At 48.9% G+C, this 71323-nt stretch overlaps 1 protein-coding gene and 3 long non-coding RNA genes across 8 annotated transcripts in view; 2 read left to right on the top strand and 2 right to left on the bottom strand.

The window, feature by feature from the left end:
- Positions 1 to 2254, top strand: part of IVL (involucrin) — a 2822-nt gene extending 568 nt beyond the window's left edge. For 2 of the 4 annotated variants that reach the window (XM_057724121.1, XM_057724136.1), the window contains exon 2: positions 731 to 2254. In XM_057724121.1, the coding sequence (XP_057580104.1) occupies positions 754 to 1932 (1179 nt within the window). In that variant the 5' untranslated portion in view covers positions 731 to 753 and the 3' untranslated portion in view covers positions 1933 to 2254. Of the gene's footprint in view, positions 1 to 262; positions 411 to 730 lie in introns of those variants that run through there. The other 2 variants (XM_057724146.1, XM_057724128.1) reach the window with 2 other exon arrangements.
- Positions 2255 to 11184: 8930 nt separating this feature from the next.
- LOC130846131 (uncharacterized) lies at positions 11185 to 19527 on the bottom strand. The gene is made up of 4 exons (XR_009051517.1): positions 17653 to 19527; positions 16881 to 17232; positions 14295 to 14370; positions 11185 to 11648 (listed from the first exon to the last, which is right to left on the bottom strand). It is a non-coding gene; the product is annotated as an uncharacterized LOC130846131 (long non-coding RNA).
- A 4133-nt stretch (positions 19528 to 23660) lies between these two features.
- On the bottom strand, positions 23661 to 39195 carry LOC130846124 (uncharacterized). Of its 2 annotated transcripts, XR_009051515.1 has the most exons (4): positions 39060 to 39195; positions 34247 to 36990; positions 30740 to 34124; positions 23661 to 28656 (listed from the first exon to the last, which is right to left on the bottom strand). It is a non-coding gene; the product is annotated as an uncharacterized LOC130846124 (long non-coding RNA). The 2 variants fall into 2 exon arrangements; XR_009051514.1 differs by having other exon boundaries at positions 30740 to 36990.
- Positions 39196 to 45617: 6422 nt separating this feature from the next.
- On the top strand, positions 45618 to 48210 carry LOC130846135 (uncharacterized). Its single transcript, XR_009051518.1, has 2 exons — positions 45618 to 46188; positions 47512 to 48210. It is a non-coding gene; the product is annotated as an uncharacterized LOC130846135 (long non-coding RNA).
- The last annotated feature ends 23113 nt before the right edge of the window (positions 48211 to 71323 follow it).

Genomic DNA, 71323 nt, shown 5'->3' on the forward strand with positions numbered 1-71323 from the left:
GAACCCAGGTAGAGCGGGGCAGGGAAACACAGCTTAGAAGTAGGAGACTTGAAAGAACCAGCTCCAACTCTCAGCAGCCTTCCAGCCCCCTCCCACCATCCCCAGCTAAAGCTCAGAAGGGCAGGAGAGAAAGCAGCACTGGAGTTGAATAGGCCAATCTGTTCATTTTACAGAGAAGAAACCTGAGGTCCAGAGGGACTAAATGATTTGCCCAGAACCACACAGCATTTCACTGGGAGATCATGTCATGTGACTCTAGTCCAGGACGTGCACCATCACCTCTCAGATCCTCTCGGGATGGGCTACTGATTTTCCAGGACTCAGGAGTCCTCCAGGAGACCTTTCTTTTCCTGACATCATCCCTCTTCCTGTCATAATCCCAGAGCTCATCTCTCCTCTTTGGCATGAAGGTCAGAAACAAGGGAGAGACAAGGATAGGCAAGAGCAGGAGGTGAAGTGGTACCTGGCCCACCTTTGCAGAGCAGCTCTGGAGATAGTCCTCTTTGTTGGCTCTTGGGAATAAGAGGCTCCCAGGAGGGCCTTTCCCTGCTCCTCTCCATTCATACCCCTCACACTGCTACTTCTGGGGAATAACAGCCCAGTGTGGGTGGGAGAGTGCCCCCACCTAAGGGAAGAGGGGATGCTGAGAAATCAGGCACTGCTGCAGATTTCTAGTGGTTCATCTACTTCCTTGCTTTCAGTAATCCCTCTAACCCCTCATGTTTTTCAGGTTGACCTAAAGCAGCTTCCAAGATGTCCCAGCAACACACTGTGCCAGTGACCCTGCCTCCTGCCCTCAGTCAGGAGCCCCTCAAGCCTGTTTCTCCTCCCACCAATAGTCATCAGGAGCAAGTGAAGCAGCCAACTCCGCTGCCTGCCCTATGCCAGAAGACATCCTTGGAGCTCCTAGGGAAGGGCCCTGTGGAGCTCGAGGAGAAACACACAACTCTTGTGAAAGAGGTGCCCAAGCAAGAATGTGAGCCACAGCAACAGGAGCCACAGAAGCAGGAACAGCATGTGGAACAGCAGCAGCAAGAGTCACAGGAGCAAGAACAGCATGTGAAACAGCAGCAGCAGCAGCAGCAAGAGTCACAGGTGCAGGAACTGCATGTGGAACAGCAGCAGCAGCAAAAATCACAGGAGCAAGAACAGCATGTGGAACAGAAGCAACAGCAGCAAGAGTCACAGGTGCAGGAACTGCATGTGGAACAGCAGCAGCAGCAAAAATCACAGGAGCAAGAACAGCATGTGGAACAGCAGCAGCAGCAGCAAGAGTCACAGGTGCAGGAACTTCGCATGGAACAGCATGTGGAACAGCAGCAGCAAGAGTCACAGGAGCAAGAACAGCATGTGAAACAGGAGCAGCAGCAGCAGCAAGAGTCACAGGTGCAGGAACTGCATGTGGAACAGCAGCAGCAGCAAAAATCACAGGAGCAAGAACAGCATGTGGAACAACAGCAGCAGCAAAAATCACAGAAGCAAGAACAACATGTGGAACAGCAGCAGCAGCAAGAGTCACAGGTGCAGGAACTTCACGTGGAACAGCATGTGGAACAGAAGCAGCAGCAAGAGTCACAGGTTCAGGAACTGCATGTGGAACAGCAGCAGCAGCAAAAATCACAGGAGCAAGAACAGCATGTGAAACAGCAGCAGCAGGAGCCACAGGAGCAGCAAGTACAGCAGCTAAAGGGACAGCTGGAACAGGAGAATAAGGTCTTGGGCCAGCAACTGGATCAAGAGCTAGCAAAGAGAGATGAGCAACTGGAAAAGAAAGGGGAGCAGCTGCTGGAACAGCAGGAGGGGCAGCTGAAACAGTCTGTGTTTGTTCCAGCTCCCGGCCAGGTCCAAGAGACCCACCCAGTCCAGCCACTAAAGGGAGAAGTCTTGCCCCCTGAAGAAGCAGGAGGTGTAGTGCCCCCCAAACATAAGTAACCATCCCCAGTGTCCCAGAGGCCCCTGGAAATCCCACACAAGTGAAGAAAGAGCCAGTGGCCTGGCTTACCTCCAGTCCCCAGCCTGCATGGCCCGCCTCATCTGTGAACCTGCCTGACCCTGTCCCTCTGCATGTCTCTTTGATGGGGGTGGGGTAAGTTATTGCCCAGTACCGATCCCTGATAAGCCCAATCCCAACCTCAGGTGTCCAGAGCCTCTGCCTGAGGAGACAGTGACTACAGCAACTCTGACTGCATCCCCACTATTATAGCTGAATCTGTGAGTGTGTATAGTAATACAGAATAAATCCTGGAAGGCCTGGGATCCTGTATTCTCTTTGATTTTTTACCCTCTGTCACCATATAAAAACCTGTGTGGGAGTTAGTGGTTGTAAATGATTCTCTTGGCCAATTTCCAAAAGAGGGCATACATTTTGACCCCTCTTTAATTCTGTTCCCTACACCACTCAATACATTCAACAGCTTCTAAACATGAAATCAAAATAACACCAAAACAACTTCACTCGTGTACCTGAAAGTAGCACTTGGCAGACGTGAAGAGGGGATAGGTTATTCTGGTTGGGGGAAGAGGATCTATTCATCTCAGCTCAGCACTGCCTTACCTTATACCCACCAAGCCCAATCCTAGCCCATGGCCAAAGACACGGGGAGGGAGTGGGGTCTCCAGTGGGTTCTGGTCCCTGTCCAGGTTTTCTCTCCATAGAATGTCCTCATGGTTTCCAAGAGTCTTACCAACCACCTCCATGGTTAAGGAAGACTTTAGGAAAGCAAAGAAGCAGAAATGGGCAAGATGGGGACAGGAGAGACTCCTGGGACTGGTCTCTGATGGAGAAAGTGACAGTTGTCACTAAAGGAAGTAAAGGTTGGGCCAGCTGGAATCATGGAAGCAAAAAATGCTGAATAGCCTGGAGAAATACAGATCCAAGGTCACTGCAGGGATTACACTCCCTGACATTTCTGTAGCCTTTACTGCCATCAATCACATCAGGACATGAGGGCTTTCCCCTTCCTGAGAATCACCTGACTCTATTTAACCACATCATCTCAGGCAGCTTGTCTCAAGTTACCCAAGGCTATTTCATCACAGCCATGAGCATATGTCAGGGACATCTCTTTTGAGACTACCATAGGCACCCATACTCAATAGATCTGAAGGACACAGCATCCCTTACTCCTCACCCAACTCCAGCAATGCCCATTGTCATTTTTCTTTAGAAATTCTGTCTCTGGGGTAATGATGCCATTTATGCATTCACAGAAGCTAGAGACACCACACTGTTCTCCACTCCTTTCCTCCTCTTCCCTACCCCCCACCGGGAGATTAAGCCCTTGCTATCCCTACCCACACCTCCCAAGCTTTGACCAAGATCTTTTCTCACCTGAACTACTGCAATGGCCCTCAAGCTGTTCTCTTTTGCTCCCTGTCTCCACACACCCTGCAATTCACCCATCACACAGAGGACAGGGTGTTCTACTTAAAATTCTGATCTAACCACTTCACTCCTTGAGTTAACACTTATCACTGGCTCTCATTATTTAGAGGATGAGAATGTAGGCTCAAGTCCTCCCAACAAGACAGGAGTTAAAAGGAAGTCCTTGTAGAGTTGGGTGGGAAAATTGGGAGCTCAGGGAGAAGTAATCAGAAACACCCAGAATATGTGCAAATTTTTTGAAGCCTTAGGTTTTGATTTTTTAATAGATCTTATTTTTTTATTTTCTTTTTAAAATTTGTTTACTTAACTATAGCTGTTTATTTAACTATAGTTGACTTACAATATTGTGTTAGTTTCAGCTGTACAGCTTCAGATTCTTTTTCATTGTAGGTTACGAAAAAATATTGAATATAGTTCCATGTACTATGCAGTAAATCCTTCTTTATCTATTTTATATATAGTGGTATGTATAACTGACCTTTTTTTTTTTTTCAGAGTTCGTCTTTTATTTATTTATTTATTTTTTAATTTATTTATTATTTTTTGGGGTGTACACCAAGTTCAATCATCTGTTTTTATACACATATCCCCATATTAACTGACCATTTTTTAGAACAGTTTTCAATTTATAAAAAAGTCAGGAAGATGGTACAGGGAGTAACCACACACTTCACACCCAGTTTCCCTTATTATTATCCTCTTACATTAGTGTGGCACATTTATTATAATAGTTAACAAAACAGTATTGGTACATTATTACTAACTGAAGTTCACCATTTATTCCAATTACCTTAGTTTTTACCTAACGTCTTTTTCTGTTCCAGGATCCTATCTAGAATATCACACTACATTTAGTTGTCTTGTCTCCTTAGGTGCCTCTTGACTGTGACAGCTTCTCAGACTTTCCTTGTTTTTGGATGACCTTGACAGTGTTGAGGGGTACTGGCCAGGTATCCTATAGAGTATGCCTCAGTTTGGGTTTGTCTGATGTTTTCTTTGTGATTAGACTGGAGTAATGGGGGGTATTTTTTAGAACTTTTATTGAGAAATAATTGACATTCAAAAAACTGCATGTATTTAAAGTGTACAATTTGATTTTTTTTTCTTATTTGTAATATATATATGGCAATCCCAATCTCCCAATTCATCCCGCCCCAACTCTCCCCCTGCCCCCGTTTTCCCCACTTGGTGTCCATATGTTGTTCTCTACATCTGTGTCTCTATTTCTGCCTTGCAAACCAGTTGTTTTGTACAATTTTTCTAGATTCTGCATATATGCATTACTATATGATAATTGTTTTTCTCTTTCTGACTTACTTCACGCTGTATGACAGTCTCTAGGTCCATCCATGTCTCTACAAATGTCCCTTTTTAGCTCCTTTCTATGGCTGAGTAATATTCCATTGTATACATGTACCACATCTTCTTTATCCATTCATCTGTTGATGGACATTTAGTTTGCTTCCATGACCTGGATATTGTAAATAGTGCTGCAATGAACATTGCGGTACATGTATCTTTTTGAATTATGGTGTTCTCTGGGTATATGCCCAGTAGTAGGATTACTGGGTTATATGGTAATTCTATTTTTAGTTTTTCAAGGAAACTCCATACTGTTCTCCACAGTGGCTGTATCAATTTACATTCCCACCAACAGTGCAAGAGCACTCCCTTTTCTCCACATCCTCTCCAGCATTTATTGTTTGTAGATTTTCTGATGATGCCCACTCTAACTGGTGTGAGATGATACCTCATTGTAGTTTTGATTTGCATTTCTCTAAGAATTAGTGATGTTGAGCAGCTTTTCATGTGCCTCTTGGCCATCCGTATGTCTTCTTTGGAGAAACGCCTATTTAGGTTTTCTGCCCATTTGTTGATTGGTTTGTTTGTTTTTTTGATACTGAGTTGCATGAACTGTTTATGTATTTTGGAGATTAATCCTTTGTCTGTTGATTCGTTTGAAATATTTTCTCCCATTCTGAGGGTTGTCTTTTCGTCTTGCTTATAGTTTCCTTTGCTGTGCAGAAGCTTTGAAGTTTCCTTAGGTCCCACTTATTTATTTTTGTTTTTATTTCCATTATTCTGGGGGGGTGGATCAAAAAAGATCTTGCTGTGATTTATCAGACTGGGATAATGGGTTTTTAAGAGGAAGACCACAGAAGTAAAGTGCCTTTTCCATCACATTAGGTAGAGTACATACTATTTCCATGATTTATCACCTTGATCACCTGGCTGAGGTAGTGTCTATAAGGCTTTGCCACTCTAAAGTTACTCTCCTTTCCCTCCCTTGAACATCCCATATTACTATACTGTGTTCTTTGGAAGGAAGTCACTGTGCAAAGCCCACAATTAAGAGGCGGGGAGTTAAGCTCCCCATCACTGAGAATGGAGTGTTACCATAACTTATTTTGAATTTCCTGTACAAGAAATGTATCTCTTCCCTCTCTTTATGTATGTATATATGTATGGACGTATATATTTAATCGTTTATTTATGTCAGCTTGTACTCATGAATATTTATTTTGTACTTTGGGTCATGATCCAGTAGTACTTTATTTTCTTTTTTATTGTGGTAAAATACACGTTACCTAACATTTACTGTATTAATCATTGTGCAGTCCAGAGGTATTAAGTACATACATGTTGTTGTGCAACCATCACCACCATCCATCTGGCAAAACTGTAACTCTGTGCCTATTAAACAATAATTCCCCATGACCTTCTCCCCGTAGCCCCTACCAACCACCATTCCCCTTTCTTTCTTTTTTTCTAATCTCCCTTCTTCCCTTACACCCCTGCTTCTTATAACCACTATTCTCCCCTCTGCTATAAGTTCAGCTACTTTTGGCCACAAATAGCAGGGTTCCCTCCCTTTCTAAAGCAAAATAATATATCAAATATTATATCTATATTACATTGAAATATAATATAATGTTATATACCACATTTTCTTTATCCATTCATCCACTGACATTTTGTTGTTTCCATATCTTGGCTATCATGAATAATGCTGCAATGAACATGGGATATCTCTTCAAGATATCAATTTCATTTCCTTTAGGTATATACCCAGAAATGGTATTGTTGAATCATATGGTAGTTCTATTTTTAATATTTTGAGGAAACTTCATATCGTTTTCTATAATAACTGTAGCAATTTACATTCCTACCAACAGTGTACAAGAGTTCTCTTTTCTCCACATCCTTGCCAACACTTGTTAGCTTTTGACTTTTTTATAATAGCCATTCTAACAGGTGTGAGAGGATATCTCATTGTGGTTTGATTCATATTTCCCTACTGATAAGTGATGTTGGGAATCTTTTCACATACTTATTGGAAACAGTACGGTGTTGACATTAAAAGAGACACATAAATCAATGGAACAGAATAGAGAACTTAGAAATAAATCCATGCTTATGTGGTCAACTAATTTTTGACAAAGGCACCAAGAATAAACAATGGAGGAAGGTTACTCTCTTCAATAAATGGTATTGGGAAAATGGATATCCACATGCAAAAGAATGAAATTAGACTCTCAGAATGATATACACACAAAAAAAAAACTTAAAATGGATTGAAGACTTAGGAGCCAGATCTGAAACCATAAAACTTCTAGAAGTATATATAGGGGAAAATTCCTGGGCATTAGTCTTGGCAATAATAGGGTGGATCTGACACCAAAGGCACAGAGCACAAAAGCAAAAATAAACACGTGGAATACATTAAACTAAGAAGCTTCTGGGACTTCCTAGGTGACGCAGTGGTTAAGAATCGGCCTGCCAATGTGGGGGACCCGGGTTCCAGCCCTGGCCCAGGAAGATCCCACATGCCGCAGAGCAACTAAGCCCGTGCACCACAATGATTGAGCCTGAGCTCTAGAGCCTGTGAGCTACAACTATTGAGCCCATGTGCTGCAACTACTGAAGCCCGTGAGCCTAGAGCCCATGCTCCGCAACAAGAGAAGCCACAGCAATGAGGAGCCCACGCACCACAAAGAAGAGTAGCCCCGCTCACCACAACTAAAGAAAGCCTGCACGCAGCAACAGAGACCCAACACAGCCAATAAATAAATAAATAAATTTATATATATATATATATAAAGCAGCTTCTAAACAGCAAAGGAAATCATCAATGAAATGCAAAGCAAACTAAAGAGCAGGAAAAAATATTTGCAAAATATATCTGACAAGGGGTTCATATCTAAAGTATATAAGGAACTCTTACAACTCAATAGCAAAAAGCAAAAATAAAACAAAACAAACAAACAATGAATAATCTGATTTTAAAATGGGCAGAGGACTTGAATGGCACTTTCTTTATTTTGTTGCTCAAATTGTTCCAGCATTGACCATCAGGAGATCTTTCAGTTGGCTCCTATGTCCTTCATTAAACATCAATGTGGAGTCTTTAAATTTTACTTTTTGTTTTTTCCTTTGTTCCTTTGGTTGGTCTTTTGAGAATTTCCATTCTTTCTGGCACTTTGAGGTGCTCCAGGCTCATCTTGAATATTCCTGCCCCAGTCCTAGAGTCAGCAATTTCTTCAAGGAGCCCTTGCTGATTTTACTGGAGAACAGTATTAGAAACCAAGATCTGCATACTTGGTGTGTTCAATGCTACTAGTTTATTATTTCTTTTGGGCCCTCTTAGCTGCCAGAGGAAATACTAACCCATGTGTATGTGCATGTATGTGTGCATCTCTAACCATCCTTATCTGTATAATGTTAAGCTAAACACAGTTCATATTAAGGTCTCCAATTGTAATCCATTACCACGTGGATCATTCTAGCCCCTCTCTCTTTCTCATCTGCAAATTCTGACTCCAACAGTGAGAAACCTCACATCCACCATCCATTTTCCATTTTCCATTTATAGCAGGATCAGAATTGTTAACCTGAAACCCCGTACGTCCAGTGTCAGTATCCTTATCAACTATACTACAGTGCTTAAGAGCAGTTCCTCTGCCTTTGGTCTTACAGATTTCTTTCGTTTCCAAAGTTATTTAAGGCAGCGTCTTTTTATCTCATCCCCTCAGTGAGATAGTTTCATACGTTTGTAACACAGATCCTATTGTCACAGTCTGTATTCCTTCCCAGGATCCCTCAATTTCCTATTTTTTTAAATTTTGCGTACAACATTTCACTTTTGTGCTGTAAATTTCTATTGGTTTTGACAAATGCTTAATGATATGTATCCACCACTACATTATCATATGGCGTAGTTTCATGTCCCTAAAAAAAAAATCCTCTATGCTTCACCTGTTCAACCCTTTTCTTGCTCTCGCTGAACTCCTGAGAACCACTGATCTTTATTTTATTTCTATAGCTTTGCCTGTCTAGAATGTCATATTGAAATCATACAGCATATAGCCTTTCCAGACTGGCTTCTTTGACTTAGAAACAGGCATTTAAGGTTCACCCACATCTTTTTATGGTTTGATAGCTTATTTCTCTTTGTCACTAATATTCTATTGTATGGACGTACCACAATTTGTTTATCCACTCACCCATCGAAAGACATCTTGGTTGCTTCCATTTTGGGGTGATTATGAACAAACCTTCTGTAAAACTTTGTGCATAGGTTTTTTGTGGACTTAGGTTTTTAAATCAGTTAGGTAAACCCCTATGAGCACAGTTGCTGGAGCGTGTGGTAAGACTATGTTTAGCTTTGTCAGAAACAGGTATTCTTCTTCCAAAGTGTCTGTAGTATTTTGTCTTGCCACCAGCAACGAATGAGTGTTTCTGCTGCCTGACATTCTTATCAGCATTTGATGTTGAAAACTTTTTGGATTTTAGCCATTCTGATAGGTGTGTAGAGGTATCTTATTGTTTTAATTTGCAATTCTCTAATGAAGAATGATGTTGAGCATACTTTCATTGTATTTATTTGTCATCTTCTATCTTCTTTGGTGAGGTGCTCTGATCTTTTGCTCATTTTTAAACTACTTTGATCATTTTCTTATTGTTGAGTTTTTTAAAAATTCTTTGTATGTATTGGGTTGATCAGAATTGCAAATATATTTTCACAGTCTGTGGATTAATAGTGTCTTTCACAGAGCACAAGGTTTAAATTTTAATAAAGTCCAACTTCTTAATGTTTTCTTTTGGGAATTGTGGTTTGGTGTCGCATCTAAAAATTCATCAACAATCCCAAGGTCACTTGGATTTTCTCCTAGGTTACCCTATAGAAATTTTATAGTTTTACATTTTACATTTAGGTCCACAATCAATTTTTAAGTTAATTTTTACGAACGGTACCAGGTCTGGGTCTCAATTCTTTTCTTTTCTTTTTTTTTTTTTTGTAGATGAATGTCCAACTATTCCAACATGACTTGTTGAAAACACTATCTTTCTCCACTGAAATACTTTTGCTCCTTTGTCAAAGATCAGTTGACTCTGCTTGTGTAGGTCTATTTTTGCTTCTCTATTCAGTTACATTAAACGATAGCTCTATTCTTTTACCAATATCATGCTGTTTTGATTGCCATGCTTTATAATAAGGCTTAAAACTAGGTAACGTCAGTCTTCTAACTTTGTTTTCTTCTTTAGTCTTGTGTTGGCTAATTTGAGTCTTCCACCTTCTCATACAAATTTTAGAATCAATCTGTTGATATTCACAAAACAGCATGCTAGGACTTTGTTTTGGATTACATTGAATCTGTAGATCAATTTGGGAAGAATTCACATCTTAACAATATTGTCTTTGAATCCATGAACATGGAATATCCTTCCATTTGTTTAGATCTTTGATCTCTTTTTTCAGACTGTTGTAGTTTTCACATACAATTCCTGTACATACTTTATTAGATTTTTAAGTAAGTATTTTTTTTTTGGTAAGTGACACTATGATTTTAATATTAAATTCCATGTATTCATTGCTGGGATATAGGAAAACAGTTGACTTTTGTATATTAACCTTGTACCTTGTGATCTTGCTATAACACTGTTAGTTCCAGAAAATTTATTGTTGATTCTTTGGGATTTTCTGTGTAGACAATCATGACATCTGTTAAGTTCTCCCACGTGCTGGTACATATTTCCTGCAGATCCATCAGTGAATAATTCCTTCCTCCCTTAGCAGGACCAGCACTAACTCACTTAGCTTTGCTGAGACTTGAACCATCACCAGGAGAGGAGATGGGGGAGATCTTAAGTTATATGATAATGTCTGAAGCATCTGCTTCAGGTGAATCCTCTTCGTATCTTCAGCCAATGGGAATGTGGGGACTGATGTGTTCTATCCAAGGAGAGTGGCCTGCTTTTCCAAGCTGAGAAGATTCAGAGGATCTGGAGTTCAGTGTTGTCAAGCACAGCCATGAATGTGTTCCCAAACCCAAGTTAAGGTTCCATTCTTTGCCTATTAGGGGACTTCCCTTGGTATAAGAAAAATGTAGATGCTGCAAATTCGGCTTTCTATAAAGGTTACTGTTAGGTCCTAGGCTTGCTGTTTAGGACCATCTGCCCTTTGCAGGTGATGAAGATCTCTTCAGATGCTACTATGGACACCTTCTGACTGTCACATCATGTCTTAAGATGATGAGTGGATGACCTGAGTTTGTCTTTTTTTTTTTCCTCCATTTATCTCAAATGTCAAAGATATTGCACAAGCCAGTGTATCACCTTCCATTGAATCTTGCTCCAATGCACCATAAAAGGTAGTGCAACACGCCAAGGGCTCCCAAAACCAGTGAAGGGGGTTTTGTTTCCTTCTAGCCAGCAAGCAAGCCAACTCTAAAATTTCACCCCTGGAATCAGCTTCCTGGAACCACGGCTGGTATCACCTCACTCCCTGAGATGAGGATTTGTTTGCAAGTAATTTATTAAGATTGCGCTTCCAGGGGAAACTAGTAAGGGAGTAGGAGAAGCAGGACTGTGAAGGAGACGGAGTCATGCAGGTGTCGTTTCAGACAAAGATGGGTGGGGTTGAGGGGGTGGCGTGGGGCGGGGAGTGGAGCATCAACCTGCCCCTGCAGGGAACTCTAGAGTGTAGAACAAGCCTCAGAGCTGCTGTTGCAGAAGCGAGAGAGTTGGGCTGTTGTGCTCCTGTGCCTGTACGTCACTGGCTGAGGCCCAGTCCAGGGAGACATACGATGCCAGGTACCTCAGGCTTTTCTGCCTGTGAGGACAGAGCAAATTCGGTTGCCCGAGGGCAGGCATCTGAAGAAGCATCACCGTGTGACCAACGGAGGCAGAATCATATCAGCGTCCACGTGGTGTCGACTGACTCCATGATGATGTGGTCAGCGAAATCCAGACGTGAAACACTCTGCATGACAGAAAACACGCTTTCTTCCATTAAAACTCCCAAGAAGACAAAAAAAAAAAAAAAAAAAAAAAAGGACTGGGATTCTATACATGAAAATAAACTTAAGAGATAGATTAACCAATAACAATGTACCTACCTTGTTTTGATCTCAATTCAAATAAATCGTTGGACAAATAATGACTTTTATGAGATAGTTGGAAATGTGAACACTGAGTGGACATTGCATAATAAAAAAGGATTTTGGCATTTTTAAGGTGTGATAATATTTACTATAACAGCTGAGGGAAAAAAGAGTCCTTAATTTGGAGATACCTATAGATAAAGTGACATGAGTCTGGAATTTGCTTAAAAAAATACTGAAGGGGGCCAGGGAGTGGGCACATAAATGAAACGAAATTGGCTGTAATTTGATAATTATTAAAGTGGGTGAGATACATGGCATACTTTTTACTATTCTATCCACTTTTATATAGGTTTAAAATTTCTCATAAAATAGTGAAACATACATTGAACAATGCTAATATATAAAGTATAGAAATTGTAACTTTGTAACTAAAGGTAGAATTAAAAACTTAGATTTTAACTTAAAATGTAAGGAGCAGAGGAGAACTTTTGAAATATTTCACAGAGATGTCTTCACTTGATTCCCCCAAAGAAACATAGTATGAGACAGGTAGTTTTCTTGATAAGTGACCCCAGGTAGCAAGTCAGGGGCATGAGGAAGAGTAAAACAAGATGGGAAAGAAAATCAGTCCAGGGGTATGTGGTGGAGCTGGGGCTTACTGTGGGCACCTGGAGCTAAATTCCACTTGGGAGCTTCTAGGGGCTGTATAGAACTGGGTCAGAATTGTCCACCTGAGATAGGAAAGGATGTTATCTCTCATGGACTCTGGTCTTCTAATCAGCAGTTTCCATAGGGGGTACTAACCCCCTCAGGTTTCCACACTGTGCTTGCACACACATGATGGGGCAGACTCCCGCCACAACACCCTGGGACAGAAGGAAGAGATCCCGGGTGTGGCTGAAGCGAAGTGCTGTCAGACCACCGCTGAGCATATGTGGTTGGGACAGCTACACACCCCTAGGCAAAAAGGGGGTTGGGAAAATGGGAGGTGGCACACAGAAAATGTCAGACTGTAAGCATCTAAAAAGTCTGACAGGAGACACTAGGGGACCTTGTGGTCAGAGCAGTCTCCCTACTGCAACCCACCTCTCTCCACCCCCACCACAATAATCACTTTATATAAAGTCTCCCCTTACTAAAAAAAAAAAAAAATATATATATATAGTAAAGTTTGACAGCGATTGAATTATTTTCCTAGTAATTTCTCTTTTTCATTTAAAGTTCAATTTGTTATAAATTTTTTTCTCTTTGTAGTTTCTGCTCTGACTACAGTCATGATTCCCCTTTTTAAATTCCCGGTATTAATTTTTTATCTTTTTCACACTGGTAAATATTATCAGTCTTAACTATTTTTTTCATCTTTTCAAAGAATCCATTTGCCTCTGTTGATTACCCTCTGCTGTATCTTTGGTTTTTATTTCATTAATTTCTGATTTTATATTTAGTATGTTCTTACATCTACATTATTTTGGCAACTGCTTATTTTTTAATTCTAATTTCTCATGATAGAATTTTAGATCATTAATTTCCAGCCTTTTACATTCCTATAAAACCTTTAAAATCTTGAATCCTCTTTCATTTTGTTGCTTTCCCTGTATGTCCCATGAGTTTTTGTATGCAATGTTTATGTTACTGTTTAGGTTTTTTTTTTTTTTTAAGCTCCTTATTGGAATATAATTGCTTTACACTCTTGTGCCAGTTTCTGAGGTACACCAAAGTGAATCAGCTGTATTTATACATATATCCCCATATCCCCTCCCTCCAGGGACTCCCTCCCACCCTCCCTATCCTTGCCCTCTAAGTCATCACCCATCATCGAGTTTATCTCACTATGTTATGCAGCAACTTCCTACTAGCTCTCTATATTTTACATTTGGTAGTGTATATATGTCAATGCTACTCTCTCACTTCGTCCCAGCTTCCTCTTCACCCCCTCCAAACCCCGTGTCCTCAAGTCTGTACTCGGCATCTGCATCTTTATTCTTGCCCTGTCCTGGGTTCATCAGTACCATTTTTTTAGATTCCATATGTATGAGTTAGCATACAGTATTTGTTTTTCTCTTTCTGGCTTCCTTCACTCTATATGACAGTCTCTAGGTCTATCCACCTCATTACAAATAACTCAATTTCATTCCTTTTTTATGGCTGAGTAATATTCCATTGTACATATGTGCCACATCTTCTTTATCCATTCATCTGTTGATGGGCATTTAGGTTGCGTCCATGTCCTGGCTATTATAAATAGTGTTACTGTTTAGTTTTAAGTATTTTCTAATTTCCTCCAGAATGTCATGTCCAGTAGTAGAAGTTACTGTAATGCCACAGTATCTCAGACAGGAAAGCCAACCTTGGCTTTTACCCCTCAGAGATAAACAATTGGGCCAATCTACTAGGTAATGATAATAATTATTATTATTAAACAAATAAAACAACCCGACCAGGTAAAGGCACCATTGTGGAGGTTGGAAAGATGTATGCTAGAGTTAGACACAGCTGGAACTGAACCCAGCTACACTACTTACCTCCTGTGTGATCATAGGTGAGTTACATAATATCTTTGATCTGTCTTTTCATGGTTGTCTTAATCCAATCAGGCTTCTATAACAAAAAACCATAGACTGGGTGGCTTACATGTTTATTTCTCACAGGTCTGGAGGATGGGAAGTCCAAGATCAAAATGCTGGCAGGTTTGGTGTCTAGTAAAACCTACTTCCTGGTTCATAGACTGCCGTCTTCTCACTGTGTCCTCACACAGAGAAAGGGGGAAGGGAGATCTCTTTTATAAGGACAATAATCCTACCCTTATAACCTAATTGCCTCCCAAAGAGGCCCCCACAACCCAACTCCATCACACTGGGGGTCAGGATCACAACATAAGAATTTGGGGGACACACAAGCATTCAGTCTATGACAATAGTTAAAATGCACACAGGAATACTGATCTTTCAACATCAGTTTGTTTATGAAATAATGTTTGGAACATACTTGGCACTGGGTCTAGCACACAGCCAGAGCTCAGCAAATGGAACACTGCACGTTTGGGATTTCAGAAGCTCCCTCTGCTTTCCTTGCTGCCTTCTATTCACTTCCCTAATTGGCCCATTAAAATAGGCTTGATTTCTTTCTTATGTGCCAGACAATGTTCAAAGTATTTTGCATTCTTGAAGCCATTTAATCCTTAAAACATGAAACATAGTAAAGGAAACATAAGTACCAAGAAATCCTGGCTGATTTTGATTAACCAATCAGCTCTAGCAAACTTGGGGAGTGAGGAAGTATTCCCCAAAATACTGCAACGATTGGCTCTTTGGCTTATGTGCTTTTGGAATTTTCCTAGCACAAAGGAATAAGAATACAATCCAAGCGAGAAGAAACTACAGTGGGTGGTCCATCACTGGTACAGGCTGGCCAAGAGGAAGGGCATTCAAGGTGGCCTGCCTGTCTTCCAAAGCGTCTGTGGTCTCTTACCGCCCTCTAGTGTCGTGATTCAGAAGAGCAACATTGGAAGAGAAGGGCTCCACCCAAGGAAGGTCCGAAAAGCAAAACTTGGATATCCATGTATGACACCTCCAAAGAAATGGTGATGATAAGGGCAGTTCATGCCCTGAAGGATTCAGAGTGAGCAGGGGCATAAAACGAACGCACAGATGACTCTACTGACATTAACCGCTGCCATTTATTTAGCACTGGCCATACATCAGTCACAGCGTCAAAAACTTTATTTACGTGCATGATCTCATCTCCCTGGCACAACAACACCATGATGTAGGCATGCCCATCCTCCTTGCCTTAGAGTCAAAGAGACTGAAGTTCAGAGAGGAGAAGTCTTGCACCCAAGGTCACAGCTAGTCACTGAGATTCAAACTCGGGTATATCTGAATCCAAAGACCATATAATGCTTTGGAGACTCAGCGATGGGAGATCTCACAAGGGTTGGTGGACTGTTGGAGCGCCTTTCTGGAGATGATATATGAGCTGGGCTTTGAAGAATGGGCACTAAGGAAGGGATCCCAAAAGGGGATGGAGCAGGGTCCCAGAGGGAACAACCTGAATGAAGGCATAGCCTGTGCATGGAATGAGTGGTTCAGGTTGGCTGCAGCGTGGGAAGCAGAGGGAAAAATTGGAAACAGCAGCTGGCCTTGATGCTATATTCTGTGTTCTTCCCACTGTGTTCTTAAGTTCCCTGCTATAGTCACAAGGCAGCTGAAAATGAAACAAGAGGTGTGGTTTCCAACCCATGTGGAAAGACAGAACCTGCCACCTCTGTGTGACTCTTACTGATCATCAGGGATGCCCCAGAGCAGCTAGGCACTCTGAGGGGTACAGGTGGGAGGACCAGGTGAAGGCCAAGTTAACAAGTACGGTAGAGCTAGTCTGAGATGGCAGTTCCACCTGGGAGAAGGAGAGTAGGCGAGGACTCCTTCTGCAAGAGGCCACTTCATACGGTGACCCTCTCCTCTGGACCTCAAATGACAGTGTGTGGTTTACCAAGGTCACATGTACTCAGATGGACAAAGAACACACTTTTAAAATAGGATACTTTTCCCAAAAAGCCATGACATACAATACAATGCAAAGGGACCTACACTTGGCATTAGTAATTGTATTATTGCCATCTTGCTAAAGGTTGGTTTCTTCCTGACTAAATTTCAAGTAAAAATTTAGAATAGAAGTATGCTCTCCAGGTTTTAATTAGGATCCAAGATAAGGGAGAAGATAGGAGCCTCGACTTGTGCCTTGGCTCAACCCACCTTCTAAGAGCAGTCAGGGCAAGCTTCCTCAAGCAAAACTTAGATCAAGTTACTACGAGCCCAGACTCTTCCACAGCCCCTGCACCTCGTGGAACTCAGTCCCTGCCTGACTCCCTGAACTCACCCACTCCTGGTCCACCAGGCTCTAGTCACATGATGCTCACTAAACACATTAAGACCATCTGCATCTCAGGGCCTTTGCACATGCTCTTGCTCAGCCTGTATCTGCAGACCTTTGTGTAACCATCTTGCTGTCCTCCAGACCCAGCTCCAATGTCTCTGCCTAAGAAAGGGCTTCCTACCCACCCTAGTTAAACATAACCATGTTGTAGCTTCTTCATCGCCCCCATGACTTACCTGAAATCACGCTGTTTATCAGGTTAGCCAAAAAGATTGCTCGGGTTTTTCCTTAAGATGTCGTGGAAAAACCCACATGAACTTTTTGGCCAGTCCCAATACTTGTTTCTTGGTTGTATACGTGCTTGTCACCTCTCATCCCCTGTGAAGATGTAAGCTCCAAAGGAGAAGAGCCTGTGTGGGTCACGTTGTGCTGCGTGTTCTCTACCTAGAAGGTGGCCAGGGCCTGGTAGGCACTCAGTGAGTGTTTGTTGCTGTGGACACAGTGTCTCTCTGTAGACCAGGTTTTCCACACATGGGGTGTTCTTGGTGATTTCCACTCTTCTCCACTGGATCAGGCCTCACAAATACCCTGAGGTGTAACAAGAGCAGGACGCTATCCTACAGCCCACGAACCTAGAAATTGGTCAGTGCCTTGAGCCAACTCCTGAACTCACCCTCCAGATGCCCAGTCCCCAGGATCTTTTGGACTATCCTTAGAATAATAGTGGTGTGATGGAATGGTCTGGCAGAGTTGCGTAGGAGTAGAAGGGAAGGGGTAAAGAAGGAAGATTTCTTTGAGCCAGAGGGATGGGTAAACTTATCTCCCAAAGTAGGAGAACTTTAGGAGAAAAGGGGGGGTGTCCTTGACCTCAGCTTGCCATAAGTGTATTGAAGAGGCAACAAAGAGCATGGTCTACCTCCTAGGAAGAATTCAGATGTGCCTCCTGACTGGTTATTTCCTCCTTTGCCTGCTACAACAACCTCCAAATAACTCCACCAAAGCACTCACCATATACTATTGAAGTCATCTGTAGAGTCTGCTACTTGCTCTAGGATCTGAGGACTTACAGAGCAGAAACTACTTGTATGTCTTATTTATCTCTGAATCCTCAGTGCCTGGAACACAGTAGGTGCTCACTAATTGTGGGATGAATATAATTTGGGGTGTGCCTGGGTGAGTTCTCTATTTCTATACCACCCCTGAAGTGGACTTTCCATGCAAACAGCCACTCCTTGTTGTCCATCCAAGACCACACCCCAGCACAGACCCACGGGTTATGAGGACAAATTCCCAAACAGCCTCACAACAAAAGGAGGAGCCGAGAGGCAAATCTGAGGCTTGCATCACGAAGATACCATTCTATTTATACCCCTCCTTGAAGAGAAACAGAAATATCTAAGTTTGCAAGTGTGCATGTGGGGGGTTGGGGTGTGTGTGTGCAGGCACACGTGCCCTCACGCATCTCTTTCGGGGTAGAGGGCGAAGAAGCTGTCACCTGCATGACTGTATCCCTCAGCTCAGCCTCCCATAACCTTCTGTTTGGACCAGTCATTCCACAAATATTTATTGTACTTAGGTCCACATTCATTTGAGCTTGCTAGTAGGCAAAACTCTATTCCTTAAGACTGCTATTTAATCTTCCCAAAAGTAAAAACTGCCTCTAGCACGGGACTCCTCCATGACAAAGCATTACTTCAATTCCTGGAATATTTACTGGGATCTTGTTTGTGTGCCTGGCTCTGTGCTGGTCTTTGGGGAGGATGTCTCTGGCTCTGTCCTCCAGGGTCTGACACCAAGTTTAACAAATCATATACCCAGATATCTCAAGAACCAAGAAAAACATTTCCTAGTAGATGTAGGAAAGCCTATGGAAGTGAGAGAGAGTTGTTTCTTGAGACAGAGAGGATATATTTCTTGGGGATGAAAAAGGCTTCATGAAGAAAGTACCATTTGAATTTTATACATCAAGTGTATTTTTTATACTCTGTGTGGGAAACTCAAAATATCAGAAGCTACTCATTTAACATGGAGATAGTTGACTGCTCGCTACATCTTCACCGCTCCCTCTGGGGTGGTCTCAGCATCATTTCCAAGAGCACTAACTTGCTTTTCAAGTTAGCTTTGACCTCCATGCCAGACAGTACTTCCATTCTCTCTTTGCCACTACAGCTCTGGGCCCCACTGTCTCTGAGAATCATCAGTCACATCCCTGTTGTAACCTCTAAATTTCCACCACTTGCCTCTTTCCCCAGCCTCGGACCACAGTCTGAACTACCCCAGCCCCAAGGTTTCCATCGCTAGTAGGGTTTTCTTATTGGCCCCCATGAGTTCCTCAGCCCTAGGCCAGCCTTACGCAGTAATCCTGCTGCTCTTCCTTCTGGACCCACAGTGGTGACAAGGAATGCACAGGCACAGCCCTGGCTACCCTATTCCATTCACCCCAACTCACCACAGTTCTACTCTTCTCTCCTCTCCTCAGAGAGTCTTTTCCCTCTGTCCATAGCCTGATTCTCAGTGGAAACCTAGGATTCTATATTCACATAAAAATTGAGCTCCCCTTTTGTTCAATTTTATCTTCTCCAGCTAGACTCTAAACATCTTGAAGACCTAAATTTTACACTGCTACCATTCTTTTTGGTACCCAACCCTGTGCTTAGCTACATGATCGATGCTCAGTAAACACCTGGGGAATGCATATTATTTGCATGCACTTCCTTCAGTGCCTATCAAAGGACGTTGCACACAGAGAGAGTACCCTGCATAGTAGTGAGGACCAGCTGAGGGTGTGTGTGTTTGTGTGTGTGTGTGTATAACACAGAATATAGAGACCCACCCCCACAGAACCTTGGTATGACTCAGAATTTCAGAACCTTGGTTTGACAAAGTCTGATATCTCTACCTAGAAGCAAACATGAGATCTGCTTGTCTGGGTTCCACAGGCCCACTTGCCAGTATCATCCCCACTGAAGGGTGTGCGTGGAAAAGGAAGAGGAGGCAGGGAGCGGGTCCTCCACCGCCTTCATCTGTGCAGGCCCAGCCTCACTGCTGAGAGCAGAAGGAAGTAAGCCAGAGAACAGAAGCCAGGGTGTTGGGACCTGAGGCTCCTGGGACGCCTCTCGGGATCTTCTCTTCCATGCTTTGTGGCACTGCCTTGCCTCAGGCCCGTAAGTGTGGAGACACCAGACCCCAGCCCTTTTGCCTGATTCTTTATTGTCTCAAATGGAACTATATTTTAAACCGATTGTTTAATGCATTTCTCTTTAGGTCTGTTAAAAACCAAGGAGCCAGCCTACACTTTAATATTGTGAGGATGCAGTTTACATAGATAATTAGTAATGTGTTTACAGATTTCCGTATATCTGTAGCTAAAATATGTTAGGCCAATTTTAGAACATTCTATATTGCATCTGAAATGTAATATAATTTTTGAAGCTCTTTATTGGAATATAATTGCTTTACACTCTTGTGCCAGTTTCTGAGGTACACCAAAGTGAATCAGCTGTATTTATACATATATCCCCATACCCCCTCCCTGCCACGACTCCCTCCCATCCTCCCTATCCCAGCTGTCTAAGTCGTCACCCATTATCAAGTTTATCTCACTATGTTATGCAGCAACTTCCCACTAGCTATCTGTTTTACAGTTGGTAGTGTATATATGTCAATGCTACTCTCTCACTTCATCCCAGCTTCCCCTTCGCCCCCTCCAAACCCCGTGTCCTTAAGTCCATTCTCTGTGTCTGCATTTTTATTCTTGCCCTGTCACTGGGTTCATCAGTACCATTTTTTTAGATTCCATATGTATGAGTTAGCATACAGTATTTGTTTTTCTCTTTCTGGCTTCCTTCGCTCTGTATGACAGTCTCTAGGTCCATTCACCTCACAGTTTTTTGGCCTGGTTTAAGAGAGCTATCACATCCAAAGAAGTACCTCAAAAAGCAATTAAATGTTTTAATGTAGGTCACTAGAAGAATGCCAAGGGAAATTTTCATTAACACTCAGAGCAAAATTTCTTAAAATTATATGTCTTAATACCCTATCTAGATATAGACAGCTAGCTAGACAGGTGTAGATATTATCAACAGAAATTGCCCTCTTCCAAAAAAATCTCCCCTTCCTTTCTAAAATTGCATAGGAACAGTACCAACACCAGGCACTCAGTGCTGTGTATTCATTCTCATTTCCCTTTCCCTCTCTTTTAAGGCTCAGTTCTTCAATATGGAAATCAACTCAGCCTTTCTGTTTCCTTCAGCTTGGTTTTCACTGTTCTCAATTGCCCATTTCCCTGATTCTGGAAAATATAGAAAGTCAAGTAAGAGCCCTCCATTTGGAGGAACAGGATGGTTTGAAGTCACTTGTCATAGCCTCCCCTTAATCTTCATCAAATCTAAACCTAGCAAGAGGATACATGGTTCTCCAAATGCTGCTGTGGGAACAGAGATCTCCAGCTCAATTCATGCCTCCCAGGTCAGAGAAGGTACAAGCAGATGCAGCATGCTATAGATTCAGACTTTTCAGGCCAGCTGATGTCCTTCCTCTCCAGTCATGGGAGCTTAGCATGGGGAGGGGCTGTCTCATTAATGCTTTTTAAGATGAGATGTACTAACTGGTTGGCAGCCCTGAAACTGGGGTGAAGGGTGGGATACTTCTAGGAAGAGGGAAGGTGACCTTATCTGCCTCTTACTCCCCCTGCCTCACCCGTGTACGCACACAGATGTGAGCACACAAATGCCCCTGGTCTCCAGCTTAAACTTACCTGATGCACTTTAGAGGGGACTCTCTGGACATTTGGTTGTCTCTTTTAGGAATCAGGGATGGAGCAAGGCCAGGCTAAATGACAACTGCCCTCTCTCCTAGTGATAAGACATAAAAACAAAGATCCAGGGGTCCCATTGGGAGAATTTGGGCTCACCAAAACACTCCTCAAGTTCTCTTTACCTCTCTCAAACCCACGTAGAACCACAGGTTGTTCCTCAGAAACCCTGTGTCTGTATTGCAGGGAGAGAGGAAACAACCATGACCATCTGGAGGGAAAAATTTGTGGGGGGACAGGAAGCTCACGCTTATGCTCTGAGTGTGAGTCATTCCCCTGACTTACCCACTTACTTAGTGCCAGGTGAGTGTCAGGAATTCCCGTCAGAAAGACTATGTGAGCAAAGACTTTGCAATGAGAAATAGCAGGTTGCCTGCCAGGAATTACAAGCAGATCCTTATTGACGGGGCAGAAGCCTGAACCAGGGAGTGGTGAGATAAAGCTGGAGAGGTAGACCTTAGACGTTAGCCTGCAGGTAGGGGAATGAGGGCCACTTGAGGGATTCTTCGTAGGAGAATGACCTTGGCTCACTTACATTTTGAAAATGATTGTTTTCACATAGTTTCAGACTTACAGAAAAGTGTCAAGAGCAGTACATAGAATTTCTGGATACCCTTCATGCAGATTCACCCAGATTTCAAATTCTTTCTTCCTTCCTTTCTTCCTTCCTTCCTTCCTTTCTTTCTTTTTTGCTTGCTTGCTTGCTTGCTTGCTTTCTTTCTTTTTCTTTCTATTTCTCTCTCTCTCCCTACATATATAGATATATATTTTGGTCAGAAAAAAGTAAACAAGACATACATATATTGAGAGAGAGATAGATACATAGATATATATATAAGGGTGAGTCAAAAATTATCCGCATTCTGGCTGTAGAATTTATACAAGTTTTAATATAACCAAAGCGCAGATAATTTTTGACTTATCCTCATAGGTATGTATATCTATATATATAATAAATGTAAAGCTGGGGCCTATCTATATACAGATAGATATATACATGTATATACATAGGTATCTGTATATCTGTATCTATTCATCTATGTTTTGTTTTCTTTTTCCTGAACATTTTGAGAGTAAATTGCAGATGTGATGCCCCTTTGCCCCTAAATACTTCAGTGAATATTTCCTAAAAACAAAGAAATTCTCTTACACTTACCTCTCAAAATTATTATTTTGGCTTCTGTGTAGAAAATGGTTTGCATCTACAGAGATGTAGATAGGGAAATGGGTTAAGAAATCATTTTGGCAGTCAAGGCAAAAGCTGATGAAGGCCAGACCAGGGCAGAGGCTTCTTAAAATCACATACATTGTGCGTGGTGATAGATCTAGACCATTACCTACCCAGGTGGTATATCGATGGTGGGGTGTAGTTTGAGGTGGTGTCATGTTTCTGGTCAGGTCTGCTGGGTCGACAGCAAGTGGTGTGCTGTGCACTGAAATGGGGTGTGAGCGGGAGAGGGATGACAAGTTCTGTTCTGGGCATGTTGTGACCAGTGTGCCTTTGAGACATCCAAATGGAGACACTGGGGAAGCAACTGGATATGCCATGGATCTGAAGCACAAGGTAGAGGCCTGGGCTGGAAGTACAGATTTGCAGGTCATTAGCAGAAAGCTGGTAATTCGCAGTACAGGAGGGCATGAGATCTCCAAAGGAGACGAGGAGTCAGGGGGCAGATCCCTGTGGAAACCCAGCTTTTTAGGGACCACATTCCAAATCTTGGGGCCATTGTAGAACAAAGTTTAAGTCTTGCTTTAGTTTCCTGGGGGCAGCAATGTATCTCAGGATGTCCCTATCATGACAGTGAAGCCACTGGTTCTGGGCATGGAGAAGCCAGGTGGCTGAGGAACTGGCTGTGGGAGGCTTGGAGGTGAATTACTCACTTCTCACAATTGGGGGCTTCTTAAGAGTCAGGAAGGGGAGAGGTGACTTGAAGGGATTAATCGCTTTGATCTGAAAGGCTGGTTAGAGGCAAGAGAGAATAGGTGCTATCCCAATGAGGTCATGGTGCAGGCCGCAGCATGTCTCCTGAGGAGAGGGGCAGGCCGAGAGGGGCAAGCCAGAGCCTCGCACTGTGACTGGGAGAGTCTGGGAGAAGATATGTGGGACATGGGTGCGCACAAGCCTGGTCCTGCTGTCACTGCAAAGACCTGGCTTTAAGGTGGTGCGGGGTGGGCGGGGGGTGGGGTGAGGGGAGGTTGCAGGCAGAAAGGGAAGAGAAGTTCCTAAGATTTTGACCTCAGCCAAAGTCCTCTTTTCTTTGTTTGTTTGGTTGTCTTTTGGTTTGGTTTGGGTTTTGGTCAGGTACCCAGAGTTCAAGTCCTCACTCTGGCATTTTATAAATTGTGACCCCACATAAGTCACTTCCCTTGTCTACCTCACATTTTCCATATTCTTTAATGATAAGACTGGATGGTGTAAGGCCAGATACTGTAAAACTCCTAGAGGAAACATAGGCAGAACACTCCTTGACATAAATTGCAGCAATATCGTTTTGGATTCATCTCCTAGAGTAATGGAAATAAAAACAAAAATAAACAAATAGGGCCTAATTAAACTTAAAAGCTTTTGCACAGCAAAGGGAACCATAAACAAAACAAAAAGACAACCTACATAATGGGAGAAAATATTTGCAAAAGATGCAACCAACAAGGGATTAATTTCCAAAATATACAAACAGTTCATACAGCTCAATATAAAAAAATAAACATCCCAACTGAAAAATGGGCAGAAGATCTAAAGAGACATTTCTCCAAAGAAGACATACAGATGGTCAACAGGCACATGAAAAGATGTTCAACATCACTAATTATTACAGAAATGAAAATCAAAACTATAATAAAGTATCACCTCACACAGTTCCGGATGGCCATCATCAAAAAATCTACAAATACTAAATGCTGAAGAGCATGTGGAGAAAAGGCAACCCTCATACGCTGTTGGTGGGAATGTAAATTGGTGCAGCCACTACGGAGACCAGTATGGAGGTTCCTTAAAAAACTAAAGTTACAGTTACAATATGATTCTGCAATCCCAGTCCTGGGCATATATCCGGAGAAATTCATAAGTCGAAAAGATATATGCACCCCGATTTTCATTGCAGCACTATTTACAATAGTCAAGACATGGAAGCAACCTAAACGTCCATCGACAGAGTAATAGATAAAGAACATGTGGTATGTTATACAGTGGAATATTAGCCATAAAAAAGAATGAAAAATGCCATGCAGCAACATGGATCAACTAGAGATTACCATAATAAGTGAAGTGAACCAGACAAAGACAAATACCATGTGATATCCCTTATGTGTGGAATCTAAGAAAAAGGATACAAATGAACTTATTTACAAAACAGAAACAGACCCACAGGCATAGAAAGACAAACTTATGGTTACTAAAGGGGAAAGCAGGGAGGGATACATTAGGAGTTTTGGATTAACACGTACACACTACTATATATAAACTAGATAACAAGGACCTACTATTTAGCACAGAGAACTATACTCAATATTATGTAAGAACCTATAAGGGAAAAGAATCTGAAAAAGTGTATATATATATATATATATATATATATATATAATAGCAACATTTCTCATTTCTCAGTAGCTTGTTGAGAGTGTCATCAAGTGTTGACACAGTCCTTGAAACAGGAATTGGGAGTATTTTTTTCTGATTCCTGGGCTCCTTCCAGCCCTGGCGCCTGCTAGTCTAGAATGCTTCCCTGTTCCCTGACCAAGCCCTGCTACCAGGAAGGAGGATGGGACCTCTGGACCAAGAGCTTCCTTGTTTTGCCTTCTGTGTTTCTTTCCAGGGCTCAGCCCAAACCTGGCACTCAGCAGGTGAACTCTCCCTCCTGTTCCCTCATCACTCCCTCCGCTACTGCTGCCCAGCAGTGTGTACTCACTGTTCATATACATTGCGCATACAGTACACAACAGTGTGTACTCGATGTTTATATACAGTATACAATATACAGCAATGTATATATGCTGTTTGTATATAGTGCACATACAGCAGTGTATACACTCTTTATATAGTGTACATACAATATATAGCACTGTATACACACTATTTATACACAGTGTATATACAATATACAGAATATATACACACTATTTATATACAGCACACATATGATATGTAGCAGTGCGTATACACTGTATGGTAACCACAACTCCCTGGGGGTCCTGCTATACTGGACACAACATATATGGACAGGCATTTTGTCTTCCTTTTTCCTCCTCCCAGTGCTAATCTCTGCACTCCCCATTTTTGTCACTCAGAATCAGAAGGGTTCCCCTGACTCCTCCCTTCGTCTCCCTCCATTCTCTTAGTCCTCCAGTGCTGTGTGTTCTTAATTCAAGAACATTCTTAAACCTGTCTCCCCCTTTCCACTCCTATTCTTGCCATCCTAGGTCAGGTTCCCCGCCTCCATCTCACCCACCTCATGCCTACTTCCACCTCATTGTGTATACTGTGGCCACACCGGCCTCCAAACACATTTTTAGTCATGTCCCTCCTCTGGCTCCCGTTCGCAATGAGAAAATCACACTGTGCTTACACCTGGAGAGGGCCTTAGGGATTATCATGTTCTACAGAGCAGAAAATCTGAGCCCCACAGAGGGGAAGCCAGTTGTCCAAAAGCTCACAGTTAATTATTGTGAGAGCCAGAAATATACCCAGACCTTCTAACTCTAAGCCAATGTCTAGCTGCCTCTCTAAGCTAATCAATAGAATTTTTTAAAGAGTGTATGACTTGTGATAAAGGGGCCTCTTTGCAGTATTTAGAGTCAATGCCTAGGCCTCCTGATTGTGCCTTCCACCCTGCAGTTCCAGCTCTCCTGGCTTCAACTCTTCAGCTCTCCTAGCTATTCTGCCTTCCTTAGTGTCCAGTCCCACCTCCACTGCCTGTGGCTCACCAGCACTGACCTCCAGCCAGGTTGGCCTCCTTTTTCACCCCAACCCACATAGCATCTTCCCATCTTCACATGTTTTCTCAGTCCATATTCCCTTGCCTGGAATATCCTCACTCATTTCACAGAAATGTATTTAACTCCGAATATGAGCCGGAACCTTGATAGATACCAGGATACAGAGTCTGCCATGAAGGAACCTGCTGTCAAGGAGCTTTTCATATCTGCCCTGATGCTTCACTGTCAACACTGACTCAGCCCAGAGGGGTGACTACTCCTCTGAGTCCTGTGCCTCTCTTGTTCCATAGCATCCCTCAGGTCCTGACACCTGGTCTCTGCCTCCCAGATCCAGTACCTCTGTCACATTGGGCTGGCTTTATCGCCCCAGGAATATCATCCATTCCTTGATGGCTGGGCCTGTATGTCACTCAGTTTCCCAGACTCCAGAGTATTGGGCATGGTATCCGTTTCCTATACATTTGATGACTGACTAGATCCCTACAAAGCTCAGCCCCTTGACCTTCTACCCAGCTAGATCCTGGTCTTTCTCAGGCACAATGTGCCACCAGGTGCCTAGAACTAGAAACCAAGTGAACAAGTGTCTACTTGCAAGAGAGACAGCCTGGGGAGCATGGTCGCCAACCTACCTCCTTCCTCTGTTACGCACCTCTTATCCTAACTACCTCGCCATCATGTTCATGTTCATGTAGGTAAAATGAGGATGAGATGAATACCAAGGGAAATCTGAAGGGGAAAAATAAATCCTCAAGAGCCATATGGAACCATCAAGTATAGGAGCCATGCAAAAGCACCAGGGCCATATGCCTGCTAGACGGGGACCTACGGTAGGTAGTGAGTATGTACGTGGGTTTTGGAAATTGGTAGAAAACAGCACCTCCCATGCCATCAAATATACTGAGAACTGGCTTTATGCCGCCACAAACATTTAGTGCTAGAGTACGGGGAGACTCACGTGTGTGTGTGTGTGTGTGTGTGTGTGTGTCTGTGAGATAGAGAGAGAGAGGCTTGGAGAAAGAGAAAGAGCAATGCTAAATAAAGTCAGTTAACAGGACCATACCAAAGGCTCAGGATAAGAGTTTAGTTTTATCAGTGGCTTCTAGATGACCCATTCCTTCTGTCCTCTGCTGGGAGAAGCAACACTATCTAAAGCATGCTTGAGATAGCTGACTCCAGAACAAAAACAACTGTTCTGGGTAGTGGGGGCTTATGCCAGCAAAGATTAACAGCACGTAACACCCAAAACTCATGGATTAGCTGGTGTTCACATTTTCTCTACTTATGCAGGGACTGCTACTGCAACATTGGGTTTGAGTTCTGCAGCGAATCCAAGCCAAACAATTGAAAAGCATCTAAAGAGTTGGAAGGAGAAGGTGGACAAAAGGATATGAAGCAGTTTAGGGATGAGTGAGGGTCTGGCTATCCTTGTTCACCACCGATCCCAGCGCCCAGCGCATGGTGTGAGCCCACTGCTTCTTCATGAATTAGTGGTTATCTCAGGATAATTAGCCCATACGGTCTTTCTTTTCTGCTACTAAGAACCTGAGCTGAAATCCCTCTCCAAGGCTCTCGGGGTTGCTTTGTCAGAGTGGAACCAGGCAGAAGGGATTCTTGTCCTGGGAAGGCCTAATTCCTCAGGTGTCCCTCAATGCTTTGCCCATGCACAGCTGGCCCTTCCAGTGAGTGCCAGGGCAGAGACCACTGGTTTCCAAGCCTGTCTTCTAGTGTGGTAGTGTGAATTCCCAAGATCTAGGGATGTTGGAAGGCTTTCATCTGGGTTGTGCTAAATTCCAGGTCTGAGATGTGGGACATGCCATCCTCAGGACTAGCTTGCCTGTTTCCATTTCTCTCAGTCAAGGTCTTCTGACACTGGGAGCGAGTGCCTCTCCCTGCCTTCAAATGTGACAACGACCTAGTCCATACTCCTGAGAGTGTGCTTTGCCCTGGTCTTCAGAGCCCTAGTCCACAGAGCACCTGACCATCACTGAGCATTTATTCTGTGCCAAACACTGTGCACATACTTTACATATGCTGTCCGTTATAACGCGTACAGCTGACATGCAAGTTGTGTTATCCTGTCCTGCCCATGAGGAAGCTGAGGTTCAAAGATGTTAAGTGCCCAAAGTCACCAACTGGTAAAGCTCAGAGCCCCAGTCTGAACACCACTGGGTTTTTTTTTAAAGATATGTTTCATCCTTTGTCAGATGTTGTTTCATGCATTACACCCAAGTCCGATCATTGCGTCATCTCTCTTTGACCTGGAATCTCTAACAAGAAAGGGAAGGAAGAATTAGTCCTGAAGCCCTGGGAGCTCTGATACAGGAGCCAGCCCAGGTGACTCCTCCCGCAGCTCCTTCCCAGGCAGTGCTTCCAGCTCCCCACCCGGCGCACCTTATGAGAATCGTTTCCCTGGGGACCCTGGAGTCTGGGTGACGTAGACACATGGAGAGAGGGAAGCACTGTCCACTGTAACCACCCAGTTTCTCTTCATGAAGCCTAATGGTTTCCTCACAAGCAGGCAGGACAGAGGGATGCAGCCCCCATTTTTTGCTTATATTACAATAGGTGAAAAAGCAAAGCTGCCTGCCCTGTTTACTCACAAATTCAGGCTGGGTGTGGCTCTGAGTCTAGCTTAAGTCAAGGTCAGACCTTTGCTGAGTTTAATGGGTCTCCCAGAGAGCCTCTACCCCCATAAAACAATGCTTTCTGTGTACCCTACCATGTCCATCCCTGGCCCCCCTCCCCCAGCAAGCAGAACATCCCAGAACATGTACCTCACACCCCCCACACCCAGCACTGTCCTGGATGCTAGCTTTGGACCATCCCAGATGCCAAGGTTCTAAGTCAAAAGTCACGAGCTGCTTAGGAAATCCAAGGCAGCCAGGCCTCATAAAGTGAGGTGGAGGTGGGGTCAGGGCCAGAGTGAAGACACAGTCATCCCCAAGTCCCAAAACCAAGAAGGAAGTTGCCATTCCAGGGGGTGAATAAAGCCTGAAATTTGAGGAAGGCCATGTGCATCCTATTGTGACTATGGCCTAATTAGGACGCCCCAATCCTAGGCCACTTCATGGCCCCAGGCAGGGATTCAAGATGTATAAAAGCTGTGCAGTCTCTGAGCATCCCAAACCCCTCAGCATCTCCAAGCTCCAGGTGCTCGTGAACTAGGGTAAGTCTGGCAAAGAAGTGCCTCTCCTAGAAGCTTGGCTCCATGTGGTCCCCAACTCTGCTGGGAGCTGGGGATGGAGCTCTGGGTGGTTGGTGAGAGAGAAGGGCTTTGTTTGGGCATTTGGCACCAAACTACCTGGGGCTGCAAGTCATGAGCTGATGGTTTTGGGGAGGTGGGCTGAGATGGGAGAGATGGTTCTACTAGGAGCCCTGTGTCGGAGGCTCCTGCTGGGGTGTGTGCTGTGGTCACTGTGCCTGGCCAGGTGCTGAGCATGGCTCGGTAGGAGAGGGAGGCAGCAGCTCAGGTCAGGCTTGCCCTTAAGGGAAAGGAGAATGCAGGGAGGGAGGAGAGCTCCTCAGGGAGCAGGGGTGCCGAGGCCCCAGGGAGCTCAGAGCACTGGGGACAAGAGGATGTGTCCCAGTGGCCAGGTCCTGCTCTTGGAGTCAGGGAGCACTGTTTCCACCCCTCTCTTCTCAGTGCCTATGAAACGATTACTTCCCTCTCTGAGTTTTGCTTTCCTCAATTGTAATTAAGAGTCCCGCTAAAAGGACCTTTTTATCTCTAGATTCCTCTTTCCTTTTAATTCTCTTACAGAGCGGTTAAGGCGGTCTTTGCCATCATTTTAAAGTTGATAGGAATTTATTTAATAAGTTGAAATCCTTACAACAGGACTCATCATGTGCTGGTACTCATGTGTGTGTGTGTGTGTTTGCACACACACATATGTAAGGACCTACATATTTATGTGTGTACGTATGTGTCTCTATGTGGATTTTTATATGCTCATTTAATCCTTACCAAAGCCTTTAGAAAAGTATAGAGCAGTTAAGTAACTTGATCATAGTCACATAGCTGGTTAATGGTTTAGCCAGGACTCAGATCCCAAGAAATTCTGTTCTGGATTCCAGACTTTTGCTGGGGCAGTGTATTACTTTTGGGTTTTTTTTCCACCTGTCTTTCCTTCTTACTCTCGCATCATCTCCTCTCTCTCCCTCTCTCTCTCTTTTTACATCTTCCTTTGTTTTCATTTACCTGTCTCTGTTTCTCTTCTCCTTTCTCCCTTTCCCCCTGTTCCTCCTCTCCTTCCTTCCTTCCATGTTTCTTTATTTGATGCAGAAACAACTTTGCGGGGGCTTACAACCTCAGCTACAATTTATGCTACACACATACATGCACACACACACCTTCAATCTGTGAAGCCACCAGGGCAAGGTGAAACCAGGGCAGGTGTGAACAAGGCAAGAGGTACTCCCAGGCTGAGTCTCTCTAAGGCTCCAGAATTCCTCACTTGTGTGTCTTTCCACTTTCAGCGCACACCCAGCCCGGAATGTCTCAGCAGAAGCAGAAGCAGTGCTGCCCCCCACCTCAGCAGTGCTGCCTGCCACCCAAGCAGTGCTGCCTGCCACCCAAGCAGTGCTGCCCGCCACCCAAGCAGTGCTGCCCGCCACCCAAGCAGTGCTGCCCGCCACCCAAGCAGTGCTGCCCCCCACCCAAGCAGTGCTGCCCCCCACCCAAGCAGTGCTGCCCCCCACCTAAGGACTGCTAACCTCAGCTCTGAAGACCAAGCAGCCTTGCCAGCCTCCACCCAACTTCAATGAACCCTGTCTGCTCCAACTGCCAACAGAAGTGCCCACCCCCTCAGCAGTGCCACAATTCCAAGCTGAAGTAAGCCCTGGGCACATGACCAGAGGCCCAGCCCCCGGCAGGACAGACAGCATGAAGCCCACTCCCCTCTCTCCGCCAGCCAGCAGCCAGCCCCACTCACCCCGGCTTCTGGATGCAGCCACGCTTGGGAGAAAGGCAGCCCCAGGACGGCAGCTTCCTGGATCTCCAGGTCTTATTCATGAGCAGCTGCAGTTTCCATCTCAGATGAGCATCTGGTTCCAAACCGACGAATCATCTTTGCTGACCTGTAGCCACTTGGCCCTGTCGGCTTCTTGGACACTTCGCTAGCGCGCCCGCACACTCTTTCCTATCACCCTTCATTTCTGCTCCTGGTTTCCAAACAATTAAACACAATTCCTCTGGCATTAAGGTCTCGGTTCGATGATTTCATCCGGCAGTTGTAAATTCCTGCAGCATTTGTATCCTGCTCCCTAACCCAGGACCTCAGAAGAGCTGGGCGTGTGGGTGCAGGTAGAGGAGAAGGCATGGGAGAGGCACTTCCGAGTGGAGGCGCATTTGCCAGTGTCCTGCCAGGTGAGGAGGGGAGATGGGGGCTTCTGCGGCTGCTGACACATCCCCACGTCCATGGAAAATGAGAACACCCCTTGGAAACAGGGGAGATGATGCCCGTCTAGAAAACGGAGCCGCAGAAAGAGAAAGGGAACACCAGCCATGAGCTACAGAGTCGAGTCGAGGTAAATAAACTGAAATTCAGAGAATATGTTCCAAGGGCTGATGGGTCAAAATGAATGGAGGAGAGACCTTAACAATTCTCCCACAAGGAAAAGAAAAGACCAAAGTGTCTTCAGGCCAACCACATGTGTACTTTAGAGAAAGTCTATGTAACAATCATATATCCAGAAAACACACATCCACTGTCAATCTTTTATTAAAATCAAAGGCCCCATGTTTCTCCAGCTTGGGATCCTCCTGGGCTATTTTTCCCTCACTGCCCTCTGACTTTCAATTCCCAAAATTCTTGGGGTATTGGAGTCACCTGAAAATTAAAACCCACAGGGAATCCATACTTCTTGGTTCTATTACTTCCACTACATCCATCCCTTTCCCCCAAATGCTTCTCTCACAGAATAGTCCACAAAATGAGGAATTTGAATCTTTTTTCCGACACTGGCCTCCCTTTTCTGGCCTCTGGCTACAGGGGAAAGTCACTGGAAACCAGCAGAAGTCCCCAAAAGGAGCCAGAAAGGATCATAACCTAATCTAAAAATCTGGATTTCCCCCAACATATGTTGCAGTCCCTGTAGAATTCAGAATTAGCTGAAGACTGAAGTTTTAGCATTGCTTCCCTGGTCGGATGGTCTCTTCTTCCTCCATCATCTCTTTTCATACCTTTCAGCTATGCTCCATCCATCCATCTATTTATCCATTCCAATCCATCAATGAGATCCAGCAACCCAGCGGTGCATCTTTGGTAAGCACCTCCCTCTCACGTTTGCTTAAATGTGATGGATGTTGTGAACACACAGACGCACACACGGGGCTCTGGGTCTCTTGGTTTCATGATCTCCATAAGAAGAGCAAGCGGAGGCCTCCACGATAACAAAGCACAGTTAGACAAGACGGCATCTAATTAATGGATAACTGGAAGCTACAGACACCTCAATCATGCCCTTGGAATTCAGAGGAGACAGAGAGAGAAGACTGGAGGCTGCTGAGGGGAGGAAGGAGAACCTGGCTGTCTTTGTCATCATGGCATCCAACACAGGGCTCCCACAATACATCTATCCACAAGGGACACATTAAAAAGGGGGTTCAGAATGGAAGGGCAGTGGGATTTGGGTGACAGGCAGAGCGCAAGCCAGGACTATGCAGAGCAGGAGCCAAGGCTGCGAGTGCCAGGTGTGCCCAGGAGGCCAGCCCTCCCGCGTCTCAGCCCAGGTCCATGGTGCTGAGAGCAGGTGGCCGCTGGAGCCCTCCACACCCGCCGAAAGGCAGAGAAAGCTGCAGGCTGGCTCCAGTCTCCTGACCTATGTCACGCATACATTTTCCCCAGAGTGTTTCATTCAACTGAGCTCAAGTATGACACAAAAGAAATATTGAAAAACTGTATACACATTAACTGAGCTCCCTAAAAATGAGGAGCACAGTTAAGCATTGCCCCACACTCAGACACATCACTCGGCACCATTTCCAAATATCTCCTCTCTTAACTCCTATACGTGACCTCCCCCCAAATTCTCTTTTGGATCCTTACTCTCTCTTTCCTCACCCACCCTCACCCAAAAACTTAAGAGAAGGTTTAATGTCACCTCTCCGAGCTGCACTTAATTTTATTTTTCTTTTATCTCATCATACTGGGTTTGGATCCCAGATCCATCCCTATAGAAGAGTAAATCACATAAACTAATTAGGTCTCACTTTTCTCATCTGTATAGTGGAAGGAATAATACCTGACTCCTGAGGGGTGAGGCAGAGGGGTGTTCAATGAAGCAAAATAAACAAATTGTAAATAGCACGTAATCCATAGCAAGTGTTGGATGAATGTCCACTGTTGCTTTTATTATTATTCACCACTTTCTGACAGAACAGCAAGACCCTCCCCTGATTGCCACCAACTTGAGGACACAGGCTCCACACCTTTAGCGGACAAAGGTGTGAGGGGCAGGACACATCCTGATGGAAAGGACAAGGACCAATTGTGCAGGGCAAAGGGTCTGAGGGGTGTTCACAGGCAGAAGCGAGATTTAGTCTAAGCCGGCATCACCCTGTATGGTGGTTTCCCTTTTCTTGCAGAATCTTCTCTTTTTAAACACCTGCCCACGCTAGATCCTGCTCTTGAGGCAGTCCTTGGCTTCTGTGGTGCACAGAGATCTTTCCCTTCATTGTACACAGCCAGACATGACTTTTGTAGACAGGCCTTCAACCCTGGAGGAGGCTGAGAAGCTGAGAAAACAGATACAGGGCACAGCATATGTCAAGCACTTACACACACTTATTCCACCCTATGGAAGTGGGTCCTGCTCTTCCCATTAGAGGGAGGGGTGAGGTGCAGATAAGCTCCTTACTTGCTCACAGGAACCACAGCTTGGTGGTGGTGGATCTGAGATTCAAAAGCTGCTCCAGACTCTTTGGAACACGGCAAGTGCTCTGAATGTGTTTGTGACTGGAAGGAGCATAAAGCTTGCATCGCATCTTTCCAGAATTTACAACACACCGATCCCTTGGGAAGACAAAGGTAGAAGGTTCCCAGAGTCACACACTAAGAAGTGTTTACACACTCATAGAAGTGACACACATTTGGTTTTTATTCAAATTAAATTCTGCAGGTTTGGAGACTGACACTGAGCATTGAGGACAGAAGCTGGGGCAGCGTCGCAGAGGTCCCAGCTGTCACAGGCATCGGCCTCCTAGATTCTCGAAGCTGTAGGACTGAGCTGGACACAGGCCAGGCTGGGGGCACGTGCTGGCAGGCAGGGCAGTTGGTGCAGACTCTATTTGTCCCCTGTTGCAGAAGGTGTTTAAATATTTTAACTATGGATTCAGCGACATCTGTTCATACCTGTTGATTATGGGCCCTGGGCACACTCACTCTTGCACACTCAATTTCATACACCCGCATGTATTCATTCTTGAGGCCTCACGTGAGGCCACGGCACACCACAGGCTGACACGCAATCCATCGCTGTCCATCACCTGGAAATACTTATTCGCACACCAACATGCACTCACAGACCCCTGGATGCACCAGCACACACGTGCACATTCGCATTCCTGCTCATGTGCACGGCCCCAGAGCATAGAGTCCAGACCTTTCCCCAGGCTGCTGCAGCATTCCAGCAGGTTGTCTGTCCATGGACCCTGAGTGACTTTCCAAGCACAGAGATCCCAGGATGCAGGGGATGATGCTGAGGGCTTGCAAAGAAGTGTGCCTTCCTCAGGGAAGAATACAGTCACATCTTCCAAATAAAAGAATTCCCTAGAAGGTGGTGTGATGCATGAAAAAGAAGACACACCCATCCTGAAGTCTGGCAAAGCAGGTTCACATCCTCCCTTCTTACATCCTGTTCAGTAACCTTAGACAATTAAATCTTTCGAAGCTGTAATAGGAGAATAACTCAAATGCAAAGGACTGAATTAGCAACTCAAGCAGAGATTCTAACAGGCAGTGGAGCCCTGGCCCTCCTGTGTACCTTTTCCAAAAGCCCCCTGGGAAAGTGAAGTCATCTCTCAGCCCCGCCGCTGCTGGGCACCCACCCAGCTGAGACCCAGGAGAATCCCTACTGGTGATGGATTTCAAGAGGGAGGCTGCAGCTCCAGCCACCAGGAATCCTTTGTCGGGAGCCCTGCCTGTGGGTGGGCCCCCATTTGGTTGGCTCTGGCTTCCCCTGCATGTCAGGGCATGGGCCGCAGCCTGGTGTTCTGTCACAGACGCTTGGCACAGAAGACACAGTGGGCTTGGCCTGTGCTCAGGTCTGCTGAAACCTCCTAAGTCACGGTGGTATCTTCCATCTGAGTGTGTATGTGTGTGTGTGTGTGTGTGTACATGACAAACAGAGCCTTGAAGAAAGAGAAAGAGTGATGCTAGTGAAAGTCAGTGAACAGCACCATTCCAAAGTCCCACGAAAGGCCTTTAGGTTTCTCGGTGGCTCTAGATGACCCATTCCTTCTGTCCTCCAGTGGTAGCGCAATACTGCGTAATGCATGCTTGAGAGAGCGGACTGCGCCACAAAGCAGCTCTTCTGGGCAGTGGGGGATTAGGCCACAAAAGATCAACAGGTTGTAACACCCAAAACTCATGCAGAAGCTGATGTTCACATTGTCTCTATTTGCCCAGGCACAGCTACTGCAATATTCAACTTTGAGGCTTCAGCTCATCCACATCAAACAACCAAAACATATCCAAGCAGTTGGAGGAGAAGGTGCAAAAGGGGCTGTGAATTAACTGAGGGAACAGCGAGAGTCTGGCCCTCCTTGCTCACTGCCGTCCCCAGGGCGCAGCGCGTGGCGTGAGGGCACTTCTTCTTGATGAATCAGTGGTTGTCCCAGGATAACTGCCCCACATTGTCTTTCTTCTCTGCTACTGGGGACATGAGCTGACATCCCTCTGCAAGGCTCTCGGGGTTGCTACTGTCACAGTGACACCAGGTGGAAGGGTTCCTTGTCCCAGGAAGGCCTGGGCTCCTCTGGCCTCCCTCAGCGCCTTGCCCATGCACAGCCGGCCCTCCCGGCGAGTCCCGGGACAGAGACCACTGCTTTCTAAGCTTGTCGTCTAGCGTAGCTGTTGAATTCCCAAGACCTAGGGATGTTGTCAGGCTTTGAGCAGAGCTGTGGCTAAATGCCAGACGTGAGATGTGAAACGTGCCTTCCTCAGGACTAGCTTGCCTGTTTCCATTTCTCTCGGTCAAGGTCTTAGGACACTGGGAGCAAGTGCCTCTACTTGCCTTCAAACATGGCAACGAACCACTCCATTCTCCTGAGAGTGTGTTTGCCCTTCAGAGCCCTAGTCCACAGAGCACCTGACCATCACTGAGCATTTATTCTGTGCCAAACACTGTGCACATGCTTTACATATGCTGTCCATTGTAACGCGTACAGCTGACATGCAAATTGTGTTATCCTGTCCTGCCCATGAGGAAGCTGAGGTTCAAAGATGTTAAGTGCCCAAAGTCACCAACTGGTAAAGCTCAGAGCCCCAGTCTGAACACCACTGGGTTTTTTTTTAAAGATATGTTTCATCCTTTGTCAGATGCTGTTTCATGCATTACACCCAAGTCCGATCATTGCGTCATCTCTCTTTGACCTGGAATCTCTAACAAGAAAGGGAAGGAAGAATTAGTCCTGAAGCCCTGGGAGCTCTGATACAGGAGCCAGCCCAGGTGACTCCTCCCGCAGCTCCTTCCCAGGCAGTGCTTCCAGCTCCCCACCCGGCGCACCTTATGAGAATCGTTTCCCTGGGGACCCTGGAGTCTGGGTGACGTAGACACATGGAGAGAGGGAAGCACTGTCCACTGTAACCACCCAGTTTCTCTTCATGAAGCCTAATGGTTTCCTCACAAGCAGGCAGGACAGAGGGATGCAGCCCCCATTTTTTGCTTATATTACAATAGGTGAAAAAGCAAAGCTGCCTGCCCTGTTTACTCACAAATTCAGGCTGGGTGTGGCTCTGAGTCTAGCTTAAGTCAAGGTCAGACCTTTGCTGAGTTTAATGGGTCTCCCAGAGAGCCTCTACCCCCATAAAACAATGCTTTCTGTGTACCCTACCATGTCCATCCCTGGCCCCCCTCCCCCAGCAAGCAGAACATCCCAGAACATGTACCTCACACCCCCCACACCCAGCACTGTCCTGGATGCTAGCTTTGGACCATCCCAGATGCCAAGGTTCTAAGTCAAAAGTCACGAGCTGCTTAGGAAATCCAAGGCAGCCAGGCCTCATAAAGTGAGGTGGAGGTGGGGTCAGGGCCAGAGTGAAGACACAGTCATCCCCAAGTCCCAAAACCAAGAAGGAAGTTGCCATTCCAGGGGGTGAATAAAGCCTGAAATTTGAGGAAGGCCATGTGCATCCTATTGTGACTATGGCCTAATTAGGACGCCCCAATCCTAGGCCACTTCATGGCCCCAGGCAGGGATTCAAGATGTATAAAAGCTGTGCAGTCTCTGAGCATCCCAAACCCCTCAGCATCTCCAAGCTCCAGGTGCTCGTGAACTAGGGTAAGTCTGGCAAAGAAGTGCCTCTCCTAGAAGCTTGGCTCCATGTGGTCCCCAACTCTGCTGGGAGCTGGGGATGGAGCTCTGGGTGGTTGGTGAGAGAGAAGGGCTTTGTTTGGGCATTTGGCACCAAACTACCTGGGGCTGCAAGTCATGAGCTGATGGTTTTGGGGAGGTGGGCTGAGATGGGAGAGATGGTTCTACTAGGAGCCCTGTGTCGGAGGCTCCTGCTGGGGTGTGTGCTGTGGTCACTGTGCCTGGCCAGGTGCTGAGCATGGCTCGGTAGGAGAGGGAGGCAGCAGCTCAGGTCAGGCTTGCCCTTAAGGGAAAGGAGAGTGCAGGGAGGGAGGAGAGCTCCTCAGGGAGCAGGGGTGCCGAGGCCCCAGGGAGCTCAGAGCACTGGGGACAAGAGGATGTGTCCCAGTGGCCAGGTCCTGCTCTTGGAGTCAGGGAGCACTGTTTCCACCCCTCTCTTCTCAGTGCCTATGAAACGATTACTTCCCTCTCTGAGTTTTGCTTTCCTCAATTGTAATTAAGAGTCCAGCTAAAAGGACCTTTTTATCTCTAGATTCCTCTTTCCTTTTAATTCTCTTACAGAGCGGTTAAGGCGGTCTTTGCCAACATTTTAAAGTTGATAGGAATTTATTTAATAAGTTGAAATCCTTACAACAGGACTCATCATGTGCTGGTACTCATGTGTGTGTGTGTGTTTGCACACACACATATGTAAGGACCTACATATTTATGTGTGTCTATGTGGATTTTTATATGCTCATTTAATCCTTACCAAAGCCTTTAGAAAAGTATAGAGCAGTTAAGTAACTTGATCATAGTCACATAGCTGGTTAATGGTTTAGCCAGGACTCAGATCCCAAGAAATTCTGTTCTGGATTCCAGACTTTTGCTGGGGCAGTGTATTACTTTTGGGTTTTTTTTCCACCTGTCTTTCCTTCTTACTCTCGCATCATCTCCTCTCTCTCCCTCTCTCTCTCTTTTTACATCTTCCTTTGTTTTCATTTACCTGTCTCTGTTTCTCTTCTCCTTTCTCCCTTTCCCCCTGTTCCTCCTCTCCTTCCTTCCTTCCATGTTTCTTTATTTGATGCAGAAACAACTTTGCGGGGGCTTACAACCTCAGCTACAATTTATGCTACACACATACATGCACACACACACCTTCAATCCGTGAAGCCACCAGGGCAAGGTGAAACCAGGGCAGGTGTGAACAAGGCAAGAGGTACTCCCAGGCTGAGTCTCTCTAAGGCTCCAGAATTCCTCACTTGTGTGTCTTTCCACTTTCAGCGCACACCCAGCCCGGAATGTCTCAGCAGAAGCAGAAGCAGTGCTGCCCCCCACCTCAGCAGTGCTGCCTGCCACCCAAGCAGTGCTGCCTGCCACCCAAGCAGTGCTGCCCGCCACCCAAGCAGTGCTGCCCGCCACCCAAGCAGTGCTGCCCGCCACCCAAGCAGTGCTGCCCCCCACCCAAGCAGTGCTGCCCCCCACCTAAGGACTGCTAACCTCAGCTCTGAAGACCAAGCAGCCTTGCCAGCCTCCACCCAACTTCAATGAACCCTGTCTGCTCCAACTGCCAACAGAAGTGCCCACCCCCTCAGCAGTGCCACAATTCCAAGCTGAAGTAAGCCCTGGGCACATGACCAGAGGCCCAGCCCCCGGCAGGACAGACAGCATGAAGCCCACTCCCCTCTCTCCGCCAGCCAGCAGCCAGCCCCACTCACCCCGGCTTCTGGATGCAGCCACGCTTGGGAGAAAGGCAGCCCCAGGACGGCAGCTTCCTGGATCTCCAGGTCTTATTCATGAGCAGCTGCAGTTTCCATCTCAGATGAGCATCTGGTTCCAAACCGACGAATCATCTTTGCTGACCTGTAGCCACTTGGCCCTGTCGGCTTCTTGGACACTTCGCTAGCGCGCCCGCACACTCTTTCCTATCACCCTTCATTTCTGCTCCTGGTTTCCAAACAATTAAACACAATTCCTCTGGCATTAAGGTCTCGGTTCGATGATTTCATCCGGCAGTTGTAAATTCCTGCAGCATTTGTATCCTGCTCCCTAACCCAGGACCTCAGAAGAGCTGGGCGTGTGGGTGCAGGTAGAGGAGAAGGCATGGGAGAGGCACTTCCGAGTGGAGGCGCATTTGCCAGTGTCCTGCCAGGTGAGGAGGGGAGATGGGGGCTTCTGCGGCTGCTGACACATCCCCACGTCCATGGAAAATGAGAACACCCCTTGGAAACAGGGGAGATGATGCCCGTCTAGAAAACGGAGCCGCAGAAAGAGAAAGGGAACACCAGCCATGAGCTACAGAGTCGAGTCGAGGTAAATAAACTGAAATTCAGAGAATATGTTCCAAGGGCTGATGGGTCAAAATGAATGGAGGAGAGACCTTAACAATTCTCCCACAAGGAAAAGAAAAGACCAAAGTGTCTTCAGGCCAACCACATGTGTACTTTAGAGAAAGTCTATGTAACAATCATATATCCAGAAAACACACATCCACTGTCAATCTTTTATTAAAATCAAAGGCCCCATGTTTCTCCAGCTTGGGATCCTCCTGGGCTATTTTTCCCTCACTGCCCTCTGACTTTCAATTCCCAAAATTCTTGGGGTATTGGAGTCACCTGAAAATTAAAACCCACAGGGAATCCATACTTCTTGGTTCTATTACTTCCACTACATCCATCCCTTTCCCCCAAATGCTTCTCTCACAGAATAGTCCACAAAATGAGGAATTTGAATCTTTTTTCCGACACTGGCCTCCCTTTTCTGGCCTCTGGCTACAGGGGAAAGTCACTGGAAACCAGCAGAAGTCCCCAAAAGGAGCCAGAAAGGATCATAACCTAATCTAAAAATCTGGATTTCCCCCAACATATGTTGCAGTCCCTGTAGAATTCAGAATTAGCTGAAGACTGAAGTTTTAGCATTGCTTCCCTGGTCGGATGGTCTCTTCTTCCTCCATCATCTCTTTTCATACCTTTCAGCTATGCTCCATCCATCCATCTATTTATCCATTCCAATCCATCAATGAGATCCAGCAACCCAGCGGTGCATCTTTGGTAAGCACCTCCCTCTCACGTTTGCTTAAATGTGATGGATGTTGTGAACACACAGACGCACACACGGGGCTCTGGGTCTCTTGGTTTCATGATCTCCATAAGAAGAGCAAGCGGAGGCCTCCACGATAACAAAGCACAGTTAGACAAGACGGCATCTAATTAATGGATAACTGGAAGCTACAGACACCTCAATCATGCCCTTGGAATTCAGAGGAGACAGAGAGAGAAGACTGGAGGCTGCTGAGGGGAGGAAGGAGAACCTGGCTGTCTTTGTCATCATGGCATCCAACACAGGGCTCCCACAATACATCTATCCACAAGGGACACATTAAAAAGGGGGTTCAGAATGGAAGGGCAGTGGGATTTGGGTGACAGGCAGAGCGCAAGCCAGGACTATGCAGAGCAGGAGCCAAGGCTGCGAGTGCCAGGTGTGCCCAGGAGGCCAGCCCTCCCGCGTCTCAGCCCAGGTCCATGGTGCTGAGAGCAGGTGGCCGCTGGAGCCCTCCACACCCGCCGAAAGGCAGAGAAAGCTGCAGGCTGGCTCCAGTCTCCTGACCTATGTCACGCATACATTTTCCCCAGAGTGTTTCATTCAACTGAGCTCAAGTATGACACAAAAGAAATATTGAAAAACTGTATACACATTAACTGAGCTCCCTAAAAATGAGGAGCACAGTTAAGCATTGCCCCACACTCAGACACATCACTCGGCACCATTTCCAAATATCTCCTCTCTTAACTCCTATACGTGACCTCCCCCCAAATTCTCTTTTGGATCCTTACTCTCTCTTTCCTCACCCACCCTCACCCAAAAACTTAAGAGAAGGTTTAATGTCACCTCTCCGAGCTGCACTTAATTTTATTTTTCTTTTATCTCATCATACTGGGTTTGGATCCCAGATCCATCCCTATAGAAGAGTAAATCACATAAACTAATTAGGTCTCACTTTTCTCATCTGTATAGTGGAAGGAATAATACCTGACTCCTGAGGGGTGAGGCAGAGGGGTGTTCAATGAAGCAAAATAAACAAATTGTAAATAGCACGTAATCCATAGCAAGTGTTGGATGAATGTCCACTGTTGCTTTTATTATTATTCACCACTTTCTGACAGAACAGCAAGACCCTCCCCTGATTGCCACCAACTTGAGGACACAGGCTCCACACCTTTAGCGGACAAAGGTGTGAGGGGCAGGACACATCCTGATGGAAAGGACAAGGACCAATTGTGCAGGGCAAAGGGTCTGAGGGGTGTTCACAGGCAGAAGCGAGATTTAGTCTAAGCCGGCATCACCCTGTATGGTGGTTTCCCTTTTCTTGCAGAATCTTCTCTTTTTAAACACCTGCCCACGCTAGATCCTGCTCTTGAGGCAGTCCTTGGCTTCTGTGGTGCACAGAGATCTTTCCCTTCATTGTACACAGCCAGACATGACTTTTGTAGACAGGCCTTCAACCCTGGAGGAGGCTGAGAAGCTGAGAAAACAGATACAGGGCACAGCATATGTCAAGCACTTACACACACTTATTCCACCCTATGGAAGTGGGTCCTGCTCTTCCCATCAGAGGGAGGGGTGAGGTGCAGATAAGCTCCTTACTTGCTCACAGGAACCACAGCTTGGTGGTGGTGGATCTGAGATTCAAAAGCTGCTCCAGACTCTTTGGAACACGGCAAGTGCTCTGAATGTGTTTGTGACTGGAAGGAGCATAAAGCTTGCATCGCATCTTTCCAGAATTTACAACACACCGATCCCTTGGGAAGACAAAGGTAGAAGGTTCCCAGAGTCACACACTAAGAAGTGTTTACACACTCATAGAAGTGACACACATTTGGTTTTTATTCAAATTAAATTCTGCAGGTTTGGAGACTGACACTGAGCATTGAGGACAGAAGCTGGGGCAGCGTCGCAGAGGTCCCAGCTGTCACAGGCATCGGCCTCCTAGATTCTCGAAGCTGTAGGACTGAGCTGGACACAGGCCAGGCTGGGGGCACGTGCTGGCAGGCAGGGCAGTTGGTGCAGACTCTATTTGTCCCCTGTTGCAGAAGGTGTTTAAATATTTTAACTATGGATTCAGCGACATCTGTTCATACCTGTTGATTATGGGCCCTGGGCACACTCACTCTTGCACACTCAATTTCATACACCCGCATGTATTCATTCTTGAGGCCTCACGTGAGGCCACGGCACACCACAGGCTGACACGCAATCCATCGCTGTCCATCACCTGGAAATACTTATTCGCACACCAACATGCACTCACAGACCCCTGGATGCACCAGCACACACGTGCACATTCGCATTCCTGCTCATGTGCACGGCCCCAGAGCATAGAGTCCAGACCTTTCCCCAGGCTGCTGCAGCATTCCAGCAGGTTGTCTGTCCATGGACCCTGAGTGACTTTCCAAGCACAGAGATCCCAGGATGCAGGGGATGATGCTGAGGGCTTGCAAAGAAGTGTGCCTTCCTCAGGGAAGAATACAGTCACATCTTCCAAATAAAAGAATTCCCTAGAAGGTGGTGTGATGCATGAAAAAGAAGACACACCCATCCTGAAGTCTGGCAAAGCAGGTTCACATCCTCCCTTCTTACATCCTGTTCAGTAACCTTAGACAATTAAATCTTTCGAAGCTGTAATAGGAGAATAACTCAAATGCAAAGGACTGAATTAGCAACTCAAGCAGAGATTCTAACAGGCAGTGGAGCCCTGGCCCTCCTGTGTACCTTTTCCAAAAGCCCCCTGGGAAAGTGAAGTCATCTCTCAGCCCCGCCGCTGCTGGGCACCCACCCAGCTGAGACCCAGGAGAATCCCTACTGGTGATGGATTTCAAGAGGGAGGCTGCAGCTCCAGCCACCAGGAATCCTTTGTCGGGAGCCCTGCCTGTGGGTGGGCCCCCATTTGGTTGGCTCTGGCTTCCCCTGCATGTCAGGGCATGGGCCGCAGCCTGGTGTTCTGTCACAGACGCTTGGCACAGAAGACACAGTGGGCTTGGCCTGTGCTCAGGTCTGCTGAAACCTCCTAAGTCACGGTGGTATCTTCCATCTGAGTGTGTATGTGTGTGTGTGTGTACATGACAAACAGAGCCTTGAAGAAAGAGAAAGAGTGATGCTAGTGAAAGTCAGTGAACAGCACCATTCCAAAGTCCCACGAAAGGCCTTTAGGTTTCTCGGTGGCTCTAGATGACCCATTCCTCTGTCCTCCGGTGGTAGCGCAATACTGCGTAATGCATGCTTGAGAGAGCGGACTGCGCCACAAAGCAGCTCTTCTGGGCAGTGGGGGATTAGGCCACAAAAGATCAACAGGTTGTAACACCCAAAACTCATGCAGAAGCTGATGTTCACATTGTCTCTATTTGCCCAGGCACAGCTACTGCAATATTCAACTTTGAGGCTTCAGCTCATCCACATCAAACAACCAAAACATATCCAAGCAGTTGGAGGAGAAGGTGCAAAAGGGGCTGTGAATTAACTGAGGGAACAGCGAGAGTCTGGCCCTCCTTGCTCACTGCCGTCCCCAGGGCGCAGCGCGTGGCGTGAGGGCACTTCTTCTTGATGAATCAGTGGTTGTCCCAGGATAACTGCCCCACATTGTCTTTCTTCTCTGCTACTGGGGACATGAGCTGACATCCCTCTGCAAGGCTCTCGGGGTTGCTACTGTCACAGTGACACCAGGTGGAAGGGTTCCTTGTCCCAGGAAGGCCTGGGCTCCTCTGGCCTCCCTCAGCGCCTTGCCCATGCACAGCCGGCCCTCCCGGCGAGTCCCGGGACAGAGACCACTGCTTTCTAAGCTTGTCGTCTAGCGTAGCTGTTGAATTCCCAAGACCTAGGGATGTTGTCAGGCTTTGAGCAGAGCTGTGGCTAAATGCCAGACGTGAGATGTGAAACGTGCCTTCCTCAGGACTAGCTTGCCTGTTTCCATTTCTCTCGGTCAAGGTCTTAGGACACTGGGAGCAAGTGCCTCTACTTGCCTTCAAACATGGCAACGAACCACTCCATTCTCCTGAGAGTGTGTTTGCCCTTCAGAGCCCTAGTCCACAGAGCACCTGACCATCACTGAGCATTTATTCTGTGCCAAACACTGTGCACATGCTTTACATATGCTGTCCATTGTAACGCGTACAGCTGACATGCAAATTGTGTTATCCTGTCCTGCCCATGAGGAAGCTGAGGTTCAAAGATGTTAAGTGCCCAAAGTCACCAACTGGTAAAGCTCAGAGCCCCAGTCTGAACACCACTGGGTTTTTTTTTAAAGATATGTTTCATCCTTTGTCAGATGCTGTTTCATGCATTGCATGCAAATCCGTGACTTGCGTCATCCATCTTTGTCATCAATCTCTGACCGGACAAGGAAGGAAGAATCAGGCCTGAAGCCCTGGGAGCTCGGAATCCGGGAGCCAGCCCAGGTGACTCCTCCAGCAGCTCCTTCCCAGGCAGTGCTTCCAGCTCCCCACCCGGCGCACCTTATGATAATTGCTTCCCTGGGAACCCAGGAGCCTGTGTGACCTCAACACACGTAGAGAGGGAAGCCCTCTCTGCTGTAACCACCCAGTTTCTCTTCATGACGCCTAATGTTTTCCTCAGACGCAGGCAGGATAGGAGCTACAGCCCCCATTTTTTGCTTCTATGAAATTGGAGAAACACCAAAGCCTCTTGCCCTGTGTATACCCCAGTTCAGGCTGAATGTGGCTCTGCATCTGGGTCAAGCCAAGGAAAGAACTTTGCTGAGTTTAACGGGTCTCCCAGAGACCCCTCACCCCTGCATTGTCATTTCCCTTAAAACAATGCTCTCTGTATGTCCGCCCCCAGGCCCAGCTCTTCCCCACCAACATGAACATCAGTACCACGGCCTTCAAACCCCCATAACCCAGCACTCGCCTGAATGCTTGCTTGGGAGCATCCCAGATACTAAGGTTCAAAGTCAAACAGCACGAGCAGGTTGGCAAATCCCAGGCAGCCAGGCCTCATAAAGTGAGGTGGAAGTGGGGTCAGGGCCAGAGTGAAGGCACAGTCATCCCCAAATCGCGCCAAACCCAGAAGGAAGTGGCCAGCCCAGGGGCTGAGTAAAGCCTGAAGTTCGAGGAAGGCCACGTGCATCCTATTGTGACTACGGCCTAATTAGGACACCCCAGTCTTGGGCCACCTCATGGCCTCGGACAGGGATTGGAGATGTATAAAAGGTGGACAGGCTCTGAGCATCCTAAAGCCTTCCACATCTCCAAGCACCAGATCCTGGTCAACTAGGGTAAGTCTGGCCAAGCAGTGCCTCTCCTGGAAGCCTGGCTCCAAGTGGTCCCCATTCTGCTGGCAGCTGGGGCTGGAGCTCTGGGTGGTTGGTCAGAAAGAAAGGCTTCGCTTGGGCCTCTCTATCCGCTCTCAATTTGGGACCAACCTACCTGCGGCTGCTAGTCAAGAGCTGAAGGTTCTGGGGAGGTGGGCTGAGACGGGAGAGGAGGTTCTGCCGGGAGCCCTGTGTCGGAGGCTCCTGCTGGCGTGGGTGCTGTGGGTGCTGTGTGTGGCCAGGGGCTGAGCAGGGCTGGGCAGAGAGGGAGGCACCAGCTCAGGGCACGGCTGCCCTTAATTGAAAGGCGCGTGCAGAGAAGGATGAGAGCCCCTAGGAGAGCAGGGCTGCAGAGGCCCCGGGGAGCTCAGGGCACTGGGGACGAGAGGATGTGGCCCAGTGGCCAGGTCCTGCTCTGGGAGTCAGGGAGCACTCGGTGCTGAGTGCCTATGGAACAATTACTTCCCTCTCTGAGTTTTGCTTTCCTGAAATGTAATTGAGTCCAGTCAAGAGGTCCTTTTTGTCTCTAGATGCCACTTTTCTTTGAATTCTCTTGCAAAGTGGTTAAGATGCTCCTTGCCTTTCTTTTAAGATTGTTAGGAATTTATTTAAGAAGTTGAAATCCTTCCTTGTGTGGTACTTGTGCTGGTACTTGTGTGCGTGTGCGTCTGAGCATGCACATATATACGTATACACATTTCTCTGTGTGTGTGTGTGTGTGTGTGTGTGTGTGTGTGTCTATGGATTTACTTATGCTCCTTTCCACCCTTACAAAAGCCTTAAGAAAAGTACAGAGAAGTTAAGCACCTCAAAGTCACACAGCTGGTTAATGGATTAGCCAGGACTAGGGTCCCAGGAAAACCTTTCCTGGATTCCACGCTTTGGCTGGGGTACTGTTTCACTTTTTGTTCTCTTTGGCTTTCTTTACTTCTTACTCTCTCGTTCTCCCCTGCCTCTCGCATTCTCCACCCCCGGTCCCCTTTACAATTTTCTTTTGTTTTCTTTTACCTGTCTCCCTTTCTCTTCACCTTCCTCCCTTTTGCCTTCCTTCCTTCTCTCCTTCCTTCCTTCCATGTTACTGTATATGTCTCAGAAAGAGTTTGCAGTGGCTTACAAACTGTAGCTACAATTTATACAGACACACACACATGCACAAACACACACCTTAAATCAGTGAAGCTACCAGGCAAGGCAATGCAGGGCAGGTGTGAACAGGGCAGGATATTCTCCTGAGCCAAAACCCTCTAAGGCTCCAGCGTCCTCACTTGTGTGTCTTTCCACTTCCAGCGCACACCCAGCCCGGAATGTCTCAGCAGAAGCAGAAGCAGTGCTGCCCCCCACCTCAGCAGTGCTGCCCGCCACCCCAGCAGTGCTGCCCGCCACCCAAGCAGTGCTGCCCGCCACCCAAGCAGTGCTGCCCCCCACCCAAGCAGTGCTGCCCGCCACCCAAGCAGTGCTGCCCCCCACCCAAGCAGTGCTACCCACCACCTAAGGACTGCTAAACCCCCTCTCTAGACCAAGCAGCCTTGCCAGCCTCCACCCAACTGCAAGGAGCCCTTTGCCCTCTAAGTGCCAACAGAAGTGCCCACCCCCTCAGCAGTGCCACAAGTCCAAGCAGAAGTAAGCCCTGGGCATGTGTCGCGATGCCGAGCCCCCGGGAGAACAGAGACCATGAAGCCCACTCCCCTCTCTCCGCCAGCCAGCCGCCAGCCCCCCTCATCCCTGGCCTTCTGGATGCAGCCACGCTTCCGGGAAAGGCAGCCCCAGGACGGCAGCTTCCTGGATCATGAAGTCTTATTAAAGCAGCTGCAATTTCCATCTCAGATGCGGATCTGGTTCTAAACCGTCAAATCATCTTGGCTGACATGTACGCACTCCACCCTGTCGGCTTCTTGGACACTTAGGCAGCATGCCTGGACGCTGTTTTCCTATCAGCCGTCATTTCTGCTCTTGTCTTCTAAACAATTAAACACAATTCCTCTAGCATTAATGTCTCGGGTTGATTATTTCCTCATCTGGCAATGTTAAATTCCTGCAGATTATGTGTCCGGGTCCCTAACCCAGGACCTTAGAAGAGCTGGGCATGTGGGTGCAGGTAGGGAAGAAGGGATGGGAGAGGTGCTTCTGAGCTAAGGGATATTTACGATGGTCCTGCCAAGGTGAGGAGGGGAGATGGGCGCTTCTGCAGCAGGTTGACACATCCCCACATCCATTGTAAATGAGAACATACTTTGGAAACAGGGGCATATAATGCCCATCTAGAAAATGTAGGTGCAGAGGGGACAAGGGAACACCCAGCCAAGAGCTACAGTGTAAAGGCAAATAAATTGAAATTCGGAGAACACACTCCAAGGGCTTAAGGGTCAACATCAGTGGAGGTGGGAGCCTTCAAAATTCCTCCACGTGTAAAAGAAAAGACCAAAGTTTCTTGAAGTAACGACGTGTAATTAGGAGACAGTCTATGTACCAATCATATACCAGCACACACACATCCACAGTCAATCTTCTATTAACGTCATAGCCCCCATTTTTCTACAGCTTGGGATTCTCCTGGGCTATTTTTCCCTCACTGCCCTCTTATTTCAAGTCCCTAAATTCTGGGGATATCGGCCTAATAAGAAAATTTAAACCCACAGGGAATCCAAACTTCTTGGTTCTATTGCTTCCACTACACGCATCCCCTTCCACGAAATCCTTCTCTCACAAATTAGTCCACTCATTGATATAGTTGAGTGTTTTTGCTATACTTACCTCTCTTTTCAGGCCTCTGGGCTACAGGAGAGTCACTGGAAACCAGCAGAAATACCCAGAAGGAGCCAGAAAGGAACATAACATAAACGAAACGCCTGGCGTTGCTGCAACAGATTCCCAGAGTCTGTAAAATTCAGAATCAGCTGATGACTGAAGCTTTAGCATTGCTGCCCTGGTTGGCTGGTCTCTTCTTCCTCCATCAGGTCTTTTCATGCCTTTCCGCTATGCACCATCATCCATCTACCTACCCATCACCAATCCATCTATCCCACCCAGCAGTCTGTCAGTGCATCCGGAGTAAATACCTCCCCCTCACATTGGCTACAATGTGATGCGTGTTTGTTAGGAAAACACAGGTGCACACACGGGGCTCCGGGCCTCTTGGTTTCATACTCTCCATAAGAAGACCAAGCTGATACCCCACAATAACACAGAACAGTTAGACGAGATGGCATCTAATTAAGGGAAGACTGGAAGCTCCAGATACCTCATTCATGCCCTTGGGATTCAGAGAAGACAGAGAGAGAGCACTGGGGGCTGCTGAGGGGAGGAAGGAGAACCTGGGCATCTCTGATGTCATGGCACCCACCACAGGGCTGCGAAAAAACATCTGTCCATGAGGCACAGCGGGACCAGGGGCTTCAGAATGGAAGGACAGTGGGATTTGGATCCACAGGCAGAGCGCAAACCAGGACTGTGCACAGCTGGAGCCAACACGGCAAGTGCCATGTGTGCCCAGGAGGCCAGCCCTCCCGCATCTCAGCCCAGGTTCATGGTGCTGACAGCTCGTGGCCTCTGGAGCCCCCAAACCAGCTGAGCACCTGGCTGGCTCCAGTCTCCTGACCTATGTCACGTATACATTTCCCCTGGAGTGTTTCATTCCATTGAACTCAAGTAAGACACACAGAAAGCATTGAAAATTTGTACACATTTGGACGGAACACCCTGAAACGGATGAGCATGTTTCAACATTGCCCCAAACTCAGACACCACACTCTGCACCACCACCAAATATCTGGTCTCTTGACCCCTATACATGGCCTTCCCCCAGATCTCTCCTTTGGTCCTTATTCTCTCTTTCCTCACCCTCCCTCACTCAGAAGCTGAACAGAAGGTTTAATATTGCCTCTCTGGGCTACACCTAATTTTCTCCACCACAATTGACCATAATTAGCATGCCTGCACAGGAGATTCGGTGCGGACTATCTAGGGGATTTTTCCTGTATCCCATCATCCTGGATTCGGGTCAGATAACTTCCCTAGGTCTCACTTTTCTCATCTGTAGAGTGGGGAGAATAATGCCTGCCTCCTGGGGTTGAAGGGGAGGGATGGTCAAGGAGACAACGTAACTACGCAGGGAGGAGCACGTCACCCATAGCAGGTGTTGGACGAATGTTCGCTCTTGCTTCCATATTGTTCACTACATTCTGACAGACAGCAAGACCCTCCACTGATTGCCACCAGCTTCAGGACACGGGCTCCAAAGGTGTGAGGGGCAGGACACATCCTGATGGAAAGGACAAGGACCAATTTTGCAGGGCAAAGGGTCTGAGGGGTGTTCACAGGCAGCAACGAGACTGAGCCTAAGCCGGCATCACCCCATATGCTGGTTTCCCTTTTCTTGCTGTATCTTCCCTATTGCAACCCCCACCCACGCTGGATCCTGCTCTGGAGGCAGTCCTGGGCACCTCTGGCTCACAGGGATTTTTCCCTTCGGTTTACACAGACAGGCACGACTTCTGGAGACAGACCCAGCTCCCTGGAAGAGGCTAGTAAGCTGAGGAAGCGGGTACCGGGCACAGCGTGTGCCAAGCCCTCACACACACTGATGCCACCCTATGGAAGTCGGTCCTGCTCTTCCTATTAGAGGCTGGGGTGCAGTGCAGAGGCACTCTTTACTTGCTCACAGGAGCTACAGCTTGTTGGTGGGGGTGCTGATAAACTAGACATGGTCCGGACATGTTGGAGCATGGCAAGTGCTCTGAACGTCTCCCTGGCTGGAAGAAGCATCAAGCCTGCATCGCAGCTTTCCAGAACGTACAAACCACCAACCCCTTGGGAGCACAAAGGCAGCAGGTTCCCAGAGTCACCCACCCACACGTGTTGGTACAGGGGAACCACTCGTGCATGTCCACACACTCACAGAGGTGTCACACACCGGGTTGTTATTCTGCAGTAACGAGTATTCTGCAAGTTTAGACACTGACCGTGACCACTGAGAATAGAAGGTGGGGCAGCGTCCCAGAGGCCCCAGGGACCACAGGCATCGGCCTGCAAGCTTCTGGATGCTGAGGACTGAGCTGGACACAGGCCAGGCTGGGGGCAAGGGGGCTGGCAGGCAGTGGATTTGGCGCAGAGGCTCTTTGCCCCCTGTTACACAGGGTGTTTCAATGTTTGAACTATGCATTCAGCAACACTTCAGCATACTGGGGACTATGAGCCCTGGGCACACTCACTCGTGCACACTCCAGATCATATTCCCACACATGTTCCTTCCTGAGGCCTCCCATGAGGCCACGGCTCACCCCAGGCTGACACGCAATCCCATGCTGTCCATCACCCGGAAATAGTGCTTCACACACCAACACGCACTCACACACCCCGGCATGCACCAGCACACACGTGCACATTCGCATGCCTGCTCACGCGCATGGCCCCAGAGCATAGAGTCCAGACCATTCCCCAGGCTGCTGCAGCATTCCAGCAGGTTGTCTGCCCATGGACCTCGAGTGACTTTCCAAGCACAGAGATCCCAGGATGCAGGGCATGAGGCTGAGGGCTTGCAAAGAAGTGTGCCTTCCTCAGGGAAGAATACAGTCACATCTTCCAGACACAAGCATTCTCTAGAGGGTTGTAAGGTGCAAGAAAATGAACACACGCGCATGCTGGAGCCCGGCAGAGCTAGTTCAAATCCTCTCTTCCCTACTAGGCACTGAGCAGCCCGAGCCAACGTACCCTTTACCTGGAAATGCGAATAACTCACATGTCTAGGCCTGAGGTGAAACTCAAGCACAGTTTCTGACAGGTCCTGGAGGCCTGCCTCTCCCTTGTGCCCCCTCCACAAGCCCCCTGGCAAAGGAAGGACATCACTCAGCCACCCCACTGCTGGGCACCCACCTGGCTGTGACGCAGGGACTCTCCGCTCGGGATGATTTCAGCAGGGAGGCTGCAGCTCCAGCCACCAGGAATCCTGTGTCAGGAGCCCTGTCTGTGGGTGGGGCCCCATTTGGTCAGCTCTGCCTTTCCCTGCGTGTCTGTGCATGGTCCCAGCCTGGGATTCCTTCCCAGATGCCTGGCACAGAAGACCCAGTGGGCGTGGCCGGTGCCCAGCTCAGCTGACACCTCTTGGGTCACTGTGGTGCCTTCCATCTTACTGTGTGTGTGTGTGTGTGTGTGTGTGTGTGTGTGTCCACGAGAGGCAGGCGGGCTTGGAGATAGAAAAACCGTGATCCTAGTGGAAGTCAGTGAACAGGACCACTCCAAATGCCCAGGATAAGTGCTTCCTTTTCTCTGCGTTCTACATAACCCCTACCATCTGTTCTCTGGTAATAGAAGCAATACCACCTAATGCATGCTTGAGATACCTGACTGCCCCACAAAACATTTCCTCTGGGTACTAGGGGCTTATTCTAGAAACGATGGACAGGATGGAACACCAAAATCTCATGCATTAGCTGATGTTCCCGTTTTCTCCAGTTACGCAGCGTTGCTACAGCAACATTTGGGTTTGAGCTCTTCAGCTCATCCTCAACACACCACAGAAAAGGATCCAAACAGTTGGAAGGAGAAGGTGCCCAAGAGGCTGTGAAGCAGTGGACGGAACAGCGAGAGTCTGGCCCTCCTTGCCCACCACCGTACCCAGGGCCCAGCGCGTGGCGTGAGAGCACGGCTTCTTGAGGAATGAGTGCTTGTCCCAGGATGAATGCCCCTCATAGTCTTTCTTCTCTGCCCCTGGGCACACGAGCGGAAGTCCCTCGCCAAGGCTCTCGGCTTGTTTCTCTCAGAGGGATACCAAGCAGAAGGGATTCCTGTCTCTGAATAGCCTGCACTCTTCTGACCTCCCTCAGTGCCTTGCCCATGCACAGCCGGACCTCCCAGCGAGTCCCGGCGCAGAGACGGTGCGTTTCCAAGCCTGTCCCCTGTCGTGTTGCAATGTGAATGCCAAGATCTAGGGATGTTGTCAGGCTTTGAGCAGACCTGTAGCTAAACCCCAGGTCTGGGCTGGGAAATGTGCTCTTCTCAGGACTAGCTTGCCTGCTTCCATTTCTCTCAGGCAAGGTCTTTTGACACTGGTAGCAAGTGTCACTACTCGAGTTCAGTCTTGCAACGAGCTACTCCATACTTCTGAGAGTGTGCTTTGCTCGAGTTCTCAGAGATCGACTCTAAGGGGCACCCAAGCACTCCTGAGCACGTGTGCAATGTCAACCATCGTGCACATGTCTACGCATGGTGTCCATCATAACGCTGACAGCTGACACGCATCATTCTCTTACGTCGCCCAGCAGGTGAGGAAACGGAGGCTCAACGATGAGAAGGGCCCAAAGTCACGCTACTGCTGAAGGTCAAAGCTTCAGTCGGAACACTCCTTGGGGCTATTTGAAGCCATGTTTCAACCCCGGTCAGATGTTCTTTCCTGAAGAGCATCCAAGTCCGTGGCGTGCGTCATCACGCTTGTCCTGGAATCTCTAAGCAGAAGGGGAAGAAAGAATCAGGCCTCAAGCCCTGCGAGCTCAGATACAGGAGCCAGCCCAGGTGACTCCTCCCGCAGCTCATTCCAAGTCGGTGCTTCTCCCCTCTCCTGCTCTCTGCACCTTATGAGAATCGTTTCCCTGGGGACCCTGGAGTCTGGGTGACGTGCACACATGGAGAGAGGGAAGCACTGTCCACTGGAACCCCCCATTTTCTCTTCATGAAGTCTGATGGTTTCCTCACAAGCAGGCAGGACACAGAGCTGGAGCTCCCCTTGTTTGCTTCTGTTGGAATTGGGGAAAACCCAAACACACGGGCCCTGCTTTCCTACTGCTTCAGGCTGAATGTGGCTCTGGCTCAAGGTCAGACCTTTGCTGAGTCTCAGAGGTCTCCCAGAGAGCCAGTCAGCCTTCTGGTGTCGATTCCCTGCAAGCAATGCTCTCTGTGTACCCCGAGCGGCCCAGACCTTTCCCCACCCACAGGAACATCCTGAAACACTTGCTTCACACCCTCCACACCCAGCACCGTCCGGAATGCTTGCTTGGGACCATCCCAGATGCCAAGGTTCTAAGTCCAAAGTCAGGAGCGGCTTTGGAAACCTGAGGCAGCCAGGCCTCGTGCTGGGGAGGTGGGATCAGGGTCACAGGAAAGGTACCGTCATCCCCACGTGCTGCCAATCCGAGAAGGCAGTCACCAGTCCAGGGCTGAGTAAAGCCTGAAATTTGAGGAAGGCCAGGTGCATCCTATTGTGACTAGGGCCTAATTAAGGGAGCCAATCCAAGGCCACCTCATGGCCTGGGACAGGGATTCGTGATGTATAAAAGGTGTGCAGGCTCTGAGCATCCCAACCCCTTCAGCATCTCCAAGCTCCAGGCGCTGGTGAATTAGGGTAAGTCTGGCAAAGGAGTGGCTCTCCTGGAAGCCTGGCTCCACATGGTCCCCCACTCTGCTGGGAGCTGGGGCTGGAGCTCTGGCTGGTGGGTCAGAGCGAAAGGCCTCGTTCGGGCATCTCTCTCCTCCGTATCACTTGGGACCAGCCTATCCCGGGCTACGAGTCAACAGCTGGAGGGTGTGGGGAGGTGGGCTGAGAAGAGAACCAAGGGTTGGCCAGGAGCCCCGTATCTGTGGCTCCAGCTGGGGTGTGTGCTGTGCGTGGCCAGCGGCAGAGCAGGACTGAGGAGGAGAGAGAGGCACCAGTTCAGGGCAGACCTGCCCTTAAGGGCAAGATGAATGCAAGGATGGATGAGAGTTCCTCAAGGAGCAGGGGTGCAGCGGCCTCAGGGAGCTCAGAGCAGTGGGGACAAGGGCATGTGGCCCCGTGGCCCGGTCCTGCTCTGGGAGTCAGGGAGCACTCTTTCCACCTCCCCGTGCTGTGTGCCTGGGCCTCAATTGCCTCCATCTCTGCCTTTCACTTCCCTCAACTGTCCGTTTAAATGGAGGTAAAAGGTCTTCCTGTCCTGGATTCCCCTTTTCGATGAATTCTCTTCAAGAGTGCTTAAGATGCTCCTTTGAAATTGTTAGACATTTATTTCATAAGTCGAAATCTTTGTACCAGGACTCGTCACGAGCTGCTCCTCGTGTCTGTGTGTGTGTGCGCGCGTGTGCCTGTGGGTGTGTCCGTATGCACAGACACATATATACCGACATACGTATGTATATATCTATGTACGTGTGTGTGTCTTTATGGAGTTTTATATGCTCATTGAATCCTTACAAAAACATGAAGCAAAGGACACAGAAGGGAAGCACCTGGCTCAAAGTCACACTGCGGATCCATTGTTTAGCCAGGACTTCGATCCCAGGAAATCCTATTCTGGATTCCACAGATGTTTCCGTGGCACTATATTCCTTGGTGTTCTCTTTCTCCCCGTCTTTCCTTCTTCCTCTCTCTCTCTCTCCCCCTCCCTTTTTCCATCTTTCTATGGTTTCTGCTACAGGTCTCCCTTTGCTTCTCCTTGCGCCCTTTTCCCCCCTTCCTTTGATTTCCTTCCTTCCTTCCATGTGTATGTATTGCTCTCAAAACCAAATTGCTTACAACGTATATGTACAATGTAGACGGACACACAGACATGAATATAGGCACCTTCCATGGGTGAAGCCACCAGGGCCAAGTCAACAAGGGGAAGGTGTGAGTGAGGCAGGATGTTCTCTTGGGCCGATTCTCTCTAAGGCTTCTGTGTCTTTCCACTTCCAGTGCACATTCGGACCAGAATGTCTCAGCAGAAGCAGAAGCAGTGCTGCCCGCCCCAGCTGTGCTGCCCCCTGCCAAAACAGTGCTGCCCTGCACCCCAGCTGTGCTGCCCTCCAATGCAGCAGTGCTGCCCCGTGCCAAAGCTGTGCTGTCCCCCACCCCAGCCGTGCTGCCCCGTGCCAAAGCTGTGCTGTCCCCCACCCGAGCCGTGCTGCCCCGTGCCAAAGCTGTGCTGCCCACCACCCAAAGAGTGCTAACCGCGCCGCAGCACACCAAGCAGCCTTGCCAGCCTCCACCCAACTTCAAGGAGCCCTGTGCCCTCGAGTGCCAACAGGGGTGCCCATACCCTCGGCAGTGCCACAAGACAAAGCACAAGGAAGCCCGGGCATGTGACCAGAGGCCTAGCCCCCGGCAGCACAGACAGCAGGAAGCCCACTCCCCTCTCTCCACCAGCCAGCGGCCAGCCCCCCTCACCCCGGCTTCTGGATGCAGCCACGCTTCGGGGAAAGGCAGCCCCAGGACGGCAGCTTCCTGGATCTCCAGGTCTTATTCATGAGCAGCTGCAGTTTCCATCTCAGATGAGCATCTGGTTCGAAACCGACGAATCATCTTTGCCAACCTGTAGCCACTTGGCCCTGTCGGCTTCTTGGACACTTCGCTAGCGCGCCCGCACACTCTTTCCTATCACCCTTCATTTCTGCTCCTGGTTTCCAAACAATTAAACACAATTCCTCTGGCATTAAGGTCTCGGTTCGATGATTTCATCCGGCAGTTGTAAATTCCTGCAGCGTTTGCATCCTGCTCCCTAACCCAGGACCTCAGAAGAGCTGGGTGTGTGGGTGCAGGTAGAGGAGAAGGCATGGGAGAGGCACTTCCGAGTGGAGGCGCATTTGCCAGTGTCCTGCCAGGTGAGGAGGGGAGGTGGGGGCTTCTGCGGCTGCTGACACATCCCCACGTCCATGGAAAATGAGAACACCCCTTGCAAACAGGGGAGATGATGCCCGTCTAGAAAACGGAGCCGCAGAAAGAGTAAGGGAACCCCCAGCCAAGAGCTACAAAGTCGAGTCAAGGCAAAGAAACTGAAATGCAGAGGACACCCTCCAAGGGCTGGTGGGTCAAAATGGATGGAGGAGAGGCCTCACCAATTCTCCCACAGGAGAAAGCAAAGAGCACAGTGTCTTCAAGCCAACCACAGGGGTTCCTTGGAGAAAGTCTATGCACCAATCATATTGACAGCACACACACAACCACTCTCAACATCTGATTCACCTCATCGCCCCCATTGTTTCTCCCGCTTGGGACTCTCCTGGGCTCTTTGGCCCTCACTGCCCTCTTCCTTTTGAGTTCCTGAATTCTGAGGGAAACAGCCAGCCCACACGGAATCCCAACTTCTTTCTGTTACTGCCACTACACTCAGCCCTTTCCAGCAAATCCTTCTCTCACCAAACAACCCACTCATTGGTCTCTGGGAATCACTTTTCAGACAACTGCCTCCAATTTCAGGCCTCTGGGCTTCAGGAGAGTCCCTGAAATCCAGAGGAAGAACCCAAAAAGAGCCAGAGAAGAGCGCACCATCCGCTCAAAGTCTGCATTATCCCCCGGCATATATGCAAGTCGCTGGAAAATTCAGAATTAGCTGAAGACGTGCAAGCTTCAGCATTGCTTCCTTGGTCGGCTGGTCTCTTCTTCCCCCATCGTGTCTTTCCTTGCCTTTCAGCTATGCTCCATCCATCCACCTCTTTGTCCATCACCAAACCATCCGTGCCATCCAGTAGTCCAGCACTGCATCCTCGCTAAGTCACTCCCCCTCCGCCGTGCTTCGAATGGCATGGGTGCTGTGAAAACACAGTAGAACACAGCGCTGCAGGTCTCCTGGTTTGATAACCTGCGTTAGAAGCCCAAGCTAGGACCCCCAAGACACCAAAACACAGCTAGACCACATGGCATCTACTTAATGGGTGGCTCGGATGCTCCGGAACTTCATTCATGCCCTCAGAATTCAGAGGAGACAGAGAGAGTACCCCGGGGGCTGTTGAGGGGAGGAAGGACATAGTGGCCATCTCTGCTGTCATGGCAGCCACCACAGGGCTTCCAGCAAAGTCTGTCCATGAGGAAGAGCTGGAGAAGGGCGGTTCAGAGTGGAAGGACGGTGGGATTTGGCGACACAGGGAAGATCGCATCCCAGGACTGGTTACAGCAGGAGCTAACGCTGCGAGTGCCAGGTGTGCCCAGGAGGCCAGCCCTCCCACGTCTCCGCCCAGGGCCACGAGGGTGAGAGCACGTGGCCTCTGCAGCCCCCCACCCCAGCTGAACACCACAGAAAGGGTCAGGCTGGCTCCAGGCTCCTGACCTGTGTTTCAGAATCATTTCCCCCGCAGGACTGCATTCAACGCAACTCAAGTATCACACAAGAAATGTATTGAAAAGCTGAATACAGTTGAACGGGGCTCCCTGATGAGGAGGAGCACATGGAGACATTGCCCCACACTCAGACACCTCACTAAGCACCGCTTCCAAATAGCGGCTCTCTGGCCTCCTCTATATGACCTTCCCCCACATCTCTCCTTTGGGTTCTTGCTGTCTCTTTCCTCACCCTTCCTCACTCAGCCACTTGAGAGAAGGTGTCCTGTTGTCTCTCTGGGCTCCTCTTAATTGTCTACACCACTAATGACCATAAACAGCACGTGTGCACAGGTGCTTCGGTGCTGACCGAATAGGGGAATTTTCTTGTATCCCATCGTCCTGGGTTTGGGTCAGATAACTTCCCTAGGTCTCACTCTTCTCATCTGTAGAGTGGGCAGAATAATGCCTGCCTCCTGGGGTTGGAGGGGAGGGATGTTCAAGGAGACAACGTAACTACGCAGGGAGGAGCACGTCACCCATAGCAGGTGTTGGACCAATGTTCGCTCTTGCTTCTATATTATTCACCACTTTCTGACAGACTGCAAGACCCTCCCCTGATTGCCACCAGCTTGAGGACATGGGCTCCACACCTTTAATGGACAAAGGTGTGAGGGGCAGGACACATCCTGATGGAAAGGACAGGGACCAATTGTGCAGGGCAAGGGTCTGAGGGGTGTTCACAGGCAGCAACGAGACTGAGCCTAAGCCGGCATCACCCCATATGCTGATTTCCCTTTTCTTGCTGTATCTTCCCTATTGCAACCCCCACCCACGCTGGCTCCTGCTCTGGAGGCAGTCCTGGGCGCCTCTGGCTCACAGGGATTTTTCCCTTCGGTTTACACAGACAGGCACGACTTCTGGAGACAGACCCAGCTCCCTGGAAGAGGCTAGTAAGCTGAGGAAGCGGGTACCGGGCACAGCATGTGCCAAGCCCTCACACACACTGATGCCACCCTATGGAAGTCGGTCCTGCTCTTCCTATTAGAGGCTGGGGTGCGGTGCAGAGACACTCTTTTCTTGCTCACAGGAGCTACAGCTTGTTGGTGGGGGTGCTGATAAACTAGACATGGTCCGGACATGTTGGAGCATGGCAAGTGCTCTGACCGTCTCCCTGGCTGAAAGAAGCATTAAGCCTGCATCGCAGCTTTCCAGAACGCACAATGCACCATCCCTTGGGAGCACAAAGGCAGCAGGTTCCCAGAGTCACCCACCCACACGTGTTGGTACAGGGGAACCACCCGTGCATGTTCACACACTCACAGAGGCGTTACACACCGGGTTGTTATTCTGCAGTAACGAGTATTCTGCAAGTTTAGAGACTGACTGTGACCACTGAGAATAGAAGCTGGGGCAGCGTCCCAGAGGCCCCAGGGACCACAGGCATCGGCCTGCAAGCTTCTGGATGCTGAGGACTGAGCTGGACACAGGCCAGGCTGGGGGCAAGGGGGCTGGCAGGCAGTGGATTTGGCGCAGAGGCTCTTTGCCCCCTGTTACACAGGGTGTTTCAACGTTTGAACTATGCATTCAGCAACACTTCAGCATACTGGGGACTATGAGCCCTGGGCACACTCACTCGTGCACACTCCAGATCATATTCCCACACATGTTCCTTCCTGAGGCCTCCCATGAGGCCACGGCTCACCCCAGGCTGACACGCAATCCCATGCTGTCCATCACCCGGAAATAGTGCTTCACACACCAACACGCACTCACACACCCTGGCATGCACCAGCACACACGTGCACATTCGCATGCCTGCTCACGTGCATGGCCCCAGAGCATAGAGTCCAGACCGTTCCCCAGGCTGCTGCAGCATTCCAGCAGGTTGTCTGCCCATGGACCTCGAGTGACTTTCCAAGCACAGAGATCCCAGGATGCAGGGCATGAGGCTGAGGGCTTGCAAAGAAGTGTGCCTTCCTCAGGGAAGAATACAGTCACATCTTCCAGACACAAGCATTCTCTAGAGGGTTGTAAGGTGCAAGAAAATGAACACACGCACATGCTGGAGCTCGGCAGAGCTAGTTCAAATCCTCTCTTCCCTACTAGGCACTGAGCAGCCCGAGCCAACGTACCCTTTGCCTGGAAATGCGAATAACTCACATGTCTAGGCCTGAGGTGAAACTCAAGCACAGTTTCTGACAGGTCCTGGAGGCCTGCCTCTCCCTTGTGCCCCCTCCACAAGCCCCCTGGCAAAGGAAGGACATCACTCAGCCACCCCACTGCTGGGCACCCACACGGCTGTGACACAGGGATTCCCTGCTCGTGATGATTTCAGCAGGGAGGCTGCAGCTCCAGCCACCAGGAATCCTGTGTCAGGAGCCCTGTCTGTGGGTGGGGCCCCATTTGGTCAGCTCTGCCTTTCCCTGCATGTCTGTGCATGGCCCCGGCCTGGGATTCCATCCCAGATGCCTGGCACAGAAGACCCAGTGGGCGTGGCCTGTACCCAGCTCAGCTGACACCTCTTAGGTCACTGTGGTGCCTTCCATCTTACTGTGTGTGTGTGTGTGTGTCCACGAGAGGCAGGCGGGCTTGGAGATAGAAAAACCGTGATCCTAGTGGAAGTCAGTGAACAGGACCACTCCAAATGCCCAGGATAAGTGCTTCCTTTTCTCTGCGTTCTACATAACCCCTACCATCTGTTCTCTGGTAATAGAAGCAATACCACCTAATGCATGCTTGAGATACCTGACTGCCCCACAAAACATTTCCTCTGGGTACTAGGGGCTTATTCTAGAAACGATGGACAGGATGGAACACCAAAATCTCATGCATTAGCTGATGTTCCCGTTTTCTCCAGTTACGCAGCATTGCTACAGCAACATTTGGGTTTGAGCTCTTCAGGTCACCCTCAACACACCACAGAAAAGGATCCAAACAGTTGGAAGGAGAAAGTGCCCAAGAGGCTGTGAAGTAGTGGAGGGAACAGCGAGAGTCTGGCCCTCCTTGCCCACCACCATTCCCAGGGCCCAGCGCGTGGCGTGAGAGCACGGCTTCTTGAGGAATGAGTGCTTGTCCCAGGATGACTGCCCCTCATAGTCTTTCTTCTCTGCTCCTGGGCACACGAGCTGAAGTCCCTCGCCAAGGCTCTCGGCTTGTTTCTCTCAGAGGGACACCAAGCGGAAGGGATTCCTGTCTCTGAATAGCCTGCGCTCCTCTGGCCTCCCTCAGTGCCTTGCCCATGCACAGCCGGCCCTCCCGGTGAGTCCCGGCGCAGAGACGGTGCATTTCCAAGCCTGTCCCCTGTCGTGTTCCAATGCGAATGCCAAGATCTAGGGATGTTGTCAGGCTTCGAGCAGACCTGTGGCTAAACCCCAGTTCTGGGCTGGGAAATGTGCTCTTCTCAGGATTGGCTTGCCTGCTTCCATTTCTCTCAGGCAAGGTCTTTTGACACTGGTAGCAAGTGCCACTACTCGAGTTCAGTCTTGCAACGAGCTACTCCATACTTCTGAGAGTGTGCTTTGCTCGAGTTCTCAGAGATCGACGCCAAGGAGCACCCAAGCACTCCTGAGCACGTGTGCGCTGTCAACCATCGTGCACATGTCTACGCATGGTGTCCCTCATAACGCTGACAGCTGACACGCATCATTCTCTTACGTCGCCCAGCAGGTGAGGAAACGGAGGCTCAACGATGAGAAGGGCCCAAAGTCACGCTACTGCTGAAGGTCAAAGCTTCAGTCGGAACACTCCTTGGGGCTATTTGAAGCCATGTTTCATCCCCGGTCAGATGTTCTTTCCTGAAGAGCATCCAAGTCCGTGGCGTGCGTCATCACGCTTGTCCTAGAATCTCTAAGCAGAAGGGGAAGAAAGAATCAGGCCTCAAGCCCTGCGAGCTCAGATACAGGAGCCAGCCCAGGTGACTCCTCCCGCAGCTCATTCCAAGTCGGTGCTTCTCCCCTCTCCTGCTCTCTGCACCTTATGAGAATCGTTTCCCTGGGGACCCTGGAGTCTGGGTGACGTGCACACATGGAGAGAGGGAAGCACTGTCCACTGGAACCCCCCATTTTCTCTTCATGAAGTCTGATGGTTTCCTCACAAGCAGGCAGGACACAGAGCTGGAGCTCCCCTTGTTTGCTTCTGTTGGAATTGGGGAAAACCCAAACACACGGGCCCTGCTTTCCTACTGCTTCAGGCTGAATGTGGCTCTGGCTCAAGGTCAGACCTTTGCTGAGTCTCAGAGGTCTCCCAGAGAGCCAGTCAGCCTTCTGGTGTCGATTCCCTGCAAGCAATGCTCTCTGTGTACCCCGAGCGGCCCAGACCTTCCCCCACCCACAGGAACATCCTGAAACACTTGCTTCACACCCTCCACACCCAGCACCGTCCGGAATGCTTGCTTGGGACCATCCCAGATGCCAAGGTTCTAAGTCCAAAGTCAGGAGCGGCTTTGGAAACCTGAGGCAGCCAGGCCTCGTGCTGGGGAGGTGGGATCAGGGTCACAGGAAAGGTACCGTCATCCCCACGTGCTGCCAATCCGAGAAGGCAGTCACCAGTCCAGGGCTGAGTAAAGCCTGAAATTTGAGGAAGGCCAGGTGCATCCTATTGTGACGAGGGCCTAATTAAGGGAGCCAATCCAAGGCCACCTCATGGCCTGGGACAGGGATTCGTGATGTATAAAAGGTGTGCAGGCTCTGAGCATCCCAACCCCTTCAGCATCTCCAAGCTCCAGGCGCTGGTGAATTAGGGTAAGTCTGGCAAAGGAGTGGCTCTCCTGGAAGCCTGGCTCCACATGGTCCCCCACTCTGCTGGGAGCTGGGGCTGGAGCTCTGGCTGGTTTGTCAGAGCGAAAGGCCTCGTTCGGGCATCTCTCTCCTCCGTATCACTTGGGACCAGCCTATCCCGGGCTATGAGTCAACAGCTGGAGGGTGTGGGGAGGTGGGCTGAGAAGAGAACCAAGGGTTGGCCAGGAGCCCCGTATCTGTGGCTCCAGCTGGGGTGTGTGCTGTGCATGGCCAGCGGCTGAGCAGGACTGAGGAGGAGAGAGAGGCAGCAGTTCAGGGCAGACCTGCCCTTAAGGGCAAGATGAATGCAAGGATGGATGAGAGCTCCTCAAGGAGCAGGGGTGCAGCGGCCTCAGGGAGCTCAGAGCAGTGGGGACAAGGGCATGTGGCCCCGTGGCCCGGTCCTGCTCTGGGAGTCAGGGAGCACTCTTTCCACCACCCCGTGCTGTGTGCCTGGGCCTCAATTGCCTCCATCTCTGCCTTTCACTTCCCTCAACTGTCCGTTTAAATGGAGGTAAAAGGTCTTCCTGTCCTGGATTCCCCTTTTCGATGAATTCTCTTCAAGAGTGCTTAAGATGCTCCTTTGAAATTGTTAGACATTTATTTCATAAGTCGAAATCTTTGTACCAGGACTCGTCACGAGCTGCTCCTCGTGTCTGTGTGTGTGTGTGCGCGTGTGCCTGTGGGTGTTTCCGTATGCACAGACACATATATATCGACATATGTATGTATATATCTATGTACATGTGTGTGTCTTTATGGAGTTTTATATGCTCATTGAATCCTTACAAAAACATGAAGCAAAGGACACAGAAGGGAAGCAACTGGCTCAAAGTCACACTGCGGATCCATTGCTTAGCCAGGACTTCGATCCCAGGAAATCCTATTCTGGATTCCACAGATGTTTCCGTGGCACTATATTCCTTGGTGTTCTCTTTCTCCCCGTCTTTCCTTCTTCCTCTCTCTCTCTCTCCCCCTCCCTTTTTCCATCTTTCTATGGTTTCTGCTACAGGCCTCCCTTTGCTTCTCCTTGCGCCCTTTTCCCCCCTTCCTTTGATTTCCTTCCTTCCTTCCATGTGTATGTATTGCTCTCAAAACCAAATTGCTTACAACGTATATGTACAATGTAGACGGACACACAGACATGAATATAGGCACCTTCCATGGGTGAAGCCACCAGGGCCAAGTCAACAAGGGGAAGGTGTGAGTGAGGCAGGATGTTCTCTTGGGCCGATTCTCTCTAAGGCTTCTGTGTCTTTCCACTTCCAGTGCACATTCGGACCAGAATGTCTCAGCAGAAGCAGAAGCAGTGCTGCCCGCCCCAGCTGTGCTGCCCCCTGCCAAAACAGTGCTGCCCTGCACCCCAGCTGTGCTGCCCTCCAATGCAGCAGTGCTGCCCCGTGCCAAAGCTGTGCTGCCCTCCAATGCAGCAGTGCTGCCCCGTGCCAAAGCTGTGCTGTCCCCCACCCCAGCCGTGCTGCCCCGTGCCAAAGCTGTGCTGTCCCCCACCCGAGCCGTGCTGCCCCGTGCCAAAGCTGTGCTGCCCACCACCCAAAGAGTGCTAACCGCGCCGCAGCACACCAAGCAGCCTTGCCAGCCTCCACCCAACTTCAAGGAGCCCTGTGCCCTCGAGTGCCAACAGGGGTGCCCATACCCTCGGCAGTGCCACAAGACAAAGCACAAGGAAGCCCGGGCATGTGACCAGAGGCCTAGCCCCCGGCAGCACAGACAGCAGGAAGCCCACTCCCCTCTCTCCACCAGCCAGCGGCCAGCCCCCCTCACCCCGGCTTCTGGATGCAGCCACGCTTCGGGGAAAGGCAGCCCCAGGACGGCAGCTTCCTGGATCTCCAGGTCTTATTCATGAGCAGCTGCAGTTTCCATCTCAGATGAGCATCTGGTTCGAAACCGACGAATCATCTTTGCCAACCTGTAGCCACTTGGCCCTGTCGGCTTCTTGGACACTTCGCTAGCGCGCCCGCACACTCTTTCCTATCACCCTTCATTTCTGCTCCTGGTTTCCAAACAATTAAACACAATTCCTCTGGCATTAAGGTCTCGGTTCGATGATTTCATCCGGCAGTTGTAAATTCCTGCAGCGTTTGCATCCTGCTCCCTAACCCAGGACCTCAGAAGAGCTGGGTGTGTGGGTGCAGGTAGAGGAGAAGGCATGGGAGAGGCACTTCCGAGTGGAGGCGCATTTGCCAGTGTCCTGCCAGGTGAGGAGGGGAGGTGGGGGCTTCTGCGGCTGCTGACACATCCCCACGTCCATGGAAAATGAGAACACCCCTTGCAAACAGGGGAGATGATGCCCGTCTAGAAAACGGAGCCGCAGAAAGAGTAAGGGAACCCCCAGCCAAGAGCTACAAAGTCGAGTCAAGGCAAAGAAACTGAAATGCAGAGGACACCCTCCAAGGGCTGGTGGGTCAAAATGGATGGAGGAGAGGCCTCACCAATTCTCCCACAGGAGAAAGCAAAGAGCACAGTGTCTTCAAGCCAACCACAGGGGTTCCTTGGAGAAAGTCTATGCACCAATCATATTGACAGCACACACACAACCACTCTCAACATCTGATTCACCTCATCGCCCCCATTGTTTCTCCCGCTTGGGACTCTCCTGGGCTCTTTGGCCCTCACTGCCCTCTTCCTTTTGAGTTCCTGAATTCTGAGGGAAACAGCCAGCCCACACGGAATCCCAACTTCTTTCTGTTACTGCCACTACACTCAGCCCTTTCCAGCAAATCCTTCTCTCACCAAACAACCCACTCATTGGTCTCTGGGAATCACTTTTCAGACAACTGCCTCCAATTTCAGGCCTCTGGGCTTCAGGAGAGTCCCTGAAATCCAGAGGAAGAACCCAAAAAGAGCCAGAGAAGAGCGCACCATCCGCTCAAAGTCTGCATTATCCCCCGGCATATATGCAAGTCGCTGGAAAATTCAGAATTAGCTGAAGACGTGCAAGCTTCAGCATTGCTTCCTTGGTCGGCTGGTCTCTTCTTCCCCCATCGTGTCTTTCCTTGCCTTTCAGCTATGCTCCATCCATCCACCTCTTTGTCCATCACCAAACCATCCGTGCCATCCAGTAGTCCAGCACTGCATCCTCGCTAAGTCACTCCCCCTCCGCCGTGCTTCGAATGGCATGGGTGCTGTGAAAACACAGTAGAACACAGCGCTGCAGGTCTCCTGGTTTGATAACCGGCGTTAGAAGCCCAAGCTAGGACCCCCAAGACACCAAAACACAGCTAGACCACATGGCATCTACTTAATGGGTGGCTCGGATGCTCCGGAACTTCATTCATGCCCTCAGAATTCAGAGGAGACAGAGAGAGTACCCCGGGGGCTGTTGAGGGGAGGAAGGACATCGTGGCCATCTCTGCTGTCATGGCACCCACCACAGGGCTTCCAGCAAAGTCTGTCCATGAGGAAGAGCTGGAGAAGGGCGGTTCAGAGTGGAAGGACGGTGGGATTTGGCGACACAGGGAAGATCGCATCCCAGGACTGGTTACAGCAGGAGCTAACGCTGCGAGTGCCAGGTGTGCCCAGGAGGCCAGCCCTCCCACGTCTCCGCCCAGGGCCACGAGGGTGAGAGCACGTGGCCTCTGCAGCCCCCCACCCCAGCTGAACACCACAGAAAGGGTCAGGCTGGCTCCAGGCTCCTGACCTGTGTTTCAGAATCATTTCCCCCGCAGGACTGCATTCAACGCAACTCAAGTATCACACAAGAAATGTATTGAAAAGCTGAATACAGTTGAACGGGGCTCCCTGATGAGGAGGAGCACATGGAGACATTGCCCCACACTCAGACACCTCACTAAGCACCGCTTCCAAATAGCGGCTCTCTGGCCTCCTCTATATGACCTTCCCCCACATCTCTCCTTTGGGTTCTTGCTGTCTCTTTCCTCACCCTTCCTCACTCAGCCACTTGAGAGAAGGTGTCCTGTTGTCTCTCTGGGCTCCTCTTAATTGTCTACACCACTAATGACCATAAACAGCACGTGTGCACAGGTGCTTCGGTGCTGACCGAATAGGGGAATTTTCTTGTATCCCATCGTCCTGGGTTTGGGTCAGATAACTTCCCTAGGTCTCACTCTTCTCATCTGTAGAGTGGGCAGAATAATGCCTGCCTCCTGGGGTTGGAGGGGAGGGATGTTCAAGGAGACAACGTAACTACGCAGGGAGGAGCACGTCACCCATAGCAGGTGTTGGACCAATGTTCGCTCTTGCTTCTATATTATTCACCACTTTCTGACAGACTGCAAGACCCTCCCCTGATTGCCACCAGCTTGAGGACATGGGCTCCACACCTTTAATGGACAAAGGTGTGAGGGGCAGGACACATCCTGATGGAAAGGACAGGGACCAATTGTGCAGGGCAAGGGTCTGAGGGGTGTTCACAGGCAGCAACGAGACTGAGCCTAAGCCGGCATCACCCCATATGCTGATTTCCCTTTTCTTGCTGTATCTTCCCTATTGCAACCCCCACCCACGCTGGCTCCTGCTCTGGAGGCAGTCCTGGGCGCCTCTGGCTCACAGGGATTTTTCCCTTCGGTTTACACAGACAGGCACGACTTCTGGAGACAGACCCAGCTCCCTGGAAGAGGCTAGTAAGCTGAGGAAGCGGGTACCGGGCACAGCATGTTCCAAGCCCTCACACACACTGATGCCACCCTATGGAAGTCGGTCCTGCTCTTCCTATTAGAGGCTGGGGTGCGGTGCAGAGACACTCTTTTCTTGCTCACAGGAGCTACAGCTTGTTGGTGGGGGTGCTGATAAACTAGACATGGTCCGGACATGTTGGAGCATGGCAAGTGCTCTGACCGTCTCCCTGGCTGAAAGAAGCATTAAGCCTGCATCGCAGCTTTCCAGAACGCACAATGCACCATCCCTTGGGAGCACAAAGGCAGCAGGTTCCCAGAGTCACCCACCCACACGTGTTGGTACAGGGGAACCACCCGTGCATGTTCACACACTCACAGAGGCGTTACACACCGGGTTGTTATTCTGCAGTAACGAGTATTCTGCAAGTTTAGAGACTGACTGTGACCACTGAGAATAGAAGCTGGGGCAGCGTCCCAGAGGCCCCAGGGACCACAGGCATCGGCCTGCAAGCTTCTGGATGCTGAGGACTGAGCTGGACACAGGCCAGGCTGGGGGCAAGGGGGCTGGCAGGCAGTGGATTTGGCGCAGAGGCTCTTTGCCCCCTGTTACACAGGGTGTTTCAACGTTTGAACTATGCATTCAGCAACACTTCAGCATACTGGGGACTATGAGCCCTGGGCACACTCACTCGTGCACACTCCAGATCATATTCCCACACATGTTCCTTCCTGAGGCCTCCCATGAGGCCACGGCTCACCCCAGGCTGACACGCAATCCCATGCTGTCCATCACCCGGAAATAGTGCTTCACACACCAACACGCACTCACACACCCTGGCATGCACCAGCACACACGTGCACATTCGCATGCCTGCTCACGTGCATGGCCCCAGAGCATAGAGTCCAGACCGTTCCCCAGGCTGCTGCAGCATTCCAGCAGGTTGTCTGCCCATGGACCTCGAGTGACTTTCCAAGCACAGAGATCCCAGGATGCAGGGCATGAGGCTGAGGGCTTGCAAAGAAGTGTGCCTTCCTCAGGGAAGAATACAGTCACATCTTCCAGACACAAGCATTCTCTAGAGGGTTGTAAGGTGCAAGAAAATGAACACACGCACATGCTGGAGCTCGGCAGAGCTAGTTCAAATCCTCTCTTCCCTACTAGGCACTGAGCAGCCCGAGCCAACGTACCCTTTGCCTGGAAATGCGAATAACTCACATGTCTAGGCCTGAGGTGAAACTCAAGCACAGTTTCTGACAGGTCCAGGAGGCCTGCCTCTCCCTTGTGCCCCCTCCACAAGCCCCCTGGCAAAGGAAGGACATCACTCAGCCACCCCACTGCTGGGCACCCACACGGCTGTGACACAGGGATTCCCTGCTCGTGATGATTTCAGCAGGGAGGCTGCAGCTCCAGCCACCAGGAATCCTGTGTCAGGAGCCCTGTCTGTGGGTGGGGCCCCATTTGGTCAGCTCTGCCTTTCCCTGCATGTCTGTGCATGGCCCCGGCCTGGGATTCCATCCCAGATGCCTGGCACAGAAGACCCAGTGGGCGTGGCCTGTACCCAGCTCAGCTGACACCTCTTAGGTCACTGTGGTGCCTTCCATCTTACTGTGTGTGTGAGTGTGTGTGTGTGTGTGTGTGTGTGTGTGTCCACGAGAGGCAGGTGGGCTTGGAGATAGAAAAACCGTGATCCTAGTGGAAGTCAGTGAACAGGACCACTCCAAATGCCCAGGATAAGTGCTTCCTTTTCTCTGTGCTCTACGTAACCCCTACCATCTATACTCTGGTGATAGAAACAATACCACCTAATGCATGCTTGAGATACCTGACTGCCCCACAAAACATTTGCTCTGGGTACTAGGGGCTTATTCTAGAAACGATGGACAGGATGGAACACCAAAATCTCATGCATTAGCTGATGTTCCCGTTTTCTCCAGTTACGCAGCGTTGCTACAGCAACATTTGGGTTTGAGCTCTTCAGCTCATCCTCAACACACCACAGAAAAGGATCCAAACAGTTGGAAGGAGAAGGTGCCCAAGAGGCTGTGAAGCAGTGGAGGGAACAGCGAGAGTCTGGCCCTCCTTGCCCACCACCATTCCCAGGGCCCAGTGCGTGGCGTGAGAGCACGGCTTCTTGAGGAATGAGTGCTTGTCCCAGGATGACTGCCCCTCATAGTCTTTCTTCTCGGCCCCTGGGCACACGAGCGGAAGTCCCTCGCCAAGGCTCTCGGCTTGTTTCTCTCAGAGGGACACCAAGCGGAAGGGATTCCTGTCTCTGAATAGCCTGCACTCTTCTGACCTCCCTCAGTGCCTTGCCCATGCACAGCCGGACCTCCCAGCGAGTCCCGGCGCAGAGACGGTGCATTTCCAAGCCTGTCCCCTGTCGTGTTGCAATGTGAATGCCAAGATCTAGGGATGTTGTCAGGCTTCGAGCAGACCTGTGGCTAAACCCCAGGTCTGGGCTGGGAAATGTGCTCTTCTCAGGACTAGCTTGCCTGCTTCCATTTCTCTCAGGCAAGGTCTTTTGACACTGGTAGCAAGTGTCACTACTCGAGTTCAGTCTTGCAACGAGCTACTCCATACTTCTGAGAGTGTGCTTTGCTCGAGTTCTCAGAGATCGACTCTAAGGGGCACCCAAGCACTCCTGAGCACGTGTGCGCTGTCAACCATCGTGCACATGTCTACGCATGGTGTCCATCATAACGCTGACAGCTGACACGCATCATTCTCTTACGTCGCCCAGCAGGTGAAGAAACGGAGGCTCAACGATGTGAAGGGCCCAAAGTCACGCAACTGCTGAAGGTCAAAGCCTCGGTCGGAACACTCCTTGGGGCTATTTGAAGCCATGTTTCATCCCCGGTCAGATGTGCTTTCCTGAAGAGCATCCAAGTCCGTGGCGTGCGTCATCACACTTGTCCTGGAATCTCTAAGCAGAAGGGGAAGAAACAATCAGGCCTCAAGCCCTGCGAGCTCAGATACAGGAGCCAGCCCAGGTGACTCCTCCCGCAGCTCATTCCAAGTCGGTGCTTCTCCCCTCTCCTGCTCTCTGCACCTTATGAGAATCGTTTCCCTGGGGACCCTGGAGTCTGGGTGACGTGGACACATGGAGAGAGGGAAGCACTGTCCACTGGAACCCCCCATTTTCTCTTCATGAAGTCTGATGGTTTCCTCACAAGCAGGCAGGACACAGAGCTGGAGCCCCCCTTGTTTGCTTCTGTTGGAATTGGGGAAAACCCAAACACACGGGCCCTGCTTTCCTACTGCTTCAGGCTGAATGTGGCTCTGGCTCAAGGTCAGACCTTTGCTGTGTTTCAGAGGTCTCCCAGAGAGCCAGTCAGCCTTCTGGTGTCGATTCCCTGCAAGCAATGCTCTCTGTGTACCCCGAGCGGCCCAGACCTTCCCCCACCCACAGGAACATCCTGAAACACTTGCTTCACACCCTCCACACCCAGCACCGTCCGGAATGCTTGCTTGGGACCATCCCAGATGCCAAGGTTCTAAGTCCAAAGTCAGGAGCGGCTTTGGAAACCTGAGGCAGCCAGGCCTCGTGCTGGGGAGGTGGGATCAGGGTCACAGGAAAGGTACCGTCATCCCCACGTGCTGCCAATCCGAGAAGGCAGTCACCAGTCCAGGGCTGAGTAAAGCCTGAAATTTGAGGAAGGCCAGGTGCATCCTATTGTGACTAGGGCCTAATTAAGGGAGCCAATCCAAGGCCACCTCATGGCCTGGGACAGGGATTTGTGATGTATAAAAGGTG

This window comes from Hippopotamus amphibius, chromosome 1 (assembly GCF_030028045.1).
Source record: "Hippopotamus amphibius kiboko isolate mHipAmp2 chromosome 1, mHipAmp2.hap2, whole genome shotgun sequence".
In the NCBI taxonomy this organism is placed as follows: domain Eukaryota; kingdom Metazoa; phylum Chordata; class Mammalia; order Artiodactyla; family Hippopotamidae; genus Hippopotamus; species Hippopotamus amphibius.